Source organism: Lactuca virosa, chromosome 2 (genome assembly GCF_052849685.1).
Source record: "Lactuca virosa cultivar CGN04683 chromosome 2, Lactuca_virosa_CGN04683_v6, whole genome shotgun sequence".
In the NCBI taxonomy this organism is placed as follows: Eukaryota; Viridiplantae; Streptophyta; class Magnoliopsida; order Asterales; family Asteraceae; genus Lactuca; species Lactuca virosa.
In genome coordinates this window covers 51,366,411-51,438,499 of record NC_136427.1, presented here as the reverse complement: position 1 = coordinate 51,438,499, position 72,089 = coordinate 51,366,411, and the positions used below count along the sequence as shown (strand labels likewise).

The following is a 72,089-nucleotide window of genomic DNA, read 5'->3' as shown; positions in this document are numbered from 1 at the left end:
GAGTAGCAATCAAAGAAAACCCTTGGATAAATCGGCGATAATATCCGGCTAATCCTAAAAAGCTTCGAATCTCCGTAGGACTTTTTGGTTGTTCCCACTTCATCACAGCTTCAATCTTTGTTGGGTCAACCATTATTCCTTCTTGGTTAACCACATGACCTAAAAATTGGACTTCTTGAATCCAAAATTCACATTTGGAGAACTTTGCATACAACTTCTCCTTTTTCAGAACTTCTAGCACTTCACGCAGATGCTTTTCATGCTCCTGCTTGCTTTTCGAATAAATCAAGATATCGTCTATGAATACTATCACGGATTTATCAAGGTATGGTTTACAAACCCTGTTCATCAAATCCATGAAAACTGCTGGGGCATTGGTTAGTCCGAACGACATAACCAAAAATTCATAGTGTCCATATCTTGTTCTGAACGCAGTCTTCTCGATATCCTGCTCTCTCACCTTTAGTTGATGGTATCCTGAACTAAGGTCGATCTTCGAGAAATAGCTCGAACCTTGCAACTGGTCGAACAGGTCATCGATCCTCGGCAATGGGTACTTGTTCTTTACTGCTGCTTTATTCAGCTCTCTGTAATCGATGCACATTCTCATGCTCCCGTCTTTCTTCTTTACAAATAACACAGGGGCTACCCAGGGTGATGAACTAGGTCGAATGAAACCTTTGTCCAATAACTCCTGAAGTTGTGTCATAAGTTCTTTCATTTCTGTTGGTGCTAATCGATACGCTGCTTTTGCTATCGGCGTCGTTCCTGGTAACAGGTCGATACGAAATTCTACTTGTCGATCAGGGGGCAATCCGGGAAGATCTTTGGGAAATACTTCCGGATAATCGCACACCGCCGGAATATTCTGCACCTCCTTCTTTTCCTTCTTAGCATCGATCACGAACGCTAGATATGATGTACATCCCTTGGCCAAACACTTTCTGGCTTTCATTAGGGAAATGATTCCAGAGTTTACTCTGCGTTTGTCTCCATACACCATAAACGACTCTTTCCCTGGCGGGTTTACTTTTACTATCTTCTTCCTACACAATATTTCGGCATCATTGGCGCTAAGCCAATCCATTCCTAAAACTATGTCGAATCCATTTAACTCGATAGGCAATAATTCCTCGTGGAACTTATTCCCATCCAAGTCAATGAAGATGTTTTTCATACGATGGCTAACAGGTACAAACTTTCCACTAGCAATCTCGACTATTATAGCATTAACTAGTCTATCTACAGGCAAAGCTAGTTTTCTACCAAATTCATGTGATATAAAGGAGTAATTGGCTCCAGAATCAAACAAAATTTGGGCAGGCAATTCGTTTACGAGAAAGGTACCTGAAGCGACATCGGCTTCTTCTTTCGCAGCTTCGAGTGTCATCTGAAAGGCTCTCGCCTTCGGCTTTGGTGGAATATTGGGCTTTGTTGCATCCTTCTTCTTCGGGCAATCCCTCAAAATATGCCCTTCTTCATGTCACCCATGACAGACGTTATTTGTAAAGGTGCATTTATTGGCATAATTCCCTGGCTTTCCACATTTGTAACAAGTGAGTTCCACGCTGCATTTCCCAGCATGTTTCTTCTTGCACCTGTCACTGAATCCTCCCCTGTTGGCCCCTCAAAAGCTGGCCCGAACTCTTGGATCTCTTCCCGAGACACTCCGATATAGGCACTTGATCTGTTCCCCTCTTCTCAATGTGCTCCTATCAATCCCTACTCTTGCGCTGTGACATCCCCTAATTTCTCGACCAGAAAATACCGATTTAATTTATGCTTTTTAAAATAAAATCAGAAAAATCTTTTTAAAAGATGTTGCAGAATTGGTCCCCAAAAAAAACATGATAAAAGTTTATCAAAACCTTTCTTTAAAAATGTATAGTTTCATTTCATATCAAAACCTCGGGATGTCATGTTCCGATACATATCAAAAGCATAAACAAGACATTATAAGCCTTTCAACAGTTATTTACAACTACTGGCCTATAATCCAAAAATCTCACATCATCCTTCGACTATGCTCGGGGTCTACTACCTGTAACATAAAAAGCTGAGTGGGTCAGGCTTGGGAGCCTGGTGAGCATATAGCGTTTTCAACCCACAATAATAATAAACTTATTAAGTTCACCAATCAACAATAACCCTGATTACCCATTCCCGTTGTCCTCACTTTACGTCCCTAAACACCTATCACAAGGGACCTAGCCTAAGGAATATCATCGGGATGGATACTACTGCTAAGGGGTCTCCTCAACCATACATGTCCTAAAGGCAACCATGAGGGGGATGGTCTACGCCAATGAACATTTAGTTCATCAACACCTACAAGTTGCGAACCTGCTAGTGTGCCACTGGACTGTCTAGAAAGGTTCGTGGTCGTAATCTATACTCCGTTAGACGACTTCAACAACAACAACAACAACAACAACAAAAACAACAACAACAACAACAACATCGAGGCCTCTCACCATTTTAGCACACATCGACTATTTCGTCTACCCATGTTCTACCCAACATATTTGTAGATAAAATACATATACAGTTTAAAACTTGTATAAAACATCTGTTCAACAGTCACCTCAAATAAACAGTTAATATAATTACACATAGCACGTATTTTATAGAAAATAATTCATATCTAGGTGTAAGATGAAAGTGACTACACACTCACATGATTTGATGATAATCGGGCTGCAATTCGTTTCCTAAAACGATCGTTTCTAATAAAACCGGGAGTTTTATTGAGAAACCGGGCTCTGCAAGGGTCGGGCTTCGAAACCGAAAAGATAAATTTCTCGAGCTTCTCGGGCACTTCGTGGCGTATTCCGGGGGTTATAATTGATACCGAGGCTTTGGGGAATATTAAAATGAAAGAAATATGAAAAAAGGGGTAAAAATGGACAATTTCTTAAAATTATCCGAGAACGATCGCAGCCTTCTATTTATAGGGGGAGGCTTCTGATCAGACGGCTGAGAAGCTCCCAGGTGGCAGCAGATCTGAAGGGGGCAGATGGCTTCGCACGTGGACTGCGCTTGAGAGGGCCTCGCTGGCAGCACCTGATTGGACCGAAGTCCGGGTCCGACGAAGGGAGGGGGGGTCTGTGGCACCCTGCGAAGCTCGGATGCACGAGGAAAGGGGCATGCATCGCATTTCTACTGGACCACTTCGGATGGCTTCTCCGGTTCGGTTGACTCAGCAGAATTTTGGACACGTGGCATGATTTAAGCGAGGGTGACGTGGCCAAAGTCCACGTATGCGAAATTTCTCGGTTTTTGTGCAAAAACATCTAAAATGCATAACTTTCGCATACGAGCTCCGTTTTTGACGTTCTTTATATGCACGCGTAGGTAAAATTACGCTCTACAACTTTCGTTTAGACTTCGTTGGCTAATTTTGAATTTAATTTTTATATTATTATTTTTAACAGACCGGGACAGGAAATCCGTTAAAAATTCATAACTTCTTCATCCGACGTCCGTTTTCATCTGTCTTTTTACCGTTGTGCTACTATTGACGAGACCTTAGATTCTCGTTAGGTCGTGTCGGCTAAAAATAACTCGATCTAAAATTCGAGTTTTTAGCTGTCTACTGCTAAGCTGAAACTTCGAAAAATCATAACTTCCTCATACGAAGTCAGATTTGGGCGTTCTTTTTATACTTACTCTTGGTTTAACGAGCACTACGACTTTCGTTTAGATCACTAAGGCTAAAAAGTAGTTTATCAAAAACTCACTTTTTACGACATTCGGCACCGTGCCGGATTTGTCGCGAAACTTCGACAGGTCATAACTTCTTCGTTATAACTCGGATTTTGGTATTCTTTATATATCTGTAATCCATGTCACGACCACTACAAATTTCTTAACAGATATCGGCTTTATCTAATATTTATTTTTGACGCTCATTTTTATTCTTATATAATTAACTCCTAGTAATTAAGCATAAAACACATAAAACACATAATATTCATATAATTACTTTTCATTTCTTCAAAATGAGTTACAAAGGTTAACCTAGACTATCACATCAATATTAATGCCTAGCCTAGAAACACGGGCATTACAATTCTCTCCCCCTTAGGATAATTCCGTCCCCGGAATCACACATCAACAAACAACTGCGGGTTGCGACTGATCATGTCACTCTCCGTTTCCCAGGTGAGATTTGGCCCATTCGTATGTTTCCAGCGCACAAGCACTAAATCGACCATCTTGCGTCGCAACTTCTTAGTCTTACTTTCAACGATTGCCTCCGGTTCTTCAATCAACCTCTTGTTTTCATCCAACCTTAATTCAGAAATGGGAATTATGTCGGGCACATCTCCCGTGAACTTTCTCAAATAACACACATGAAAGGTGTTATGAATTCCCTCCAGTTCTTCCGGTAATTCTAGCTTGTAAGCTTGATTCCCGATCCTCTGAAGAACTTTAAATGGTCCAATAAACCTGGGACTCAATTTTCCCCTTTTACCAAATCTTATAAGTCCCTTCCACGGCGAGACTTTAAGTAAAACCGAATCTCCAACTTCGAAGGATATCGGTTGTCTTTTCTTGTCAGCGTAACTCTTTTGACGATCTTGAGCAGCTAACATCCTCTCCCTAATTATTTTCAACTTTTCAGCAGTCTGATGGACTATTTCAGGTCCCATAAACTGCTTTTCCCCAGCTTCCAGCCAACATGACGGCGTTCGACACTTTTCTCCATACAAAGCGTGATAAGGTGCCATCTTGATGCTTGAGTGGAAACTATTATTATAGGAAAATTCTACTAGAGGTAAGTGTTCATCCCAGTTACCTTGGAATTCTAGGGTACATGCTCTCAACATATCCTCCAATGTTTGAATCGTTTGTTCGCTCTGACCATCAGTTTGCGGATGGTAAGCTGTACTCAAACACAAATTGGTACCCAATTCCTCTTGTAGACTCCTCCAAAACCTTGAGGTAAAACGGCTGTCACGATTGGATACAATCGTTAACGGAACACCGTGAAGCCTCACAATTTCCTTCACGTAAGAATTCGCAAGTTTATCCATAGACCATTTCTCTTTGGCTGCTATGAAATACACACTCTTAGTGAAGCGATCAACGACCACCCAAATCATGTCGTGACCGTTCCTTGTTATTGGCAGTTTAGTCACGAAATCCATGGTAATATCTTCCCATTTACCCATGGGTACAGGCAAAGGTTCTAAACTCCCATACAGTTTCTGATGTTGTGCCTTAACCCTAGCACAAGTTACACACTCGGCCACATACTTAGCAACATCGAGCTTCATCGTCGGCCACCAGTAATAGGGTTTTAGATCCCTATACATTTTCGTACTGCCGGGATGAATCGAGTACATGGTTTTGTGAGCTTCTTCCATCAGAAGATCTCTTACTCCTCCCGTCTTAGGTACCCAAATCCTATCTTTGAATACCTTCAGTCCTTGACCGTTTGTATCAAACACCAACGTTTTGCCCAAACGTTCCTCCTTCCGGTCATTTTTCTCTAAAGCTTCCTCCTAAGCTTTCTTTATACTTTCCACAATTGTCGAGACAACTTCAATTCTCAACGCTCTTGGCCTTTTCTTTTCAAGATTTACCTTCCGACTGAGAGCATCAGCAACAACATTTGCTTTACCAGGGTGGTAAAGTATCTCACAGTCGTAGTCCTTGAGTAACTCTAGCCAGCGCCGTTGCCTCATGTTCAATTCCTTCTGATTAAAGAGATATTGGAGACTCTTATGATCAGTGAAAAGTTTACATTTAGTACCATAAAGATAGTGCCTCCATATCTTTAAGGCGAATACTACCGCTGCCAACTCCAGATCATGAGTGGGGTAGTTCTTTTCATGCTCTTTCAATTGCCTCGATGCATACACGATCACTTTATCCCTTTGGGTCAGAACACAACCTAACCCAACTCCAGAGGCATCACTATAGACTGCGAAGTCATCAACTCCTTCAGGTAACGAAAGAATTGGTGCTTCACACAATCTCTTCTTTAACTTTTCAAAGGCTTCCTTATGCTTCTCATTCCAAGCATAAGTAGCTCCTTTGTGGGTCAAAGCTGTTATGGAGTTGCAATCGAAGAAAAGCCTTGGATAAATCGGCGATAATATCCGGCTAATCCTAAAAAGCTTCGAATCTCCGTAGGAGTTTTTGGTTGTTCCCACTTCATCACAGCTTCAATCTTTGCTGGGTCAACCATTATTCCTTCTTGGTTAACCACATAACCTAAAAATTGGACTTCTTGAATCCAAAATTCACATTTGGAGAACTTTGCATACAGCTTCTCCTTTTTCAGAACTTCTAGCACTTCACGCAGATGCTTTTCATGCTTCTGCTTGCTTTTCAAATAAATCAAGATATCGTCTATGAATACTATCACGGATTTATCAAGGTATGGTTTACAAACCACGTTCATCAAATCCATGAAAACTGCTGGGGCATTGGTTAGTCCGAACGACATAACCAAAAATTCATAGTGTCCATATCTTGTTCTGAACGCAGTCTTCTCGATATCCTGCTCTCTCACCTTTAGTTGATAGTATCCTGAACTAAGGTCGATCTTCGAGAAATAGCTCGAACCTTGCAACTGGTCGAACAGGTCATCGATCCTCGGCAATGGGTACTTGTTCTTTACTGCTGCTTTATTCAGCTCTCTGTAATCGATGCACATTCTCATGCTCCCGTCTTTCTTCTTTACAAATAACACAGGGGCTCCCCAGGGTGATGAAGTTGTGTCATAAGTTCTTTCCTTTCTGTTGGTGCTAATCGATACGGTGCTTTTGCTATCGGCGTCGTTCCTGGTAATAGGTCGATACGAAATTCTACTTGTCGATCAGGGGGCAATCCGGGAAGATCTTCGGGAAATACTTCCGGATAATCGCACACCACCGGAATATTCTGCACCTCCTTCTTTTCCTTCTTAGCATCGATCACGAACGCTAGATATGATGTACATCCCTTGGCCAAACACTTTCTGGCTTTCATTAGGGAAATGATTCCAGAGTTTACTCTGCGTTTGTCTCCATACACCATAAACGACTCTTTCCCTGGCGGGTTTACTTTTACTATCTTCTTCCTACACAATATTTCGGCATCATTGGCGCTAAGCCAATCCATTCCTAAAACTATGTCGAATCCATTTAACTCGATAGGCAATAATTCCTCGTGGAACTTATTCCCATCCAAGTCAATGAAGATGTTTTTCATACGATGGCTAACAGGTACAAACTTTCCACTAGCAATCTCGACTAGTATAGCATTAACTAGTCTATCTACAGGCAAAGCTAGTTTTCTACCAATTCATGTGATATAAAGGAGTAATTGGCTCCAGAATCAAACAAAATTTGGGCAGGCAATTCGTTTACGAGAAAGGTACCTGAAGCGACATCGGCTTCTTCTTTCGCAGCTTCGAGTGTCATCTGAAAGGCTCTCGCCTTCGGCTTTGGTGGAAGATTGGGCTTTGTTGCATCCTTCTTCTTCGGGCAGTCCCTCAAAATATGCCCTTCTTCATGTCACCCATGACATACGTTATTAGTGAAGGTGCATTTATTGGCATAATGCCCTGGCTTTCCACATTTGTAACAAGTGAGTTCCACGCTGCATTTCCCAGCATGTTTCTTCTTGCACCTGTCACTGAATCCTCCCCTGTTGGCCCCTCAAAAGCTGGCCCGAACTCTTGGATCTCTTCCCGAGACACTCCAATATAGGTACTTGATCTGTTCCCCTCTTCTCAACGTGCTCCTATCAATCCTTACTCTTGCGCTGTGACATCCCCTAATTTCTCGGCCAGAAAAGACCGATTTAATTTATGCTTTTTAAAAAAAATCAGAGAAATCTTTTTAAAAGATGTTGCAGAATTGGTCCCCAAAACAAAACATGATAAAAGTTTATCAAAACCTTTCTTTAAGAAATGTATAGTTTCATTTCATATCAAAACCTCGGGATGTCATGTTCCGATACAGATCAAAAGCATAAACAAGACATTATAAGCCTTTCAACAGTTATTTACAACTACTGGCCTATAATCCAAAAATCTCTCATCATCCTCCGACTATGCTCGGGGTCCACTACATGTAACATAAAAAGCTGAGTGGGTCAGACTTGGGAGCCTGGTGAGCATATAGGGTTTTCAACCCATAATAATAATAAACTTATTAAGTTCACCAATCAACAATAACCCTGATTACCCATTCCTGTTGTCCTCACTTTACATCCCTAAACACCTATCACAAGGGACCTAGCCTAAGGAATATCATCGGGATAGACACTACTGCTAAGGGGTCTCCTCAGCACCTACAAGTTGCGAACCTGCTAGTGTGCCACTGGACTGTCTAGAAAGGTTCGTGGTCGTCATCTATACTCCGTTAGACGACTTCAACAACAACAACAACAACAACAACAACAACATCGAGGCCTCTCACCATTTTAACACACATCGACTATTTCGTCTACCCATGTTCTACCCAACATATTTGTAGATAAAATACATATACAGTTTAAAACTTGTATAAAACATTTGTTCAACAGTCACCTCAAATAAACACTTAATATAATTACACATAGCACGTATTTTAAAAAAAATACTTCATATCTAGGTGTAAGATGAAAGTGACTACACACTCACATGATTTGATGATAATCGGGCAGCAAATCGTTTCCTAAAACGATCGTTTCTAATAAAATCGGGAGTTTTATTGAGAAACCGGGCTCTGCAAGGGTCGGGCTTCGAAACCGAAAAGATAAATTTCTCGGGCTTCTCGGGCACTTAGTGGCGTATTCCGGGGGTTATAATTGATACTGGGGCTTTGGGGAATATTAAAATGAAAGAAATATGAAAAACGGGGTAAAAATGGACAATTTCTTAAAATTATCCGAGAAGGCTCGCAGCCTTCTATTTATAGGGGGTGGCTTCTGATCAAACGGCTGAGAAGCTCCCAGGTGGCAGCAGATCTGAAGGGGGCAGATGGCTTCGCACGTGGGCTGCGCATGCGAGGGCCTCGCTGGCAGCACCTGATTGGACCGAAGTCTGGGTCCGACGGGGGGGGGGGGGGGGGGGGGGGGGGGGGGGTGGTCCGTGGCACCCTGCGAAGCTCGGATGCACGAGGAAAGGGGCATGCGTCGCATTTCTACTGGACCACTTCGGATGGCTTCTCCGGTTCGGATGACTCAGCAGAATTTCGGATACGTGGCATGATTTAAGCGAGGGTGACGTGGCCGAAGTCCACGTATGCGAAATTTTTCGGTTTTTGTGCAAAACTTCTAAAATCCATAACTTTCGCATACGAGCTCCGTTTTTGACGTTCTTTATATGCACGCGTAGGTAAAAATTACGCTCTACAACTTTCGTTTAGACTTTGTCGGCTAGTTTTGAATTTAATTTTTATATTATTATTTTTAACAGACCGGGACAGGAAATCCTTTAAAAATTCATAACTTCTTCATCCGACGTTCGTTTCCGTCTGTCTTTTTACCGTTGTGCTACTATTGAGGAGACGTTCGATTCTCGTTTAGGTCGTGTCGGCTAAAAATCACTCGATCTATAATTCGAGTTTTTAGTTGTCTACTACTAAGCTGAAACTTCAAAAAATCATAACTTCCTCATACGAAGTCAGATTTGGGCGTTCTTTTTATACCTACTCTCGGTTTAACGAACACTACGACTTTCGTTTAGATCACTAAGGCTAAAAAGTAGTTTATCAAAAACTCAATTTTTACGACATTCGGCACCGTGCCGGTTTTGTCGCGAAACTTCGACAGGTCATAACTTCTTCGTTATAACTCGGATTTTGGTATTCTTTATATATCCGTAATCCTTGTCACGACCACTACAACTTTCTTAATAGATATCGGCTTTATCTAATATTTATTAGACTATCACATCAATATTAATGCCTAGCCTAGAAACACGGGCATTACAATTCTCTCCCCCTTAGGATGATTCCGTCCCCGGAATCACACATCAACAAACAACTGCGGGTAGCGACTCATCATGTCACTCTCCGTTTCCCAGGTGAGATTTAACCCATTCGTATGTTTCCAGCGCACAAGCACTAAATCGACCATCTTGCGTCGCAACTTCTTAATCTTACTGTCAACGATTGCCTCCGGTTCTTCAATCAACCTCTTGTTTTCATCCAACCTTAATTCAGAAATGGGAATTATGTCGGGCACATCTCCCGTGAACTTTCTCAAATAACACACATGAAAGGTGTTATGAATTCCCTCCAGTTCTTCCGGTAATTCTAGCTTGTAAGCTTGATTCCCGATCCTCTGAAGAACTTTAAATGGTCCAATAAACCTTGGACTCAATTTTCCCCTTTTACCAAATCTTATAAGTCCCTTCCACGGCGAGACTTTAAGTAAAACCGAATCTCCAACTTCGAAGGATATCGGTTGTCTTTTCTTGTCAGCGTAACTCTTTTGACGATCTTGAGCAGCTAACATCCTCTCCCTAATTATTTTCAACTTTTCAGCAGTCTGATGGACTATTTCAGGTCCCATAAACTGCTTTTCCCCAGCTTCCAGCCAACATGACGGCGTTCGAGACTTTTCTCCATACAAAGCGTGATAAGGTGCCATCTTGATGCTTGAGTGGAAACTATTATTATAGGAAAATTCTACTAGAGGTAAGTGTTCATCCCAGTTACCTTGGAATTCTAGGGTACATGCTCTCAGCATATCCTCCAATGTTTGAATCGTTTGTTCGCTCTGACCATCAGTTTGCGGATGGTAAGCTGTACTCAAACACAAATTGGTATCCAATTCCTCTTGTAGACTCCTCCAAAACCTTGAGGTAAAACGGCTGTCACGATTGGATACAATCGTTAACGGAACACCGTGAAGCCTCACAATTTCCTTCACGTAAGAATTTGCAAGTTTATCCATAGACCATTTCTCTTTGGCTGCTATAAAATACACACTCTTAGTGAAGCGATCAACGACCACCCAAATCATGTCGTGACCGTTCCTTGTTATGGGCAGTTTAGTCACGAAATCCATGGTAATATCTTCCCATTTACCCATGGGTACAGGTAAAGGTTCTAAACTCCCATACGGTTTCTGATGTTGTGCCTTAACCCTAGCACAAGTTACACACTCGGCCACATACTTAGCAACATCGAGCTTCATCGTCGGCCACCAGTAATAGGGTTTTAGATCCCTATACATTTTCGTACTGCCGGGATGAATCGAGTACATGGTTTTGTGAGCTTCTTCCATCAGAAGATCTCTTACTCCTCCCGTCTTAGGTACCCAAATCCTATCTTTGAATACCTTCAGTCCTTGACCGTTTGTATCAAACACCAACGTTTTGCCCAAACGTTCCTCCTTCCGGTCATTTTTCTCTAAAGCTTCCTCCTGAGCTTTCTTTATACTTTCCACAATTGTCGAGACAACTTCAATTCTCAACGCTCTTGGCCTTTTCTTTTCAATATTTACCTTCCGACTGAGAGCATCAGCAACAACATTTGCTTTACCTGGGTGGTAAAGTATCTCACAGTCGTAATCCTTGAGTAACTCTAGCCAGCGCCGTTGCCTCATGTTCAATTCCTTCTGATTAAAGAGATATTGGAGACTCTTATGATCAGTGAAAGTTTACATTTAGTACCATAAAGATAGTGCCTCCATACCTTTAAGGCGAATACTACCGCTGCCAACTCCAGATCATGAGTGGGGTAGTTCTTTTCATGCTCTTTCAATTGCCTCGATGCATACGCGATCACTTTATCCCTTTGGGTCAGAACACAACCTAACCCAACTCCAGAGGCATCACTATAGACTGCGAAGTCATCAACTCCTTCAGGTAACGAAAGAATTGGTGCTTCACACAATCTCTTCTTTAACTTTTCAAAGGCTTCCTTATGCTTCTCATTCCAAGCATAAGTAGCTCCTTTGTGGGTCAAAGCTGTTATGGAGTTGCAATCGAAGAAAAGCCTTGGATAAATCGGCGATAATATCCAGCTAATCCTAAAAAGCTTCGAATCTCCGTAGGACTTTTTGGTTGTTCCCACTTCATCACAGCTTCAATCTTTGCTGGGTCAACCATTATTCCTTCTTGGTTAACCACATAACCTAAAAATTGGACTTCTTGAATCCAAAATTCACATTTGGAGAACTTTGTATACAGCTTCTCCTTTTTCAGAACTTCTAGCACTTCACGCAGATGCTTTCATGCTTCTGCATGCTTTTCAAATAAATCAAGATATCGTCTATGAATACTATCACGGATTTATCAAGGTATGGTTTACAAACCCTGTTCATCAAATCCATGAAAACTGCTGGGGCATTGGTTTGTCCGAACGACATAACCAAAAATTCGTAGTGTCCATATCTTGTTCTGAATGCAGTCTTCTTGATATCCTGCTCTCTCACCTTTAGTTGATGGTATCCTGAACTAAGGTTGATCTTCGAGAAATAGCTCGAACCTTGCAACTGGTCGAACAGGTCATCGATCCTCGGCAATGGGTACTTGTTCTTTATTGTTGCTTTATTCAGCTCTCTGTAATCGATGCACATTCTCATGATCCCGTCTTTCTTCTTTACAAATAACACAGGGGCTCCCCAGGGTGATGAACTAGGTCGAATGAAACCTTTGTCCAATAACTCCTAAAGTTGTGTCATAAGTTCTTTCATTTCTGTTGGTGCTAATCGATACGGTGCTTTTGCTATCGGCGTCGTTCCTGGTAACAGGTCGATACGAAATTCTACTTGTCGATCAGGGGGCAATCCGGGAAGATCTTTGGGAAATACTTCCGGATAATCGCACACCACCGGAATATTCTGCACCTCCTTCTTTTCCTTCTTAGCATCGATCACGAACGCTAGATATGATGTACATCCCTTGGCCAAACACTTTCTAGCTTTCATTAGGGAAATGATTCCAGAGTTTACTCTGCGTTTGTCTCCATACACCATAAACGACTCTTTCCCTGGCGGGTTTACTTTTACTATCTTCTTCCTACACAATATTTCGGCATCATTGGCGTTAAGCCAATCCATTCCTAAAACTATGTCGAATCCATTTAACTCGATAGGCAATAATTCCTCGTGGAACTTATTCCCATCCAAGTCAATGAAGATGTTTTCATACGATGGCTAACAGGTACAAACTTTCCACTAGCAATCTCGACTATTATAGCATTAACTAGTCTATCTACAGGCAAAGCTAGTTTTCTACCAAATTCATGTGATATAAAGGAGTAATTGGCTCCAGAATCAAACAAAATTTGGGCAGGCAATTCGTTTACGAGAAAGGTACCTGAAGCGACATCGGCTTCTTCTTTCGCAGCTTCGAGTGTCATCTGAAAGGCTCTCGCCTTCGGCTTTGGTGGAAGATTGGGCTTTGTTGCATCCTTCTTCTTCGGGCAGTCCCTCAAAATATGCCCTTCTTCATGTCACCCATGACAGACATTATTAGTGAAGGTGCATTTATTGGCATAATGCCCTGGCTTTCCATATTTGTAACAAGTGAGTTCCACGCTGCATTTCCCAACATGTTTCTTCTTGCACCTGTCACTGAATCCTCCCCTGTTGGCCCCTCAAAAGCTGGCCCGAACTCTTGGATCTATTCCCGAGACACTCCAATATAGGCACTTGATCTGTTCCCCTCTTCTCAACGTGCTCCTATCAATCCCTACTCTTGCGCTGTGACATCCCCTAATTTCTCGGCCAGAAAAGACCAATTTAATTTATGCTTTTTAAAATAAAATCAGAGAAATCTTTTTAAAAGATGTTGCGGAATTGGTCCCCAAAACAAAACATGATAAAAGTTTATCAAAACCTTTGTTTAAGAAATGTATAGTTTCATTTCATATTAAAACCTCGGGATGTCATGTTCTGATACAGATCAAAAGCATAAACAAGACATTATAAGCCTTTCAACAGTTATTTACAACTACTGGCCTATAATCCAAAAATCTATCATCATCCTCCGACTATGCTCGGGGTCCACTAACTGTAACATAAAAAGCTGAGTGGGTCAGACTTGGGAGCCTGGTGAGCATATAGGGTTTTCAACCCACAATAATAATAAACTTATTAAGTTCACCAATCAACAATAGCCCTGATTACCCATTTCCGTTGTCCTCACTTTATGTCCCTAAACACCTATCACAAGGGACCTAGCCTAAGGAATATCATCGGGATAGACACTACTGCTAAGGGGTCTCCTCAGCCATACATGTCCTAAAGGCAACCATGAGGGGGATGGTCTACGCCAATGAACATTTAGTTCATCAACACCTACAAGTTGCGAACCTGCTAGTGTGCCACTGGACTGTCTAGAAAGGTTCGTGGTCGTCATCTATACTCCGTTAGACGACTTCAACAACAACAACAACAACAACATCGAGGCCTCTCACCATTTTAACACACATCGACTATTTCGTCTACCCATGTTCTACCCAACATATTTGTAGATAAAATACATATACAGTTTAAAACTTGTATAAAACATATGTTCAACAGTCACCTCAAATAAACAGTTAATATAATTACACATAGCACATATTTTATAGAAAATACTTCATATCCAGGTGTAAGATGAAAGTGACTACACACTCACATGATTTGATGATAATCGGGCAGCAATTCGTTTCCTAAAACGATCGTTTCTAATAAAACCGGGAGTTTTATTGAGAAACCGGGCTCTGCAAGGGTCGGGCTTCGAAACCAAAAAGATAAATTTATTGGGCTTCTCGGGCACTTCGTGGCGTATTCCGAGGGTTATAATTGATACCGGGGCTTTGGGGAATATTAAAATGAAAGAAATATGAAAAAAGGGGTAAAAATGGACAATTTCATAAAATTATATTAGAGGGCTCGCAGCCTTCTATTTATAGGGGGAGGCTTCTGATCAGACGGCTGAGAAGCTCCCAGGTGGCAGTAGATCTGAAGGGGGCAGATGGCTTCGCACGTGGGCTGCGCATGCGAGGGCCTCGCTGGCAGCACCTGATTGGACCGAAGTTCGGGTTCGACGAGGGGAGGGGGGCTCCGTGGCACCCTGCGAAGCTCGGATGCACGAGGAAAGGGGCATGCGTCGCATTTCTACTGGACCACTTCGGATGGCTTCTCCGATTCGGATGACTCATCAGAATTTCAGACACGTGGCATGATTTAAGCGAGGGTGACGTGGCCGAAGTCCACGTATGCGAAATTTCTCGGTTTTTGTGAAAAAACTTCTAAAATCTTTAACACTCGCATACGAGCTCCGTTTTTTACGTTCTTTATATGCACGCGTAGTTAAAATTACGCTCTACAACTTTCGTTTAGACTTCTTCGGCTAACTTTGACTTTAATTTTTATATTATTATTTTTAACAGACCGGGACAGAAAATCCGTTAAAAATTCATAACTTCTTCATCCGACGTCCGTTTTCGTCTGTCTTTTTACCATTGTGCTACAATTGACGAGACCTTCGATTCTCGTTTAGGTCGTGTCGGCTAAAAATCACTCGATCTAAAATTCGAGTTTTTAGCTATCTATTGCTAAGCTGAAACTTCGAAAAATCAAAACTTCCTCATACGAAGTCAGATTTGGGCGTTCTTTTTATACCTACTCTCGGTTTATCGAGCGCTACGACTTTCGTTTAGATCATTAAGGCTAAAAAGAATTTTATCAAAAACTCACTTTTTACGACATTCGGCACCGTGCCGGTTTTGTCGCGAAACTTCGACAGGTCATAACTTCTTCGTTATAACTCGGATTTTGGTATTCTTTATATATCTGTAATCCTTGTCACGACCACTACAACTTTCTTAATAGATATCGGCTTTATCTAATATTTATTTTTTACATTCATTTTTATTCTTAATTAATTAACTCCTAGTAGTTAAGCATAAAACACATAAAACACATAATATTCACATAATTCCTTTTCATTTCTTCAAAATGAGTTTCAAAGGTTAACCTAGACTATCACATAAATATTAATGCCTAGCCTAGAAACACAGCCATTACATGCGCTCTAGAGATCATATTATTCAGGGTCTCACACCCTGGCCCACTCACCAATTCATTCGTCTACGGCCAAACTGCCGTAACTGAAGCAATCTCTGCCCTAAACCGGGCTACCAACTACCCCCACGACATAGTCTCCAATCCCAAAAGTGCAATAGATCGCATAATCAATCCTTGCCTCCTGATACAAGAGATCTGTAACGACGTAACATTTAAAACAATTTTTCATTTTTCAACATAATAAAAACATATATAATATTCCTAGAATCTCATGATCCAATGTCACCATAATAAAACATATCCCATAATCTCAAAACATAATCCTCTGCCAGTGTGTACAAATCATGTCGGCGCCTTCCCGCAATCCTCGCTGGTACCTGAAACACATATCACATAACACGGTAAGCATAAATGCTTAGTGAGTTCCCCAATATACCACATACAACACATAAGCCACTCGAGGCTATAACTCGGTATGACCCTCCGGTCATTGTGTCTCAGCGGGACCCTCCAGTCCCGTAGCTCGTTGGACCCTCCAGTCCGGTCTAGCTCGTTGGACCGTTCGGTCCGGTCTAATTCGTTGGACCCTCCAGTTCGGTCTAAATCGTTGGACCCTCCGGTCTGCTCTATACAACACATAGCATACATATATCATAATACACATAAACTCAACATACACATAACACATAAGACCCTCCGGCCTGCACATAGATACCACTCTAGGTAATGTATAGTGAGAAGACTCACCTCGGGAAAATCTCGGAAAGTCTCGAACTCAAATATCTGCTCTACCCTCCGCCTAATCACATAAAGTAATTATCTCTAATTAATACGGCTCTCAAAGGCTAGAATAATCCCTCCCTATATTCTCTTAGAAGGGGAAAAGACCATTTTACCCCTCCACTGGTCCAATGTCCAAATGTTGACCAAACCCTAAAAGTCAACCCCAGTTAACGGTCCAACTTTGACCAGACTCGTCGAGTGCACTCGGGTGACTCGGCGAGTCCATACGTGTCCTCTGAATCCTCTAAGGCCTCACTCGACTCGTCGAGTCAACCTTTCTCTCAATGGTTACCACTGATCACGAATCGTGGTGCAACACGATCCGACACGTCGAGTCTGCTCATGGACTCGGCGAGTTTCTTCCATGAGAATGCTCAAACGACCTCCTGAGGTCAGATATGTTTCTCTAATCTATAGATTTGGCCTTCCAACACTCAAAAGTCACGTAAAGGTCCAACCTTTATACTCATGCAACACTCATAAGGCTCTTTTTGGTGAAATAGCTCCTAAAATGGCAACCTAGGTTCAAAACTCCATTGGAAATGCATAAAGTTGGATGCTTGGGACTTCCTGGACCTAAAAGGGTCCAGATCTCTAACACAACTCGAAGAAGGGGGTTTGAGGCATCCAATACCCCCAAAAAGGAATGATTCAAGCCCTAACCCCAAATAATGAAACCCACACAATAGAGAGAAAGAGGGGTTCGATTTGGTACCTCAAGGTGAACTCCTTGCTTGGCTAACTCAGAATAGCAATATCCTTTGATCCTTCTTGTTGTAGCTCCTCTCCTTTCTTGCAAAATCAAACCAAAAGCTCAAATGGCCTTCTCTCTCTCACTCTACACACTCAAGATCGATGGGGGTTCTCTCTCTGGGATGGTAGCCGCAAATGAAGGCCATAAGTGCCTTTAAATAGGGCTCAGGCCCGAAGATTTAGGGTTTCCACTTACAGCGCCTACTCGGCGAGTCTACTCTTGGACTCGTCGAGTAGTTCATTAAACTCACGTGGCCACCCCGCTTCTACTCGACGAGTTATAGCACCAACTCGTCGAGTAGATCAATGATCCTCAAAAATAAATAATTCAAAATAACATACCTGAAAATCCGGATGTTACAATTCTCACCCACTAGAATCAAACATCGCCCTCGAAGTCTCGCTCTGCAAACAACTCTGGATGCTGCTCCCGCATCTCCGACGCCGGCTCCCAAGTCAGCTCGGACCCTCTCCGATGTTGCCACTGGACCTGAACCAGGGGCACCTCCTTGTTTCTCAGAACCTTGACCTTCTGATCCAAGATCGCGATCGGCCTCTCAATGTAATTCAGGCTCGCATCCACCTGAATATCCTCTAGCGGCACTACTGCCGCCTCATCAGCTATACACTTCCTCAACTGGGATACGTGGAAGGTATCATGGATCTGACTCAACTCCTCGGGTAGCTCCAGACGATATGCTACCTTACCCACCCTCACAGTCACCCTGAATGGACCAATGTATCGGGGCCCCAGCTTGCCCCTCTTCCTGAATCGGATCACTCCTTTCCAAGGAGATACCTTCAGGAGTACGAAATCTCCGACCTGGAACTCGAGCTCGGATCGCCGCCTATCCGCATAACTCTTCTCACGGCTCTGGGCTTCTCAGTCGTCTTAAGCACTATCTCAGTGCTACCCATCACTCGCTGCCCGACCTCTCCCCAACAGATGGGAGTCTGACACCTCCTCCCATATAAAAGCTCAAAGGGAGGCATACCAATACTCGAATGGTGGCTGTTGTTGTAAGAAAACTCAGCCAAAGGTAGGTATGTGTCCCAACTTCCACCGAAGTCCATAACACATGCCCGAAGCATGTCCTCGAGTGTTTGAATCGTCCGCTCACTATGCCCGTCCGTCTGTGGGTGGTAAGCAGTACTGAAATGCAATGTCGTACCCAACTCCTCATGGAATTTCTTCCAGAACCTGGAAGTGAAACGTACATCTCGGTCTGACACAATCGAGATTGGCACTCCATGCCGCGACACCACCTCTCTCACATATGTCTCTGCCAGTCTCTCCGCAGAAGAGCTCTCACTGATACGAAGGAAGTGAGCGCTCTAATCAGCCGGTCCACAATCACCCAAATTGCATCAACACCCCTCGCGGTCCGCGGCAATTTGGTGATAAAATCCATAGAAATCTGTTCCCACTTCCACTGGGGAACCTCTAACGGCTGCAACTTGACATGCGGACGCTGGTGCTCGGCCTTAACCCGGCGACAGGTCAAGCACCTCTCTACTACCCATGCAACATCCCTCTTCATACAGGGCCACCAATAATCTCTCTTCAGGTCCAAATACATCTTCGTGGACGCGGGATGGATCGAGAATCTCGATCTATGTGCCTCCTCCATCAAGGTGCTACGTGCCCCGCCCGTATACGGCACCCAAATCCGACCACGAAAGGTCATGAGCCCTCGGCTATCCGTCACAAACTCGGACACCTGTCCAATCACCCGCTCCCTTTTGCGGTTCTCCGGTCTCACAGCCTCTGCATGGGCCTCTCGAATAGTATCCAACACCGGAGTCATCACCGTCATCCTCATACATATGTCTCGAATCGGGGCACTCTCCGCCCTACGGCTCAGAGCATCGGCTACTACGTTAGCCTTGCCCGGGTGGTACAGGATTTCACAATCATAATCCTTTACCACATCCAACCATCTCCTATGACGCATATTCAGGTTGGGCTGATCCATCAGGTACTTCAAACTCTTGTGGTCCATGTATATGGTACACCGAACCCCGTACAAATAATGGCGCCATATCTTGAGGGCGAACACTACTGCCCCCAACTCCAAATCGTGGGTGGGATACCTCGTCTCATGAGGCTTCAGCTGCCTCGATACGTATGCTATCACGTGCCCTCTCTGTATAAGCACCGCACCCAACCCCGATATAGACGCATCACAATACACCACGAAATCCTCCATTCCTTCCAGAAGAGCTAACACCGGGGCTTCGCATAACCTCTGGCGAAGAGTCTCAAACGAGGTCTGGTGCTCTGGACCCCAAGCAAAAGCAGCGCCCTTCCGGGTCAATCTGGTGAGGGGAACGGCACTCTTGGAGAAATCCCGAATAAATCTTCGATAGTAGCCGGCCAACCCCAGAAAACTCTTGATCTCGGTGGGGGATCTCGGCACCTCCCAACTCATGACCGCCTCAATCTTGGCCGGATCGACCAATATCCCATTATGATTAACGAGATGTCCCAAGAACTGGACTCACGTAATCATAAATCACACTTGGAGAATTTGGCATATAGCCTCTCCGATCTCAATACTCTGAGGATCTCCCTTAGGTGCTCCTCATGCTGCTCTCTGGTCCCGGAATACACTAGAATGTCGTCGATGAACACAATCACCGATCGATCCAACATCGGCTTGCATACTAGGTTCATGAGGTCCATGAACGCCGCTGGTGCATTGGTGAGCCCAAAAGGCATCACCACGAACTCGTAATGCCCATAACGAGTCCTAAATGCTGTCTTCTGGATATCCTCATCACGCACCCTCACCTGGTGATATCCAGACCTCAAGTCTATCTTGGAAAACCAAGACGCACCCTGCAACTGATTGAACAGATCGTCGATCCTTGGTAATGGATAACGGTTCTTGACCGTTAATTTCTTCAACTCCCGGTAATCAATGTACATCCGGTGTCAACCATCCTTTTTCTTGACAAAAAGGATCGGCGCTCCCCACGGCGAGCTACTCGGTCAAATAAATCCCTTTCCCAGCAGCTCCTGAAGCTGCGAGGATAACTCATGCATCTCTGGCGGCACAAGGCGATAAGGCGCCTTAGCGATAGGCACTGCCCCCGGAACCAAATCGATGCGGAACTCCACCGGTCTCTCGGGAGGCACACCCAGCAACTCGTCGGGAAAAACATCCGGGAACTCACGCACTATTGGAACATCATCAACCGAACTCGGCCTCCCTGCGGCCGCTTATGTATCAATCACATAGGCTACAAACCCTCTACAGCCCTGTTGTAGGCTCTGTCTCGCTCTGGCATCTGAACAAAATGCTGACCCAATTCGGGTACCCTCGCCATACACTGTCAGCACTCCCCCACTAGGGTCTCGTATCGTCACCATCTGACGCTCGCAGTCGATAACAGCTCCAAATCGGCTCAACCAATCCATGTCCATGATGACACAGACATCACCCATCGCAATCGGTACTAGGTCAATCGGGAACTCAACACCAAAGATCTCGAGTACACATCCTCGAATCACATCAGTAGCATTCACCGCTCGCTCGTCGGCTATAGAAACTTGTAGAGGTCGACTCAACGCCTCTCGCTGGACACTGATGTGCTGACTAAATGCTAATGACACGAAAGATCGACTCGCACCCGAGTCAAATAACACCAACGCAGGTACAGAACTCACAAGAAAAGTACCTATGCATACCACAATATAAGCACAAAATCTCAAACTCAAAATAAGTAAGTAAAGGAATACATACCGGCCACGACATCGGGCGTTGCGCGGACCTCCTCTGCTGTCAACTGGAAGGCTCTCCCGCGAGCCTTCGGTGCCTCGGCCTTCGCTGGCCGGACCTCGGTAGCTCTAGCAGCAGGTGCAGATCCCTGTGATGATCCCTGTAGTAGCTGCGGGCACTCGGCCTTCCGATGGCCTGTCTGGTTGCAATGAAAGCAAACCGAAAATCCCTTAGGGCAATCCCTTGCGAAATGCCCCTCCTTCCCACACTTGTAACACACCCCAGCTCTGCACACTCCCTCATGGCTCTTGCCACACTTCCCACAAGTGCGGCCCTTCGGACCTCCAGATCTCGAATCAACGGGCTTCGCCTGCTTGGCTGCCGGCTGCGACTGCGCCGGTCGCCTGTCCCTCCTCTGAGACTCGGCCTCCTCCCTGGCCTGAGTCTCCAGCTCGATCTCCCTCTTCCGAGCATTTGCCTGGAGCTCGAAAAATGTCTGGTACGTCGAGTTCGTCACGAACTCATGAATGTCTCTCCTCAGTATGCTCAGATATCGGCTCATACGTGCCTGCTTGGTCGACACGTGCTCAGGGCAAAACAACGCCCTCTCATGAAACATCCTCGTAATCACTGTCACCGACTCAGTTCCCTGCTTGAGGGACAAGAACTCCTATGCCAACCGTTCCCTCTCCACCGGGGGAACATACTCACCTCGGAACATGGTAGTGAACCTCTCCTAGATCACCGTTGTAATCTCTGCAAGAGTGAAGTCTGTCGAAACAAACTTCCACCAGTCCTTCGCTCCCAAGCGAAGCTGGTTCAGCGCGAACCATACCCTCAGATGCTTCGAACAAGAACAGGTGTAGAAGCATCCCTCAATGTCAGAGATCCACCTCATCGCGGCTATCGGATCCTGAGTCCCATCAAACTCTGGTGGCTTCGTGTTGCTGAACTCTCGGTACAGAAACGAGTCATGCCCCTGTGGCCTGGCAGCGGCAACAGCTGCGGTGGCTGCAGCAACAGCAGCCTCGGTAAGAGAAGCATACCGCTCGTCAAACGTCTCAATCAAAGTGGTCTTGATAGACCCAAATATCTCAGGAATCTCCGCCTGTATGGCTGCGGCCACCTCCTCGTGAATCAACCTACGGATCTCCTCATCACTGGTACCACTGCCTCCTGGGTGGTGGCGCGTCCCAACCATGATGTCTCTGAAATACAACACAAAAGAAATCAGAGATTCGCTCAAGTATACTCGCACTCGATACTCAACCCTACTTGTTCTTTAGTACCCTAAGGATTCTTACTTGGACTGCTCACCGATCCGGTGTTTCCTGTAGTACGGGCCCTATACTACCTTCCACAACGCATCGGTATTCACCCCAAGTCCTCCTCCTAGGATTCCAGATCACAAGTACTCTATATCTCACTAAACTCAGGCTACTCTCCGGTAGACCACTCATAAGCTCCTCGCTGCTAACTACTCACTCTCGAAGTATCTCATAGTAGCAGTAACTCCTAGGCTAAGGCATTACAAATCAGGCTCACTCTAGTCCTAACCATGAATACCTAGCCTACTCTAGCATGCATAACATATCACATAATATCTCATAACACATAATGTAAGAGTATTTTGGGAAATCACCATTCGGGCACTGGCTGATCGTACACACTGCTCCGTTCTGCTTTTCTCAAAAAATCTTTTACTCTTTTAGAAAAATTGTTTCTTTTATGAAAAGTTCTCTCAAATCCTCAGTTTGAGTTCAGATACGCCCGGAGGTGCATCCGAATCTCTCAAACCAAGGCTCTGATACCAACTTGTAACGACGTAACATTTAAAACAATTTTTTATTTTTCAACATATATAATATTCCCAGAATCTCATTATCCAATGTCATCATAATAAAACATATCCCATAATCTCAAAACATAATCCTCCGCCAGTGTGTACAAATCATGCCGGCGCCTTCCCGCGATCCTCGCTGGTACCTAAAACACATATCACATAACACGGTAAGCATAAATGCTTAGTGAGTTCCCCAATATACCACATACAACACATAAGCCACTCGAGGCTATAACTCGATATGACCCTCTGATCATTGTGTCTCAGCGAGACCCTCCAGTCCCGTAGCTCGTTTGACCCTCCAGTCTGGTCTAGCTCGTTGGACCCTCCGGTCCGATCTAATTCGTTGGACCCTCCAGTCCGGTCTAAATCGTTGGACCCTCCAGTCCGGTCTAAATCGTTGGACCCTCCGGCCTGCACATAGATACCACTCTAGGTAATGTATAGTGAGAAGACTCACCTCGGGAAAATCTCGGAAAGTCTCGAACTCGAATATCTGCTCTACCCTCCGCCTAATCACATAAAGTAATTATCTCTAATTAATACGGCTCTCAAAGGCTAGAATAATCCCTCCCTATATTCTCTCAGAAGGGGAAAAGACCATTTTACCCCTCCACTGGTCCAATGTCCAAATGTTGACCAAACCCTAAAAGTCAACCCCAGTCAACGGTCCAACTTTGACCAGACTCGTCGAGTGCACTCGGGTGACTCGGCGAGTCCATACGTGTCCTCTGAATCCTCTAAGGCCTCACTCGACTCGTCGAGTCAACCTTTCTCTCAATGGTTACCACTTCTCACGAATCGTGGTGCAACACGATCCGACTCGTCGAGTTCGCTCATGGACTCGGCGAGTTTCTTCCATGAGAATGCTCAAACGACCTCCTGAGGTCAGATCTGCTTCTCTAATCTATAGATCTGGCCTTCCAACACTCAAAAGTCACGTAAAGGTCCAACCTTTATACTCATGCAACACTCATAAGGCTCTTTTTGGTGAAATAGCTCCTAAAATGGCAACCTAGGTTCAAAACTCCATTGGAAATGCATAAAGCTGGATGCTTGGGACTTCCTGGACCTAAAAGGGTCCAGATCTCTAACACAACTCGGAGAAGGGGGTTTTAGGCATCCAAACCCCCCAAAAAGGAATGATTCAAGCCCTAACCCCAAATAATGAAACCCACACAATAGAGAGAAAGAGGGGTCCGATTTGGTACCTCAAGGTGAACTCCTTGCTTGGCTAACTCAGAATAGCAATCTCCTTTGATCCTTCTTGCTGGAGCTCCTCTCCTTTCTTGAAAAATCACACCAAAAGCTCAAATGGCCTTCTCTCTCTCACTCTACACACTCAAGATCGATGGGGGTTCTCTCTCTGGGATGGTAGCTGCAAATGAAGGCCATAAGTGCCTTTAAATAGGGCTCAGGCCCAAAGATTTAGGGTTTCCACTTACAGCACCTACTCGACGAGTCTACTCTTGGACTCGTCGAGTAGCTCATTAAACTCACGTGGCCACCCCGCTTCTACTCGACGAGTTATAACACCAACTCGTCGAGTAGATCAATGATCCTCAAAAATAAATAATTCAAAATAACATACCTGAAAATCCGGATGTTACAAGATCCAAGGCGAACTCAAAATCCTGGCAGTCCTTCCACGATCTGGCTCACTACCGGACCCGGGACTAAACCCTGGTCCTTCTCCTTGCGTGCTCATCCGCATTCTGCATAGCAGCTAACCTCACGGTCCAATCATAATCAAGGATCCTCCTTCCCAGGCTTCTTAGATTCTCCAAGACTCTCACTGATTCGAGTATGGATCATGTGCTTTCAGTAGTACGGGCCCATACTACCTTCCACACCTATCCATACTTTCCTCATCAATCCTCCCGAATCCTCTAAGTCACCCACCCCATTGACGCACCGAACATTCGCTAAAAAACAACACAATATCCACCGAAGCACCTCCTAGGCTCCCCCTAGGCTCCCAACCTCACTGAACCGCCCCACTAACTCACTGGAGCACATCCTAGGCTTTCCTAGGTTCCCAACCTTGCCCTGCCATCATCTGCTGAAGAACTCCCCATGATGACAGCCATCTACCTCCTGGATATCGTCACATCCACTTAGTAGCTGACTCCCATCACTTAAGAGTTCCACAAATCACAAAGCAAGCAGCATTCGTGCAGTTGCACTCCGACCCAAAGAACTGTCATAAAAACATTCAATCCACATATCGCAGCTCGTGCTATCCACATCCATCAATCCTCACTGTCGGCTGCCTTATGCACGCAAATTGTACACAGAACAGGATCCAATAGACTGTCGAATAATAGACTCTACCCTAGGACCACAACCAAATAAGGAACAGGAAATAAGGCCAAATCTATTATTCTAAGGCTATAAGATCCTAACCGTATACAATTTTAAAAGCATACACATAGCAGTTACAAATACCAATTATCATTCTCATTCCAGCATGGCATCAAATATTCCAAGGCTACAAGCATCACATATCAGGCCAACCTATTGCTGACTACTCAGTACTAGCATGCAAGTCTACCAGCTCATATAGCATATACAGGCATCTCCCCTAGCCCTAACTAGCATGCGAGTCACAGATTCATAAACCAAGTCATAACAGACAACATATGTGGGTATTCTGGGGAAACTTACTTGAGCTCGGCTGATTGCACGCAATACACACATTTTTCTTTTCAAAGTTCTTTTCCCTTTTTAGCTTCTTTTTCAAATTACTTTTTGTAAAAATGATTTTCTTTTGGAAAACTTCATACCAAGTCCTCAGTCAGAGTCCAGACACACACGAGAGTGTGCCCGAATCCCTCAAACCAAGGCTCTGATACCAACTTGTAACGACGCAAAAATCAAGGGTAAAATTTTCATTTTTAATATAGCAAAAACATTGATACCTTTTATTTCAAGCATTTCAAATCATCATTAAGTAAAATATTTATCAGAGTTTATCCCAAAATCATTCATTGTGGAAATCATAAGTGTGTGCACTGCGATCAATCCGAGCCCTTCTTTTCCAAAACCATGTTACCTGAAACCACAAACAAAACTGTAAACACGAAGCTTAGTGAGTTCCCCAGAGCATACCCCACACAATCCACATAACCTTATAATCCATATCAGCTATAACAACTACATAAACTATAACAATCGCATAAGCATACACATATAAAGATGCCATGGAAACCCTCCAAGGTCATATTCACATACTCACGTAAATCATATCAACTACACCAGCCATGCATATAAACATATAGGGAATCCATGGAAACCCTCCAAGGTCTTACACCGGGTGCCACTGGAACTCCCACGTGGTCTTAACTAGGAAAGCCATGGGAACCCCCACATGGTCTTATATCCAACTGCCATGGGAACCCCCACATGGTCTTAGCCTGGAACGCCATGGGAACCCCCACATGGTCTTATATCCCACTGCCTCGGAAACCCCCGAGGTCTTCCATGCAAGCAACACAGAGTTAACTAGCACATCGCATATCACATAATATCTAGCATACCACATATCACATATTAGCTAGCATACCACATAACACATATAACTAATTGCCATGGGAACCCCCACATGGTCTTAGTCTACTGCCTCGGGAACCCCCCGAGGTATTCCATGCAAACGTCATACTAACAAAACACATAATCAGCTAACATATCACATATCATAAAATGGGTCAGCCTTGGTGCCTTAGACCCATTGGTATGGTGAGAAGACTCACCTGGCACTGCTGAAGTCCCGCAGATGCAACCCCAGTTGCTGGTTGACAGATTCCCGAACTGCCAACATCAAACAATACCCAATTAATAATTGGGTTCCAAGCCCAAGGTCCAAATCACACTCCAAAGGCCCAAAAGCCAAGTAATGGGCCAAAGCCCAACATATGGCCCAATTTTCCAAATTGGGCCCAAACCTCTATATGGACTTATTTAAGGCCCAACTAATCATTCTAGTCCAAACATTGGGCATTCCCATGGCCCAACCCCTCATAATCCTCAGGGCCCAGTTGTGGCCCACTTATGGCCTAATTTTCCCAAATGGGGCCCAAGCCTCTCTAACGGGTCTTATTCTAAGGCCCAATGATTTCCTAAGTCCATAACATGTTCCCAATTGGCCCATTAAGGCCCACAACAACTTAGTTCAATAAGTGGCCCAATAAGAACCCAATTCCAATTAAGGTGTCACACCCCCAAACCAGGATGGCGGAAACATTCGGGGGTGGGTGACTTCGCGTAGTATCATAACAGTTGAATATTGTAAAGAAAGTAAACACAACCATCATAAATATAATAAAAACTTACATTGTTGCGTGTAATACATGTTTCAAAAGAATATTACAAATATGATGATTTTAAATGTTTTTATAATAGACGCCTTAGCGTTCCTTCTCCAAAAGCTAATGGTTACCAGTATTACTGATTCCCTGAGAAATACAAGTAGTTTTGAAAAGTGTCAACAATTAAGTTGGTGAGTTCATAAGCGTTTTTGTACTGAAATTTGTATGTCCTTTAATAAAAATAATTGAACGTGTTTTCCAGAAAATCCAATATTTTCTACATATAGTTTGAAAAAGTTCCAAGGACTAGAGTACAATAGTGTCTTTCATGCTCAAAATAATGAAAGTGTATTTATACTCAAATAATGTATTTACTGAATGCATTCAAAAGTCTCGTAAATCAAACTTATTTTAATACTTTCGTGTGAGTTTTATAACCATGCTATTGACCCAAACTGCCTGTAACAACGTTCTTCAAGCGTTGTAGTGTTATGATGTTTGTCACCCCAGACCTGCCGGTCTAACTGTAGCTAACAGTTTGGGTGCGGGGTTGTCAATCCCGTATAGATCTATACACAAGTATCACGCTCTCCCTCCAAGATATTATGGTTTATAATACAGGACTTGAAATGCGTACTTGTGAGTACGTTGAAGTTGAATGTCTCACAACACTTAGTATTAATAGATTTACGAAAAGAAAGTGACCCATGTAGATGAAAGTATTTCATTTTCACAATGTTTACGTAAAGATGTAATGAATAACCCGCAAACTATACCCATTATAGTTTTTCCGAAAGTGTGTTCCGTTTGGTGATAAAAACTCGATGTAATATTAACTTTGCATGTAAAGTATAACGTTGATATAAATGTTATTCTAACATTTATAAAATGTAGATGGTGTATTTGAATCCGTATAAAATGATAAGTTTTTTTTCCCGTATTGCACTTGTATTCCCCCCCCCCCCCTAAAATATGAAAAGACGTAAAAAGTAGGGGTATGAACTCACCTGGAAAGTGTGATGATTCGAAGAAAATGAGATTTTTCTCGGGCATCACTTCGACCGGAAAGTGGTGAGATTCTCGGGAATCTCGGGGCTTCAGACCTTCGTCGGGGCTGAGGTATGAAAACCGGGGCTTCGGAATATTTCTTGCACGTAAAACGGAGTAAAAACGCAAGAGGAAAAGAGAAAATGAGCACTTATGCCCGGAACCCTCGCATCCTTTTCATAGAGGCTGAAGGCCCTCGGTACGCTGGGCGTACGAGGGTACGCGGGGCGTACTCAGACGTCATGCATGACCGCATCTTCGATTTCCGGACTTCGGACAGGACGGCGTAGAGGCCTAGGGGGCGACGTGAACGATCCGGAGCCTGGCATCCGAGTACGTTGGGCGTACGAGGGTACGCTGGGCGTAAATCGTCTCGTTTTGTGCACCTCGAACTTGTAAAATCCGTAACTTTCGCATACGAGCTCCGATTTTGACGTTCTTTATATCCACGCGGAGGTGAGAAAATACTCTACAACTTTTATTTAGACTTCGTCGGCTAATTTTGAATTTATTTTTAATTATATTTTATTTAATAGGCCGGGACACGATAATTCCGTTAAAAATCCATAACTTCTTTATCCGACGTCTGTTTTCGTATGTCTTTTTACCATTGCACTACTATTGTAGAGACCTTGAACTCTTGTTTAGGTTGCATCGGCTAAAAATCGCTTGATCTTTATTTCGAGTTTTTAGCTGTCTATCGCTGTTCCGAAATTTAGAAAAATCATAACTTCCTCATACGAAGTCAGATTTGGGCGTTCTTTTTATGTATGTTCACGGTTTAACGTAACTATGACTTTCATTTAGATACCTAAGGTTAAAAATCATTTTGTTGAAGTTTCACTTTTTACGTTTAGCAGTGTTTTACCGGGTGTGTCGTGGATTTTCGATTGGTCATAACTCCTTCGTTATAACTCGGATTTGAGTGTTCTTTATGTTTTTGGAAACCTTGGCACGATATCTAACACTTTATGCATCCCAATTAATATTTTAGAACACTTCATTTTTGAAGCTAATTTCGTTGATTCCAAATAGTTCATTATATTTGACTTTTTCAATGTTACATTTGACTTAAAATATCGGGTTGTTATATCATCCCCCTGTTAGAGGGAATTTCGTCCCGAAATTTAATCTCAGACAGAGTTTATGGATTAAGAAAAAGATGTGGGTACTTTTGTCTCATCTGGTCCTCGCGTTCCCAGGTGTATTCAGGTCCTCGCTTGGCGTTCCAACGGACCTTCACAATGGGTATGCGGCTTTGTTTAGTTCTTTTAATTTCCCGATCCATGATCTCTACTGGCTCTTCCACGAATTGGAGACTTTCGTTGATTTCAATTTCGTCTAGAGGAATAACGAGGGTCTTATCGGATAAGCACTTCTTTAGGTTCGACACGTGAAAGATAGGGTGTACGTTATTGAGTTCCTGCGGTAATCGAAGTTTGTACGCCACTGGTCCGATCCTGGCAAGGATCTCGAATGGTCCGATATATCTTGGGATTAGTTTCCCACGTTTTCCGAAACGTATTAACCCCTTCCAGGGCGAGACCTTCAATAGCACTCGGTCTCCAACCTGAAATTCTAAAGGTTTCCTTCTTTTGTCTGCATAACTCTTTTGTCTGTCTCTGGAAGCCTTCAGTCGCTCCCGGATTTGAACAATCTTTTCCGTAGTTTCCCTTATGATTTCTGGTCCAGTGAGAGTGCTGGCAGTTGCTTGTCCTCTTGCTAGTTGGGTGTCACCCACTTCGGCCCAGCACAGAGGTGATCTGCACTTACGGCCATAGGGGGCTTCGAATGGGGAAACCTTGATGCTAGTGTGATAGCTATTATTGTACGAGAACTCGACCAATGGTAAATGGGTGTCCCACGCCTTACCAAAATCGATCACACAAGCTCTTAGCATATCTTCCAAGGTTTGAATGGTTCTCTCACTCTGGCCGTCGGTCTGTGGGTGGTAGGCGGAACTCATGTCTAGCTTCGTTCCTAAAGATTTCTTTAGTGACTGCCAGAACCTCGAGGTGAATCTACTATCTCGGTCCGAGATAATGGATATTGGCACACCATGCAGTCGTACAATCTCCCTGATGTATGTTCTAGTTAGTTTCTCCAGTTTATCCGTTTCCTTGATTGGTAGGAAGTGCGCGGATTTGGTTAACCTATCGACGATCACCCAGATGGTGTCGAGTCCGCTTGCCGTCTTGGGTAACTTGGTTATGAAGTCCATGGTTATCCGCTCCCACTTCCACTCGGGTATTTCCGGTTGTTGCAACAATCCCGAGGGCTTTTGGTATTCCACCTTGACCTTGGCGCAAGTCAAACATTTGCCTACATAGGTAGCTATTTCGGCTTTCATGTTCGGCCACCAATACAACTTCTTGAGGTCTAAGTACATCTTGTCTGAGCCGGGATGTAAGGAGTAGTTTTATGAGCTTCGTTCATGACAACATCCCTGAATCCACCAAATTTTGGTGTCTAGATCCGGTTCATGAGACAACGAACTCCGTCATCCCTGACTTCAAGGTTTTTGTCCATTCCTCTCAATGCTTCACCTGTCACGTTCTCTGGCCTCAAGGCTTCTTCCTGTGCTTCTTTGATTTGTGCGGACAGGTGTGAGTGGATGGTCATTGTTAAGGATTTCACTCGACGGCCCGAGTATTCCTTTCGGCTGAGTGCATCGGCCACTACATTAGCTTTCCCGGGATGATAACAAATTTCGCATTCGTAATCGTTTAACAGTTCTACCCACCGTCTTTATCTCATGTTGAGTTCCCTTTGACTGAGGATGTGTTGAAGGCTTTTATGATCGGTGAAGATTGTACATTTCGTGCCGTAGAGGTAGTGCCTCCAGATCTTTAGGGCGAAAATGACGGCTCCTAGTTCGAGATCGTGCGTGGTGTAGTTTACCTCGTGCGTCTTCAGTTGTCTTGAGGCGTATGCGATGACCTTCCCTCGTTGCATCAGGACACATCCAAGTCCCTGGTTTGACGCGTCACAGTAGACCACGAAGTCTTCTGTTCCTTCTGTCAAAGATAATATAGGTGCACTACATAGGGCTCGCTTTAATGTTTGGAATGCAACGTCTTGTTTCTCTCCCCAGCTGAAGGTTACTCCCTTCTGAGTCAGGGTGGTAAGTGGCTTAGCAATCTTTGAGAAGTTTTGTATGAACCTTTGGTAATACCCGGCGAGGCCCAAGAATTGCCGGATTTCCGTTGGAGTCCTTGGAGTTGTCCAGTTCTCGATTGCCTTGATTTTGGAAGGGTCCACGTGTATCCCCTCCTCGCTGACTACGCGACCTAGGAAATCTACCTTCCGAATCCAAAACTCGCACTTTGAGAATTTTGTGTAAAGCTTCTCCGTCCTTAACGTTTCTAAGACTTGTCGGAGATGTTGGCTATGTTCATCCTTGCTCCTTGAATAGATGAGTATATCGTCTATGAACACGATAACAAATTAGTCCAGGAACGGACGACATACTCGGTTCATCAAATCCATAAACACCGCCGGTGCATTTGTTAAGCCTAAGGGCATCACCACAAACTCGTAGTGACCATAGCGAGTTCGGAATGTTGTTTTGGGAATGTCTCCTTCCAGAACTCGTAGCTGGTGATACCCAGACCGCAAATCGATCTTTGAGAAGTAGCTCGCTCCTTGTAGTTGGTCGAATAGATCGTCTATGCGTGGTAAGGGATATCGGTTCTTGATCGTGAGTTTGTTCAGCTCTCGGTAATCAATGCACATGCAGAAGGATCCGTCCTTCTTCTTTACGAACAGGACCGGTGCTCCCCATGGTGAGAAGCTCGGTCTAATGAATTCTTTGCTTAGAAGTTCGTTTAGTTGGCTAGATAACTCCTGCATTTCAGCCGGTGCTAGACGGTATGGCGATTTTGCTACTAGGGTAGCTCCGGGAATCAAATCGATCTTGAACTCGACTTGACGTTCTGGGGGGATTCCTGGAAGGTCTTCAGGGAAAATGTCGGGGAAATTGCAGACTTCCGGAATGTCTTTAATGTCCTTCACTTCTCGTTTCTTGTCTACTACGTGGGCTAGAAAGGCATGATATTCCTTGCGAAGGTATTTTTGGGCTTTGACGCATGAGATGATTTGTAAATTTGCACTGGGTTTGTCACCATAGATGACAAGAGTTTTGCCGCTTGGCAGATTGAGGCGAACGGCCCTTTCATGACAAAGTATATCGGCATGGTGAAGGCTTAACCAGTCCATACCGATGATGACATCAAAACTTCTTATAGTAATCGGCATAAGGTCGATTTTGAACGAGTGTTCATTTAAATTTAACGTACAGCCCATGTACATATCGTTTGTGCTTTCCGTTTTACCGTTTGCCATTTCTACCATGAATGTTTTATTGAGTGCTTGGGGTTTTTGATTAAGTAAGTGTTTGAATTTATGACTCACGAAACTTCTCTCCGCCCCACAGTCAAAGAGTATGCATGTATAAATGTCGTTGAGGAGAAACGTACCCGAAACCACCGTGGGATCGGCTATTGCCTCGTTCTGCCCTATTGCCAGCACTCTTCCTACGCCGCCAGCATTCTTCGCCTTAGCGCAATCCCTCTTGAAGTGCCCAGTTTCCCCACACCCATAACATGCCTGGCTTACTCCAGTACCAGGAACTTGGGTGATTGGTCGCGCCGGTGCCTTGCAGAAACGGGCAGTGTGCCCTTTTCTGTCACAGTTTTTACAGTGCATCTCCCGGCAATTACCGTGGTGATGGTAATTGCATTTGTTGCACTTTGGTAGGTTCCCAGCATATTGTTTTGTCGGCGCAGGGGTAGCGGGAACAGCAGTGGAGGCAGTAGCGGCATGGACCGCCACTATTTGTTTCTTTGAAGGTTCTTGCGAAGTTTGACCTTTCCTTTTGTTCCAAAACTTCTTCTTGTTGTTGTTGTTGGCATTGTTGTCATTGTTGTTGCTTCCTTTGGTTGGTTCCGGGACGACGGTCGTGACACTTTGGCAGACCCCATGATCAACGAGAGATTGTGCGAGTTCTTTGGCGCTGTCGAACGTCGTGGGTTTGGAAGCTAGCACTCTTCCTCGAAGCTGGGGCGACAACCCCCAGATATACCTTTCCACCTTTTGGCTTTCCAGAATCATCATTCCTGGGCAAAGTATTGTCAAATCACTGAACCTATTCGTATAGCTTGTGATGTCCAAGCCTACCATTGTAAGGCCCCAAAGCTCCTGCTCGAGCTTCCGAATCTCGCCCCTTGGGCAGTACTCTCGTAGTAGCATCCGTTTCAGGTTCTCCCAACCCATTGAGTTTGCCACCACCAGAGTTAGTGACTTGACGTGGCCATTCCACCACGTTAGGGCTCGCTCGGAGAAAGTACAGGCGGCAAATTTTACTTTGCTTTCCTCGGGGCATGAGCATATCTCGAACACAGCTTCTGTTTTCTCTATCCATTGGGATAGAGCCATCACTCCCCCAGTTCCATTAAATGGGATGGGTTTGCTGTTGGAGAAGTCCTTATAGGTACATTCCCCGGAACGACCTTGGTTTTGGCCATTAGTAGAGCTATTTATTCCTCCTCCTGATCCGTTGTTACTCATTTGTGCCATTGCTGCGGTTACGGCAGCTGTTACAGCAGCCTGAAAGGTAGCAGCATCCATTGATGGAGGGGGTGGTGGAGGTGGTGCTGGTGCTCCGTTTGTATTGAAAAGTCGGGGATTTCTCCTTGGTGGCATGATTCTGCCACAAGTTAAGAGACGAATTCTTGATAAGTCATTAGAAATGATTATGGAAGGTTTTAGTATTATCAGTTTTAGTTCTGGTTTTCGCATGTAAATGGAAACTTTCAAAAAGGAGTGTATGATCCTTTTAAGAATTTAATGGAATACTCAAGGAAATAATACACGCGTGTCAATTTCATTGATATTAGTACATGATACAACAATCAGGAAAATTTGACCTTATATAGGTATAGGGTACATCAATGAAAATGGGAAAATTTGACCGCATTCCGACCCCCGAACTGCTTTCTCACAATTCATCGGGTTTACATTCTTAAAGAAAAGAGTAGCACCAACACTTATTTAATAGGTATATACATAGCGCCAGAAGTTCGCGCTCTACTCTGAGCGGGTGGCACGCTGCGGACCATGGTATGTGGTTGAGGAAGCCTTAGCTCGGGCTACTTTACGTTCGGCCTCGATGACGCGCCTCTCCATGGCGGCTTGGCTCCTATGGAGCTCCCTCACTTCGTTTCTTGTAGCAGTAATGTCCCTCTGCAGGGAAAATGTGTGCTCTATTGTTCGCTCATGTTCTTCGTCCAGACGACGAAGACGTACCGCGGTGACAGCAGCGGTGACCCCAATGTCCAAAAGTTGGTTGGCATTTTCTCTTGCTTGCTCGCCTTGGTTGGCAATGCGTCGGACCATGACAGGGAGTGCCCTGTCAGCCGAACCCCCGTTGCGGAGGTTATAAAAGCCTCGCGCCATGCCGTAAGGTGGGCGTTGCCCTTGTTCCCTGCTCCATCGCTTCAGATCCACAGCCCAACGGGGCGCCAGACCCTGAAAGTTCCTTGGGGGATTTGCTGCTCCTCGGGGAGGATTGTAGATCTCGGGCTCCGAGTCTGTGCTCCCACCATCTCCTTCCTCTTCTGTATCTTCGTCTGGGTCTTCCTCAGGATCCTCTTCGGATTCTTCTTCGGGTTCTTCCTCGGGAATTTCCTCTTCGGAATTCTCTTCGGGGTCGTCCTCAATCCAGCCTCCATTACCCTGGTTAGGGTAGTAGGGATCCCCGGGAATGTGAAAACCTGCCATTTTGTCTGATCGAGAATAGGGGCAAGGGAATTATATAAAACTCGGGAGTAAGAAGGGAAATTTTTGATAAGGGTAAATTTTATTCGACGATTCCTATTTCTAATTAAATACTGAGATTCGCATGGTTATAACAGTTCTTTTAGTTTTTTTTTTTACAAAATACTCCTATAGTATTTCAAATTCGTGAGTTTGATTCTAGTATTTAATTCGGTAAGTTTTCGACTTGTTGCTTACTACGACCATTCCTCGACATACGTTGGTCACATCCAGGATAAATATAGTTGATCAGGCTATATTTATTCTCGATTTGATTACATACCCCGAGGCCTAGTCGTAGTGTCGCAACTTGCCTTAATACTTTTTTTTTATAAAATTTTGCTATGATACGAGACCGATGCATGCGTGTACTTATACTTTTATAAAAAAATGTATATCACTTTAATTTATTAAAAGTATCGTTTATGAAAACGTTTTGTCAGAGGGCTTTTGGTCCCTTTGCATTTATAGTTTGTATATCTTATGTGGTTCGATATACTTAGTTCACTATAAACAACGCTCTGATACCAATCTGTCACACCCCCAAACCAGGATGGCGGAAACATTCGGGGGTGGGTGACTTCACGTAGTATCATAACAGTTGAATATTGTAAAGAAACTAAACACAACCATCATAAATATAATAAAAACTTACATTGTTGCGTGTAATACATGTTTCAAAAGAATATTACAAATATGATGATTTTAAATGTTTTTATAATAGACGCCTTAGCGTTCCTTCTCCAAAAGCTGATGGTTACTTGTATTACTGATTCCCTGAGAAATACAAGTAGTTTTGAAAAGTGTCAACAATTAAGTTGGTGAGTTCATAAGCGTTTTTGTACTGAAATTTGTATGTCCTTTAATAAAAATAACTGAACGTGTTTTCCAGAAAATCCAATATTTTCTACATATAGTTTGAAAACGTTCCAAGGACTAGAGTACAATAGTGTCTTTCGTGCTCAAAATAATGAAAGTGTATTTATACTCAAATAATGTATTTACTGAATGCATTCAAAAGTCTCGTAAATCAAACTTATTTTAATACTTCCGTGTGAGTTTTATAACCATGCTATTGACCCAGACTGCCTGTAACAACGTTCTTCAATCGTTGTAGTGTTATGATGTTTGTCACCCCAGACCTGCCGGTCTAACTGTAGCTAACAGTTTAGGTGCGGGGTTGTCAATCCCGTATAGATCTATACATAAGTATCACGCTCTCCCTCCAAGATATTATGGTTTATAATACAGGACTTGAAATGCGTACTTGTGAGTACGTTGAAGTTGAATGTCTCACAACACTTAGTATTAATAGATTTACGAAAAGAAAGTCTATGACCCATGTAGATGAAAGTATTTCATTTTCACAATGTTTACGTAAAGATGTAATGAATAACCCGCAAACTATACCCATTATAGTTTTTCCGAAAGTGTGTTCCGTTTGGTGATAAAAACTCGATGTAATATTAACTTTGCATGTAAAGTATAACGTTGATATAAACGTTATTCTAACATTTATAAAATGTAGATGGTGTATTTGAATCCGTATAAAATGATAAGTTTTTTTTCCCGTATTGCACTTGTATTCCCCCCCCCCCTAAAATATGAAAAGACGTAAAAAGTAGGGGTATGAACTCACCTGGAAAGTGTGATGATTCGAAGAAAATGAGATTTTTCTCGGGCAGCACTTCGACCGGAAAGTGGTGAGATTCTCAGGAATCTTGGGGCTTCAGACCTTCGTCGGGGCTGAGGTATGAAAACTGGGGCTTCGGAATATTTCTTGCACGTAAAACGGAGTAAAAACGCAAGAGGAAAAGAGAAAATGAGCACTTATGCCCGGAACCCTCGCATCCATTTTATAGAGACTGAAGGCCCTCGGTACGCTGGGCGTACGAGGGTACGCGGGGCGTACTCGGACGTCATGCATGACCGCATCTTCGATTGCCGGACTTCGGACGGGACGGCGTAGAGGCCTAGGGGGCGACGTGGACGATCCGGAGCCTAGCATCCGAGTACGTTGGGCGTACGAGGGTACGCTGGGCGTAAATCGTCTCGTTTTGTGCACCTCGAACTTGTAAAATCCGTAACTTTCGCATACGAGCTCCGATTTTGACGTTCTTTATATCCACGCGGAGGTGAGAAAATACTCTACAACTTTCATTTAGACTTCGTCGGCTAATTTTGAATTTATTTTTAATTATATTTTATTTAATAGGCCGGGACACGATAATTCCATTAAAAATCCATAACTTCTTTATCCGACGTCTGTTTTCGTATGTCTTTTTACCATTGCACTACTATTGTAGAGACCTTGAACTCTTGTTTAGGTTGCGTCGGCTAAAAATCGCTCGATCTTTATTTCGAGTTTTTAGCTGTCTATCGCTGTTCCGAAATTTAGAAAAATCATAACTTCCTCATACGAAGTCAGATTTGGGCGTTCTTTTTATGTATGTTCACGGTTTAACGTAATCTATGACTTTCGTTTAGATACCTAAGGTTAAAAATCATTTTGTTGAAGTTTCACTTTTTACGTTTAGCAGTGTTTTACCAGGTGTGTCGTGGATTTTCGATTGGTCATAACTCCTTCGTTATAACTCGGATTTGAGTGTTCTTTATGTTTTTGGAAACCTTGGCACGATATCTAACACTTTATGCATCCCAATTAAGATTTTAGAACACTTCATTTTTACGCTAATTTCGTTGATTCCAAATAGTTCATTATATTTGACTTTTTGAATGTTACATTTGACTTAAAATATCGGGTTGTTACATAAGGTTTTTCACATAAATGTCGATTAGGGTTAAGTGTCCCTACTTAACCCATTAAGGACTTAATCCAATAGTCCAATATTTCCTTTAAGTCAATTTGCCATTATTTGTTAATTAATATTTCAAGTTCATTAAATAATCCTGATGCGGTCACGATTAGTCCCAAATTAGGGTTTCATGGCATTAGGGTTTTCCAAACCCTAATTAGGGTTTCCAACCCATCTTAGCCCAATAGGCCCAAAACCAATTCCTTAAGCCATTAGGGTTTTCCTTAGGTCAATTAGGGTCCATTAGACCCATTAGGGTTTCACTAGTCCCATTAGTCACATGTTTCGGCTTTTAAGTCAATTAAGCTTCATTGGGCCCATTAGGGCTTACAAGGCCCATTAGGGTTTTAGTCTCTTGTCCAAACAACCCAGCGAATCACAACACAACAAGGCACACCGCCACCCGACACGGCGGGCGGTGGCGGCAGGAGGCGGCAGCCACCACCCTACGGTGGTGGTTTGGGTTTCTTTTCATTATACTTTAGCTAATTACAATTTACAATGCCTTAACCAAGAATAAACACACACACTAACTACATCAACACACATACATGGTGGCTTATGATGGCAGCCACTACCTCACGGTGGTGGTGGTGGCTGTTCTTGTGATTCCGGCCAAATACTATGCAACCAACTTCAAAACACACTTTTCCAAGGATTTTCTCACACAACCACCACCTCACGGTGGCCTGTGGTGGCGGAAAACGGTTTTGGGGTAACAACCACCATGGTCGGCGGCCATGGTGGGTTTTTCTCTCGATCTCCGGCTAAGCTTTCACGCACACACACAGCAAACATAATCAGTACCAACAGCACACGATAACTCGGACCAATCTCCACCTGATGGCATGCGACAGACGAAGCTCGCAGTTCCCTCATCCGTCTTTGGCGGCTCCAACGGCGCATCAACGTCTCCGGCAGCAGCGACAGACTTCGTCATCATAAGCAAGGGAACGTCGGCAGGGTGACGGTGGTGAATGTGGGTTAAGGCAGCAACCCGGAAGCGAACAGCAGCACTGCAGCAGCATCCACGAACGAGTTTCCCGATCTCTTCGTGCCTCTCTGTCTTCACCGGCGACGGAATAGGGTAGCTGCTCGGGTGGTCCTTTGGTGGTGGCGATGAGATGACGGTTGGGAGAGAGAGAGAGCTATAGGGTTTGCGGCTGAAGGAGGAAGAGTGAGTGGGGGTGCGGCCGACCTTCTCTTAGGGTTAGGGTTTGGCAACCCTTAAATACCCACTCCATTTTAAATGTTCTCCATAATGACCAAAATGGTCCCTCCAGCTCCTATTTATTTCAAAATAGATCCATATTTTACCTTTTTAACCCTGTCTCTTAAAACCCTTTACAAATCAAGTCCAATACTTACCAAATTGCCCCTTAGCCTCCAAAATCTTTTCAAAATAAATTCCAAAATTACTTTTTAACCCCCGAATAATCAGATTTATAACATTTGGCTTCCCAAAACCAACATCCCACTACTAATATAGATTTAGGGCAATTATTTGTTTATTAAAATTTTATCTATTTATTTATTAATTAAACAGGATGTTTCATTTTAGGGTGAGTGCTTTCGTTTGGCCATCTTCTTCTTACGTCCTCCTGAATAGGTTGATTTGTTCATATCTAAGGTCGGATCATCCAAGATTGGGATAGATTGTTTTGGGTTGAACACAACCTAAATCTCAAGATGATGTTTGAGATATGGTGATTCGGATGGAACTGTGGTTAACATGTATACCGGCAAACTTTTGATAGGTCTGAAAGTAGATTAGTTCGGTAACCTACAAGTATTTATAGCTTTAAAAGAACAATATAGCTCTTTGATGTCAGAGTTGAGAGGAATGGGTTCAAATCTCTCAAAGTACAGTTGTTGTAGCGTCAGAGCGTAGAATCTCGGACTGGAAATTTCTTAGGGCTTCCTCTTGATAGTGAAATTCTGAAAGTCTTGCCATAGCACCCCGTTCAAGTCAATTGCATTATCTCTTCCGGAGAAGATGTTGTACACAACATACAACCAATCTTTGATCATGGTGTCAGTACCATCATGTTTGCCAGACAATCCTTGAAGGATTAAATTCATTAGTACAGTCCATAGGCTGGGAACAGCAGACTTCTTGAACTCATTTGCTTTGAATTCTCCATTATTCCTAATTTGATTCAGAAATGAATGAAACTCTTCAATATTTGGTTCTTGAACGCTAATACCTTTGGGATTTTCTACAATGTCGATCGCTTTGAGGAAAGTGTTCTTGTCGACTGGAATAATCTTATCATCAGCAATCTTCACTTCCAGTACATCATCCTTAATTTAAATGCTTTGTGAAGAATACGAAGATGAAGTTTAGGGTTAGGGATTTTATTGAAAGGAATTGTGATATGGTGGCAGGAGATGAATTTGATCATGATGCGGATGTATTCATCATAATCCATGGGACCGATAGAAAACAACTGGGTTGTTTCTCTGAGGATGAAATCAGTGGACGAAGATGAGGCAGATCCCTTTGAAAATTTCTTCTTCGATGATGGTTTGGAAGCTTTGGGAGCAGTTTGAGAAGACACCATTGTTGAAGGTTTAAGAAAGCTTGAAGAACAGAGTTCGGAGAGAAGGCTCTAGCAAAAAGATAGCAAAAGTGAAAAATAGGAACAGTTAGGAGTCAAAATCCTTTTATATGTTGGATATTTCGGGTCGGGTCGGAGAATGGAATGAAGACACCCAAACATGAAATGGGCCGCATTAAATGCATTGCCTAGAAAAGGCTTCCCAAATGACTGTTTCAAACGAAAGATGGGACGTCTGTTTGTTCAAAAGAGAAAATTGTCGATTCGGTATAGATATCACTCATTGCGTTATTGGAACGTGTTCCAAAGCACGTTTATTATGAATTAAGAGGATAATCATAAAGAAAAACTACCATTAATATATTAATGAAAAACATTTCGAAATAAAAACTTTAAAGGCAGCCTTAAAATTCTTTTATTGCTGAGGATCTCAGAATAATCAGATTCTGAGATGAGATGTAATAAGATACTTTGGAAAGAAGATGAACACCTCATTACTATGTAATAAAGGATTCGAGATGGCACAGTCTCAAATTCAATATCAGATGTAAAAATACATGAAGATCTTAGAGGACCAGTTTCAAAAATATTTGAGGTTCCAAGAGCTGAAGGAACAAAGCTCGGAAGAAGATAAGTGATGAACTCACATTACCGTTTCGGATTTGAATTCTGAGGTGAACTTCATAACAAATGCTTGTTCTTGACAAATACTCCGAGATGGTAATTTCTCAAGTAATCCGATGTAACTATATCGGTCAAAACTTTAAGTGATGAGGAAAACTGAAAAACTTAAGACTGGAAGTAAAGGTTAGATAAAAAGATACATATGATGATCCTATATTTTCCGAGAGGAAACAATTCCGAGGAGAAGAGGATTTGACTTCGGAACTATTTTAATTTATAATGTTTCCATTAGAGAGTACAAGACTCTTGTAAGAAATGTAGATCAAACATCATCATTCCCACTTTGTTCAAAAATCCATTAAATTTGGTTTCGTGTAATACCTTAGTAAAGACATCAGCAATTTCATCATTACATGGAACAAAAATGAGCTCAATGTTTTAATAGATCACGAAACTTGTGATTTTTATCCTTTCATCTCACCCTCATCATAGTTGTTTAGTACAAACCAATGTCGTGATTTTTTGGCCTCTTTACAAATTTCGGCGATTTTCTTAGTCGACATTGTGATGACAACATAGAAAATTGCTTTTTTGGAAGGCCATGATCATCATTTCTATCAGCAAAATTTAATTTAGTTTGTATACCCTCAAGATACATAGAGCATAATGTTAAAGCTTCATTTGCAACATAATCCTCTACTATTGAACCTTCTGGCCTGGCTTTGTTTCTGACATAATTTTTATGTTTTTTCGTATATCTTTCAAAAGGATACATCCATCTCATGTGTATAGGCCCTCCAAGAATGGTTTCTTCAGGTAAATGAAGAACAAGATGAATCATTATGTAGAAAAATGTTGAAGGATATATCAACGCAAGATTTCATAAGATCTTCACTAGTTCTGCTTTAGCATTTCTCATGTCGTTAAAATCCAATGACCGTGCATAATTTTTTTCAAAGAATGTACACATTTCAATGATTGTTTTTGAAACATTTGGTGGGAGACCACATCGAACCCCTATAGGTAGCAATCGTTTCATGAGGATGTGATGATCGTTAGCCTTCAACCTAACCAAACTTGATTCAGTATCATTAACCTTTTTCCTAAAGTTCGATCCAAAACCATCAAGTAGTCTCACTCCTTTAATGAATTGACAGAAACGTTGTCAATCAATTGGTTTGAAAGAGTAAGAAGTATGTGGGAGTATTTGTTTCTTCTTCTTGTTGTCTTCCTTGTTGTTGTTGTATTTCTTATTCTTCTTCACTTTCTCTTTTAGCCATTGATCTGGTCGAATGACCATCTTTTTCAAGTGAATTCTTGCTTATTTTCTATCTTTGCTTTTACCGTTCATCAATGTAGTATTCAACACACTCTCATTCACATTTTTCAAAACATACATAACATCTAAATTTAGTTTTAGGTCGAGGGAAGACCAATATTATAGCCGAAAGAAGATACTCTGTTTCGTCTAATTCAAATTTCTCTTTTTTATTTCATCGTCACGCTTTCTTTTTTCACCCCCGTGATTAGGATGTTTCCGTAGAATACGATCAGAGAGACGAGCTAGTTGTTGCGATATAGTTACATTACTAAATCGTCTTGGACGCAGTCTTGTCTCAGGTTGACCATCAAACAATAGAATCTTCCTCCAGCTATGGTTCATATTTAAGAATCGTTTGTGACCAACATAAAACATCTTGTTGGTCACATAAATGGAAGATTTGTCTTCGTTACAAGTAGAGCACGCTAAATAACCTTGACCACTCCATCCAGACAGACTACCACATGTTGTGAAATCATTGATAGTCCATAACAACATCGCACTCATATTGAATATAGTGTTGGTTGATGCATCTCTCATTTAGACTTCTTCAGCCCACAACATTTTCAACTCATCCACCAAATGCCTCAAGTAAACATCAATGTCCATTGCGGGTGATCTAGGGCTAGGAATTAGCAAAGTTAGCATGAAAGAAGACTCTTTCATGCATATCCATGGTGGTGTATTGTAGGTAGTCATTGTAACCGGCCAAATACTATAAGTATTATTAAAGTTTTCGAACGGATTAAAGCCATCAGCGGCTAAATCTAGACGAACATTTCTAGGTTCTTTAGCAAACTCTGGATATCTCTTATCAAATTCATGAATGACTTTATAGAATCCATTGAGCTTCCAGCATTATGCCAACTCATATCTTTAGCTGTGAATATGGAACTATACATGCGTTGAAGCTTGGAGTCAAAGGAAAGTACCACAACACTTTTTGTGATACTCTCTACCCTTTTATGGTTGTGTCCACCCATCTACTCTCGTTACAAATCGGTCAAAATTATGCATGGAATCATTCTCCTTTCAAAACAAAGCACAAACATATTTGCAAGCATGGATAGATTGATATCCTAACCCTGTCTTTCTCAACTTCGTCTTAGCTTCATATTGTGAGGTTGGAATCTTGCTCTTCGGGAAAGAAACTCTTAGTAATTCTACAAGTTGGTCAAACGAACTATTTGTACATTTATTGAACACTTTAATATGCAACAAATTTGCCAGAAAGTTTAGGGAAGACATTTCACAATCAGGGTATAACTCGGTATTGAGCTCCTCAAACAAAGTATCAAATTCTGGGTCTATGCCTCGTCCCTTCTCATCTGTATTTTCTTCATTTGTATTTTGTTTCTCCATAACATCATCAATTACATCAAACATCTCATTGGTTGTTGGAGTGTTTATTCTTGGAGTCAAATTGTAGCCTAAATCTAAAGCAGGACGTTTCTTACCGTGATGATGTCATATAGTATACGATTGTAGAAATCCATGGCCATATATGTGGGCATAAACCGTACTCAACAACTGTCGATAGATATTCACACACTTTATGCACAGGCAATGCACTTTGTCTTCAGAGTCGACATGTTTCTGAGCAATCTTTATAGAGTTTTTAAGACCTTCCAAGAATTTTGGAGACATTTATTTCTCACCAGTCTAACTCTTATCGGTCATCATTAATGTTTCATTATTAAAAATTACATTGTATACATAGTTATTGAAAGTTAGATTGTATTTTAGCTATAGGTGCATAAGTTAGAGTGTAAAGTTTACTCTACGAGAAGTAAAAATTGGACGGAATTGATAGAGTACTCACAAGTATATAAAGAAATATATAGCCAAGAAGTAAAAATCAGACGGAATAGATAGAGTATTCACAAGGGTAGGCTTCTAAACCCAATTTTTTAATACCTTATCTCATATGTGAAAGTGTATTGCATGATTGTTTGTTTGAGAAAAATTCGACAGCAATTCCCCTTAGCTCCCAAGTATATAAAGAAATATATACCCGAGGAGAAAAAAGAAAATGACAACCCAAATTTTTCTTAAACAAACAATCATGTAATACACATTCACATCCTAAATGAGATAAAGTATTCAATAAGCGGTCCCAAAATGGGGACAGCCCGAAATTAACTTCTAAATCAATTATGGGCGGATATTTCTAGGCTCTTGATGATTATAAAGAAGAGACTTAAACTAATAAAAGTATGTTGTTATTAACAACCTTTGTAGTTATGTTAATTGCAACGTACTTTTAATAGCAACATACTTTTATTATTTTTTTCACTTCTTTTTCATATTTATAATACTTATAACATTTTATTTTTGTTTTTTTCAATTATAGCAATATACTTTAAATATTATTTTGTTTTTTCCTATTATAGCATCATACTTTTATTAACAACGTACTTTTATTAGATTTTTTTTCTATTATAAATATAAATAATAAATAAAAATAGAATGTTTTAATAAACAAACTAATAAAAGTTTGTTGTTATTAATAACCTTTGTAGTTATGTTAATAGCAACGTACTTTTATAACTTTGTTTATTAAAGAATTTTATTCTCACGTCTTTTTCATATTTATAGTATTTATAGCATCTTATTTTTGTTTTTTTTAATTATAGCAATGTACTTTAAATATTATTTTGTTTTTTTCAATTATAGCATGCATGCATATTTATGAATCAGCAGTTATATGGGTTGCGCACGCAGATATGACTGTTGATTCATACATATGCATGCATGCATATATATATATATATATATATATATATATATATATATATATATATATATATATATATATATATATATATATATATATAACGTCTTTTTCATATTTATAGTATTTATAGCATCTTATTTTTGTTTTTTTCAATTATAGCATGCATGCATATTTATGAATCAGCAGTTATATGGGTTGCGCACGCAGATATGACTGTTGATTCATACATATGCATGCATGCATATATATATATATATATATATATATATATATATATATATATATATATATATATATATATAATCAACAGTCATATACACTGCGAACGCATGCTTATTTGCAGTTATGTGATTGATGACACGTATTCTCAACTGTTGATGTAACATCCCAAGTTCGGAAGCTAGAAGTTGGAGGGTGCTAAGTATAAAATTAGGAAAGGGACTCGACGAGTAGGTCCGTCTACTCGCCGAGTCGGAACGGGATTGATCGCGGTATTAAGTGGCCAACTCGTCGAGTCGGCGGCTTGTACTCGACGAGTTGGTACTGGAATGAGAAAACCCTAATCCCGAGGGTTGCACCCTATTTAAAGGACTTTATGTCCTTCTCCCAGCCTCCTATTCCCCCAAAGAGTTCCAGAAACCCTAATTTTCGTGTGAGGCTTCATTATTGAGGAGATTGGAGCTTGGAAGAGGAAATTGGTGAAAAGAGCTTGAGGAATTAAAGGCTAACATCAAGGGGCTTGTGTAGATCTGGAATCTACATCTGTTTGGGCACATTTCAGAGGTAAAAAGCCATAATCTTATGTTGATTTCCTTTTTGGTTCTTCCTTGGTGGTTGATGTGGAATTCCATAGCTTGTTTGTGAGCTATTTCGAGTTAGAAGCTTAGATCTGAGGTTGCCACTTCAGATCTAGGCTTGTGATGGTCCATAATGTCATAAAGATTCTGTTTAAGAGTTGTTGGTGAAGCCCCTTAGTCCTTAATCCTAGCCATAGTGTGTTTTGGGCCTATATCTCCTTGGTTTCACGTAAAGTTTGCAACTTTATGTGAGGGTTAGGCTGTAGAAGAGTGGATCTATGGATTGGAGCCTCAGCATGGCTCGAAAAGCCTCTGTATGGATTGAGAACTGAAGGGACTCGGCGAGTCACATAGGTGTACTCGACGAGTTGTATGAACATGTGCATGGACTCGGCGAGTTGAAGAACAACTCGGCGAGTCTGTTGAAGATTGCCTTGGACTCGGCGAGTCTGGTCGCAGAACCCCAATCTTTTCTGGTCAAACCTTGAAGCAGTGAGTCGGGAGGTGACTCGGTGAGTTGAGCAGGACGGGACTCGGAGATCGTTGGACTCGACGAGTCGACGGGTCGACTCGGCGAGTAGAGTCAGTCAGGGAGGTTGACTTTGACTGAGGACTTTGACTTTGACCAAGAGTTGACCAGTTTGTCTACCAAGGGTATTTTGGTAATATTGGGCTTATGAATCTGGTTCTTGGTAGTGTACGGTGGTGGAGTTCGTGTCGGTGGTCGGCGCAGCTGATCTTATCCTTCCAGTCGGCAATTGCGAGGTGAGTTATCCTCACTATATCGACAGGGTATACGACACCAAGGTCGGCCCTTGATCGGATGGGAATCCGGGTATTGTTGTTATGTTATTGTTTTGTTAGAATTGCATCCTGGTATTTAGGATGGTATTATGTTAGTGACCTGGTTAAGGTCGGTACCCGGGACATAGGGTAATGTTATGCTAGTGACCGGTTAGGACGGAATCCTGATTAGGATGTTGATATGCTATGTGATCTGTTAGACTGTTTGTCTGGTTGAGGATTGTTATGCAATTAAATGTTTTATGTGCACATGATTGTTTGACGGGGGTTGGGTTGAGGCGGGTCCTGCTTTGTGTTGTAGGCCAACATACGCAGGGCAGACCGGATGTTCTGAAGGCCCAGCAAGCAGTCCGGATAGGCTGAAGGCCCCGAGAGGGCGGACCAGACGTGTCGAGGCTCAGAGAGTGGACCAGGCCGACTGAAGTCCCGGTGTGGGCGGACCAGTCATACTGTAGACTCAGAGAGTAGACCAGGTGGATTGAAGGCCCGGTGTGGGCGGACCAATCACACTGTAGACTCGATGTACATGGCTAGACTCGGAGGGTGGACCAGGTGGACTGAAGGCCCGGTGCGGGCGGACCAGTCACACAAGTAGACCCGATGTGCGTGGCTGTTCTATTTATGATATGTTATGAGTATGATATGTGTGGTTGGTATTTTGGGGGTAACTCACTAAGCTTTCGGGCTTACAGTTTCAGTGTATTGTTTCAGGTACTTCAGGAGATCATGACAAGGCGAAGGCGTGATCGTACCGCTCCTCATGTTTCAGGTACTTCAGGAGTTCGCAGGTACACACAAATCTTTAGGTTCACTAATAACTCAACTATATATATATATATATATATATATATATATATATATATATATGTGTGTGTGTGTATGTATGTGTGTGTATGTGTGTATGTGTGTGTGATTGTAGTTATGAGTTGGTAAAATTGTGACAAAACCTAAATAGGTTGTACTTTAACATAAAGGAATTGTCTTAATAGGTTAAGTCATATAAGTGTTTTAACCATGATGTAAAATGGATTTATAGTATGAGAACTTGTATAACCAAGTAGTAGAGAAAATGCAATTATGTATGATTTAGTTGTATGATAGAAAATTAATATGTATATGTACATATGTGAGTATATTAAGCGCATCAAGAGGATCGGGTGAAGGAGCCAGAAGGTTGGAGTATCGTCTGCATAAGTTGTAACAAGGTAAGTAATCTTACTTCATTATGTTAATTATGAAGCATCTTATTGGTATGTTATTTTATATCCATATTACTTATCATTAATTGTTAATTAAACTGGATATGTTCGAGTAAATGAAAATGATATATTTTGGTGAACGTCGTGAGCCTTATCCGGTGTTATAAGGTAATAATCGTTTGTTGATCAATGATTGTGATTTATAATGGTGACTCTCAATTGGTGTTTGATATGTTTATTATTATTTGAGTAATTACAATTTTATTAAGTAATATATTCTTATTGAAGAACTTAAAATAGTTTTAATGGAAATGTATTCGACGATTTTCAGTTATTACTCAGTAAGCTTTATAGCTTATATTTGTTTAAAAATGTGTAGTATAGGATATAAAGATATGGTCAAAAGGAAAGGGTACGATATTTTGGAAATGGATGTGAAACCTAGATCGATGTTAGTTTGTTTTTTGTTTGTGTAACCTTGTAAACCCGATGGACGTTAGGTACTTTTGAACATGTAAAACTCTTTTGTTAAGTATTGTGTTTATGGTTAACATGAAAATACATTATGATATAGTTTAAAAATGGGAAATTTTTAGATGAGTTATAATGAAATATCGGGCGTTACAATCATCGTAAAATTATTGTAGTTATTAAGCATCTGCCGCCAACCGTCATGTTGAGCCGAAGACTGGAAGGACCGAAGCAAGTTGGTTGGATCAACCATTTACTCTTATTCAACTCCCACTCCGATCTCATGTCTCCAAATCCATATCCTCCCTTCATCCCCCCTATGTTTTATTACACAATCAATTTCTCTTTCCAAAAGGTAAATAGAAAATTTAAACATAAGACGTAACTCACTAATCCAACTTCTTTCCAAAACAAGGTTGTCGAACTATCTCTTACTTGTCTGTGAATAATTTAAAGCATAATCATCCCTTTATCATTGTGTTTATTAGTGACATTAAAATAACCAACATCCATTAATAACAAGACATGGTTATTCATAATGAAACCTAAACTAATGACACAACATAAACCGATAAACCAAAACCCAATTTTTAAATTTCCTACGTCTTATATTTTCCTTCGCAATTATGACGGATCGTCAACTACCTTTAGGTTGTTACCTTAAATAGACAATATTATACTCATAACGAAAGCTAAAGATAATTAATACAACGAATAAACCAAATCCCGATTTAAAATTTTCTATGCTTTATGTCATTACGAACACTATCCTATACGTCCCTTTACAGTATGACCTCTTTGACCTCATAATACAAGGCTCAAATCACCAACACTAAACCTTTGATCTACATTCCATATACATTGCATAAAAATGTCCATTTGCAATTTGACCTCTTTGACCTTGTAAATGCAAGGCTTAAATAAGAATACCAACAATTTATAAGCCCTAAAAGGAAACCTTTGATCTACATTACATAAAAGTGTGTCATCCCATGATTGACATCCCAGGTAAGTCTTTGGGTAGATTTACATTGATGATACAGTTTATTGTTTTTTTAAGTGTGTCTTAAGTTCTAATTTTGTTTTTTTTTTTAAATAAAAAAAATGAGGTCATTGGACTTGGGTTGGCACAAAAATTTTATACCATAAGAAGAATTAACAAAAATTAGCAGATGTTTGTTATACTCACAAAGACAAAACACCCTTAAAATAAAGCTCCAAAAAAACAACTCATGGACTGATATGTACATGCTGAAAATTGTGAAGGGTGAAGGAACTCTCTCTCTCTCTCTCTCTCTCTCTCTCTCTCTCTCTCTCTCTCTCTCTCTCTCTCTCTCTCTCCTAGTATTCTTGTTTTTTTCTCTCTCTATACTCACAATCTCATGCTGTATGTATATCCCTTGAAATCTATAGCCGTTACACATGTGTCGCTCTTCCTCGAGGTTCTTGCTCCCATGGTCATGCTTTTTGTATTTTTCGTAGGTTAAGTAGGATGATGGCACTGTTTATAATTGGTATACAGCCTGTAGTAGTGAGGATTGTTTTTCTTAATTAAAGGGTTTGCTGGAAACTGTGTTGTTGACATTGCCGGAGAGTAATGGCAGTGCAGGGTGCTAGCGGAGGAGGCCATGATGACCACCATGAAGCCCCCAATCATAGGCGTGGCAAGAAACGATACCACCGGTACACTAATGAGCAGATTCAGCTTCTCGAGGCGTAAGAGACTTCTACTGGGTTTTCCCTTTGTTATTTAGCATTTCAATTTGAATCCTTGATATTGATATCGTTTTTCCCATGGGTAATTGTAGAACGTTCAACGAATGTCCTCACCCAGATGAAAAAATGAGGTTACAATTGAGCCAGGAGTTGGGTTTGACTCCTCGACAGATCAAGTTTTGGTTTCAAAATCGCAGAACTCAGATGAAGGTTTGATCTTTTTTTCCTCTCTCCATATATAGATATATACATATATAGATGTATCTATATATGCGTGTTTATAGTTGGTATTTCTATAGGATATATAGGATTATATATTAATCTTTATCTATATCTTAATTATCTAATCTTTATGTGCTAGATTTACGCTTATAACAGTTGTTTTGCTTTTGCTGTTAGAACTGCTTTTCTTTTCGACTGTAACATACTAACATAAACCTCAAATCATCCATTCAGTATAAAAACACATATTTTCTCTCTAGATTTTATCAAAAATGATCAGATTAGGGTTTAATTCATGTGAAACTGATGAGATGGTGCAGGCAAAAAGCGAAATGGCGGATACTTCTTTGCTAAAGGTGGAGAACGATAAAATTCACAGCGAAAACGTTACGATTAAAGAGTCTTTAAATAATGTGATATGCTTAACTTGTGGTACAGCTCCTAGTGTTCAAGCTGATTGTCATGAAAAACAAAGACTTCGTTATGAAAATGCTCAGTTAAAAGAGGAGGTATATCCAAATATAATCCATCAATCCAATCATTTAAAGCCACATTAATACATAAAATAAGTGCATATAAATAATTTTATTTTCTTCTTCATTGCTAAACCCCATTCTCCTAATAATCATGGGGTAAGGGGAGGTTAGATGTCAACATGTCTCATAAGAAACCAATTATATATATGACCTTTTGATAATCAGATAATATATATCTATTTGTATATACGACAGTTGCAGAGAGTATCCAGCATTGTTTCACACTATATAGGGCGACCATTAGCATCTCAATTTTCACTGGCTCACATGGAACAAAGCCACTTATCTTCATCAGATTTATCAATGGTTACTTATGTTGGTGCTACACAACAAAGAATGATACCCAATGATAGTGATGGTCCTTCACTTGACCTTGATCTTCTAACCTCTAATGACATTAGAGCTTCAGCTAGTAGCACCATTCATCCGAGCTACACTTTGCGCCTTTTGGGCATGCACAAGTCTCTAATTGCTGATATCGCGACTAGTGCTCTAGATGAGTTGATGACGCTATTCCAAACTAATGAGCCTTTTTGGACCAAGTCAGCTGATGGGAGGGATGTTCTAGATATCGATAATTATAAGCGGATATTCCCTAAACCAAACGCTTCCATGAAGAACCATAATCTATGGACTGAAGCATCACGTGCTACGGCTGGTGTGATGATGGATAGTATGCAACTTGTGGAAATGTTTAGCGATTCGGTTAAGTATCTTTCTTTCTTTATGCTACATTTCCTTGATCTATTTCCATTTGTGTTTATATTATTTACTAACCATAATGGAGCTTTACTTGATCAGACTAAATGGGGTGATTTGTTTCCAACTATTGTGTTAAAAGCAAGAACTCTTGAAGTGATCTCATCTGGTTCGTTTGGCAACAAAAGTGGCTCCTTGCAACTGGTAATTTAATTTCTTCAGCTAGCTTTTAAGGTTTTGTTTTCTTATCTTATTGGTTTTTAAGACAAGAGGCATGACAATACTGTTGTCCGTTTATGCATGTTAATATTAGTGCGACAAGGTAATATTATATGTTGGAGTCCCCATTCTCTTATCCTACATCGGTGCGACAAGGTAATATTAGTGGTTATATATGTTGGAGTCCCCATTCTCTTCACAAGGGTTCTTTTGGAGAGACAATCTTGGGTTCAATATATATTTACAATGCACATACACACCTTGTAATTTTCCCATTGCTATGCTGATAAAGATGTGAGAATCCATAAGTTAGGTCTAATAGGGTTCAAGCGTGCATCATGTATGGGAACATTGTGTAGGCATTGGGACCAGTTAATGATCATAAATCCACAATTGTTTGCAGATGTATGAAGAGTTGCAGGTGGCTTCACCGGTGGTGCCAATAAGGCAATTCATTTTCTTTCGGTTTTGTCAACAAATCGATCAAAAAACTTGGGCAGTTGTTGATTTTTCATATCATCTTCCACAAGATGGTAACTTGCCTTATTCTCAATTCAATTCTCGACGCCTTCCTTCTGGATGTTTGATCCAAAGCCTGCCTAACGGATACTCAAAGGTTTGCCAATCTTCTATATATATATGGTTTACCTTATTATCATATGTGCATAATATCTTCAAGAACCCCTTTGTGTTTTCATAATGACAGGTTACTTGGATTGAACTTGTGGAAATCGAAGAGAAAACAGCGGTTCATAGACTTTACAGAGATCTTATCTACAGTGGATTAGCATTTGGAGCCGAACGATGGGTTGCTTGTCTTCAAAGATCATGTGAACGAATTGCTTGTCAATCAATGACTAATTCTTGGATTTGTAAACTAGTAGGAGGTATAATGTTCATTAATCTTTTCGTGATCTTAAAGACTTGGAACTATTAATTCTGGATTTCCATATTAAAATGTTCAAATTCTTGAACAGTGATTCCATCAGCCGAAGGTAAGAAAAGCATGATGAATCTCGCACAAAGAATGGTGAACAACTTTTGTGCGATTATTAGTCCTTCTGATGATCATCAATGGTCATGTGTCTCGGATTTTGATGACTTTGAGATCCATGCCAACCTTTACAAGTCTACAGACTCTGTTCATCCGAACACCACAGTTCTTAGTGCAGCTGCCACTGTTTGGCTACCACATTCTCCCCAGTTTGTCTTTGATTTCCTTCGAGATGAAAAGAATCGCCCCAAGGTACTATAATCCAACACATAGGCAAAGAACTTATTGGAAAACCACATTTCCTTACTTTCTCTATCATTAAATTATTTATTCTTGATCAAGTAATTAATAATAAACATACTCATATATAACTTACCAAATTACGAGTGTTGTTTCTTTTTACAATAATTTACATAACAGATACGCAACTTAATCTGTTAAGCTATATATCGTTTATTTTTATTTTTTTACTTTTAACGACTTGTTATGAACAAGATTTTTTTATATAAAGTCCAAAAAGGTACTAACTTTTTACAAGTAATCCCTTAATTATTTTTCGCATCCATAAACCTAAGTATACCGTTATCTTTTTCGATATCTTTTCAAACTTATTTATCCTGACAACGCTTTATCCATGTTAAATTCATTACTTAAAAAAGAAACAACGCCTTACTAGATCTTGTTTAATTTTGATAGTGGGACGTGCTCACGAACAACAAACCTGTCCAAGAGGTTACACGTATTGCAAACAGGGCTCACCCTGGCAATTGCATATCTGTTCTTCAGGTAAGTAAGCTGACTTAATGCTTGAGGCATGGAAAATCGGGCTATTTATGTTTGTTGTTTTTCAGTTCTAGTCTATTTTTTAACATTGGCAATTGATGTAACAGGTTACAAATACCAGAGATACCAACATCTTGATCCTACAAGAGAGCTGCACTGACAAATCAGGATCACTAGTGGTGTACTACCCGGTTGACTTGCCTGCTATCAATATGGCCATGAATGGGGAAGAAGTTTGTGTTCCATTGTTGCCATCAGGCTTTGTCATCACCACAGATGGACGCAACAGGAGCACCATGTCAACGAGCACGAAGGAGGGTTGTAGTGCAGGATCAACAGGTTCACTTGTTACATTGGTGTTACAGATGGTGGTTAGCAGTCTGCCAGGGGAGACACTAGGGGCACAGTCGGTGGCCACCATTAGCAACTTAATAGGAGGCACAGTTCGAAAAATTAAAGCTGCCATGAATTGATGTTCTCCCACCACCTGAACCATTTGTATTTGTTATGTACTTCTGCCATGTTGCATTTACCATCTTCAACAACTGAAACTTTTATTTTCTTCCTTCATTAATGAGTTTACATTCTTTGCTTTTTGAAATTTACTTTTAACACACATTATATATATATAATTCTGAGGCGTCGGACCGAAAACCCAAGCAATTTTGGTCCCAATATCAAGGTTTCTTATCAATTTTGGTTCTTTGAACCTTGAAATAAGGACTAAAATTAAAAAGTTCATGGGATGATGCTTGAAGTCCTCTTCTGCAGTTCTTTTTCTCCGTCATCGGATTCTCTTTGTCTTGAGGCTGTTTACATTTTTCCGGGGTAGCTGACGTTTGAAGAAACTGTTTGGGGTGTTCTTCTCTGGCGACTACATTGCCTATCTTTATGCCTGTCATTTGGTATTGAACTTGTGTCTATAAAGCAAGTATCCTCTAATTCCACCCTTTATATCTCTACTTTCAACACCACTTCATTAACCATTAAAGAATTTTGATAGCATGGTTTTTGGTCTGTCGCACCTTATTTTTATCTTACTTTGGGTATTTGAATACCAAATCAAACTCTGTATAAAATATAATTTTTTATCATACGTTTAGGTCTTTTTTAACAAACTTAAGAGATTACAAAACAACAAGTTGAATAAGATGTTCCTAAAGCAAAAATGAGTCCCTAGACTTTTCATAAATCTTGTACATAGTCAAAAACTACATTCCAGAAACGGTTTGGTTAGTCAACTTAGGAGATCATGCCAATATGTGTTATATGAGATATGCCACTTTTGTGCCTTCTGTGATAACCATATGCTTTGGAAATTTGGTTAATATGCCTATATTGGGTACACGATACGATTATTTGCAACTATGACATGTTATATGAAATGATTGATATGTGATTTTTATTATGATAAGTATCTCCAACTATATGCATGCTATAATCATCGATTATGATTACATGAATATTTCATGCTTGTACTTAATTTACGATTGATTTTGTAACATCCCAAAATTCAAGACCAAAAATTTCATTTTTAAGTAAGTAATTTTAAGACCAATAGTATAAAACATCCATAGTGTCATCACATGTCAAAACCAATATGTCAATAATCAAAACATGTCATAATAAAACAACATCAGAGTATAACTCCCAAAGATCTCATGTGCGGAAATCATGGTGTGATGCGTTGCAATCATGCCGGCTCCTTTCCTTTCGAAGAAGAAATACCTGAAACCAAAACTAAAAACCGTAAGCACGAAGCTTAGTTAGTTCCCCCATCATACCACATACCATACAACAAACGTACTGCCTAGCATATCCGGGTGCTGGCCTACCCCTTCGGTCTATTCCAACCGGTAACCGCCTAGCATATCAGGGTGCTGGCCTACCCCTTCGGTCTCTTTCAACCGGTAACCGCCTAGCATATCTGGGTGATGGCCTACCCTTTCGGTCTCTTTCAACCGGTTACGGGGACTATTTCACCCCCTACCACTACTACATAATATCCTAGCATATACACATAAATCACATACTGCCTAGCATATATGGGTGTTGGCATACCCCTTCGGTCCTTTCGACTGGTTACGGGGACTATTTCACCCCCCCTACCACTACCACATAATAACATAGCATACCCGCACATAAACCTCAACAGATAATGGCATACCAAACAATTACCACAAAGACAATCATCTCTACTGAAACAACTACTTGTGGGCCGGCATTAGTGACTTCGACTTAGTCATACCGGGAAGGTAACTCACCTCAAAAGCTGCACAGAACTTGCTAAGGCCCGACTCCGAATATCAGCTCTCTACTCAATGCCTACATTCACCAAGTGATCAATCCATCAAAATCCTGAAATATCCAAACTGTCCCCAAAAGTAAAACTTGGTCAACCATGGTCAAAGTCGAGGTCAACAGTCAAGGTCAACAGTCCATGTTGACCCAACTCGTCGAGTGCATCCATCAACTCGTCGAGTTCCTTCAGTCTTCAGAAAACCGAGAAAACCCTCGCCAACTGGCCGAGTTTGCTCAGTGATCAAAAAGGTCGGGGGACCACGACCCAACTCGCCTAGTTGGATAAACAACTCATCGAGTTTTCCTTAGTCTTAAATCATTCAGTCACTTCCAAGCGAGTCTAATGCCTCCAAACCATAGATATGGTCCCCTTGGGCTGAGATACCACATAAAGTTGCTAACTTTACGTCCATGTATGGTATCAAGAGGCTAAAAACATTAAAACTAAGCTTCATAAGGGACCTAGGGCATAGAGGAGGGCCAAGAAATGATAAAGTTGGCAACTTTAAGTCTCAATAGGCCATGAAATGTCTAGATCTGAAGTCATAACTTCATAACATGTCCAAATCCATGAATGACTCCAAAATAAGCTACTAAAGGCCATAAACTTGTCAAAGAAGAGATCTGGCAAATAAATAGTCAAGGTATCGACTTTATACCTCCAAATGGTTGCAACAACACCGAAAATCCTGGATCTAAAGCTTCTTCCTTCAACTTTGCACCATAAACTTCACACTCCTTCAAGAAAAGCACCAAAGAACACTCGTTAGGCTCACACACACTCAAAATGGGGAAAGAGGCACGATTAGGGTTTTCTCTGTACTGAGGGGACGATGAGGGAGGCCACAATGAAATATTAAGGCCTTTAAAAAGGGTACAAAACCCTGATAATTAGGGTTTCATTTCTGCCTGCCTACTTTTTGAGTTGAGGCCTCCCAACTCGTCGAGTAGGTTTCTTAACCCGCGTCCCAAATCATCTCTACTCGACGAGTCTGGGGCTCCCAACTCGTCGAGTTTCTCTATAAAAGTGCATAAATTATGATTTTAAATACATACCAGGAACCAGGCGTAACAAATCTCCCTCACTTATCTAGACTTCATCCTCGAAGTCTGCTGCGGATGGAAATAGCTCTGGGTAGTGCTCCCTCATCTCATCCTCTGGCTCCCACGTCCATTCCGAGCCCTTGCGGTGCTGTCACTACACCTTCACCAACTCTACCCTCTTGTTCCTCAGATCCTTCGTCTTCCTGTCGAGAATGGCTACTGGTCTCTCGATGTAGTTCAGGCTGTCATCCATCTGAATACCCTCTAAAGGCACAGCTGTGGACTGTCTACTAAGCACTTCCGCAGCTGGGAGACATGACAAGTGTTGTGTATCTGTCTACGTTCTTCCAAGAGATCCAACCTATACGCCACCGTGCCCACCCGGGCTATAACCCTGAAAGGTCTGATATACCTGGGGCCAGCTTGCACCGTTTTCTGAAGCGGGTGACACCTTTCCAAGGTGACACCTTCAGAAGGGCCATATCCTCGACCTGAAACTCCAAGTCCGATCGGCGTCTGTCGGCGTAGCTCTTCTGCCGACTCTGGGACGTCTGAAGTCTACTCCATACTTGTTGGATCTTCCCCGTCATCTTGAGTACGACCTCGGTACTCCCCATGACCCTATGACCAACCTCACCCCAGCATATTGGGTTCCTTCACTTCCTCCCGTAAAGCATCTCGAAGGGAGGCCGGTCGATACTGGCGTGGTAGGTATCCCAGCTACCACCAAAGTCTAGAACGCACGCTCGCAGCATATCCTCCAAGGTCTGGATGGTCCACTCGCTCTGACCATCCGTCTGGGAGTGAAAATTCATGCTGAAGTGCAGACGAGTACCCAACCAACTCGTCATGAAATTTCTTCCAGAATATGGAAGTGAACCGCACATCTCTGTCAGAAATCACAGAAACTGGCACCCCATGTCGAGCTACTACCTCTCTGATGTAGATGTCTGCCATCTTCTCCCCCAAAATACTCTCCTGAATCGGTATGAAATGGGCGCTCTTGGTAAACCGATCCATGATGACCCATATCGCGTCAACTCCATGCGCCGTCCGAGGCAACTTCGTAATGAAGTCCAGGGTAATATCCCTCCATTTCCACACAGGGATATCCAATGGCGGCGTCTTTCCGTGAGGTCTCTGGTGTTTGGCCTTGACCTTCCTGCAGGTCAAGCACCTCTCGACGTACCAGGCTACATCCCGCTTCATTCAAGGCCACCAGTAATCAGGACGGAGATCTCTATACATCTTCGTCGCCCCGGGATGGATGAAAAATCTGGATTTATGTGCCTCCTCCATCAAGATTTGGCGCACACCGCCCGCGTACGGAACCCACACTCTACGATGGATTGTCAATAGTCTGCAGCTATAATAGTCGAAGGAGGAAATCTGACCCACGATACGCTCACTCTTCCGGTGTTCCTCCTTCATAGCCTCCTGTTGAGCGTCCTGAATCCACCCCAAAAGCGGAGTCACTAATGTCATCCTCAGGAAGATGTCTCTAATCGGAGCCGCGAATGCTTTGCGGCTAAGTGTATCGGCCACAACATTGGCCTTCCCCGGGTGGTAGAGGATCGCGCAATCGTAATCCTTCCCCACATCCAACCATCGTCGCTGTCTCATGTTCAGATTTGGTTGGTCCATCAAGTACCTCAAGTTCGTGTGATCCGTGTAAATGGTACAACGGACCCCATAGAGGTAGTGTCGCCAAATCTTGAGGGCAAAAACAACTGCCCCCAACTCCAGGTCGTGCATCGGGTAATTCGCCTCATGAGGCTTCAACTACCTCGAGGCGTAAGTGATGGCATGCCCTCTCTGCATAAACATTGCGCCCAAACCTGAGATAGACGTATCACAATATACTACGAAATCCTCAATTCCCTCTGGTAGGGCTAAGATCGGCGCCTCGCACCACCTCTGCCTCAAAGTCTCGAACACTACCTGCTACTCAGGCCCCCAGCGAAAGACATCAGCCATCTTCGGTAGTCGGGTCAGGGGTACCGTTATCTTGGAGAAATCCTGAATGAATCTCCAATAATAGCCTGCTAAACCGAGGAAGCTCCGAATCTCGAATGGAGACATCGAAACCTCCCATCTCATCACGGCTTCCACCTTGGCCGTATCGACCAGTACATCGTTCTGGTTGACGAGGTTCCCCAGAAACTGCACCTCGCGCAACCAAAACTCGCACTTGGAGAACTTTGCGAAAAGTCTCTCCCTCCTCAGTGTCTCCAGCACCTCCCTCAAGTGCTCCTCGTGCTGCTCCTACGTCTTGAAATAAACCAAGATATCATCGATAAAGACTATCATAGACCGATCCAGCATCGGTCTGCATATGCGGTTCATGAGATCCATGAACACGGCAGGAGAATTGGTGAGCCCAAATGGCATCACCACGAACTCGTAATGACTATATCGAGTCTGAAACGTTGTCTGTTGTACATCCTCATCTCTGAATCTCATCTGCTGATAGCCTGAATGCAAATCGATCTTGGAAAACCAAGATGTCCCATGAAGCTGATCGAAGAGATCGTCAATCCTCGGGAGTGGGTAACGGTTCTTCACCGTTACCTTATTCAACTCCTGGTAGTCTATAAACATCCGGTGAGACCCGTCCTTTTTCTTCACAAACAGAATCGGGGCTCCCCAAGGTGAACTGCTCGGCCTGATAAATCCTTTGTTTAACAGCTCCTGTAGCTGTGTAGACAACTCCTGCATCTCGGGAGGAGCCAACCGATACGGTGGCTTGGCTATCGGAGCCGCACCCGGAACTAGGTCAATCCTTAACTTCACCTGTCTCTCCGGAGGTATCCCAGGCAAATCCTCTGTCTCTCCGGAGGTATCCCAGGCAAATCCTGAACTCCACCTTACCCTCCTCCCGGGTATCCATAACGTAGGCGACAAAACCTATACATCCCTGATGAAGGTAGCGTCTGGCTCTCGTTGCTAAACACATGACCGGTCCATGTTGCGGTCTCTCACCCTGAATCACCAGCTCTCCCCCACTTGGGGTCCTGACCCGAACCAACTGCTACTCACAGTCGATCACCGCCCCGTTAGGGCTCAACCAATCCATGCCTATGATGACCTTGTTCACACGCAAATGAATGGGAACCAAATCCACAAGGTAACGCTTATCATACATCCTCAGGATACAATCTCTATAAACCTCTGAAACCCGTACGAATCGATCGTCTGCAATCTCAACCTCTAAAGGACAATCCAACATGCTCGTAGACTCGGCAAACCTCTTGCTGAGTGCAAGAGAAACGAAAGATCGGGTAGCTCCCGAGTTGAATAACACCAACACTAGGAAAACGTTCACATTGAACGATCCAGTCACCACATCTGGTAAGACACGTGCCTCCTCGGCTGTCAGCTGGAAGTCTCGGCTCCTCACCACTGGAGCATCTATCTTGCCCTGTCGGTCATATATGATCCGCAGGGTTGCTGGAGCTGTCACCGCCACTGGCGCTCCTGATACCAATCTCGGGCAGTTGGCCTTTTTATGGCCTCTCTGATTGCAATGAAAGCAAATCAGGTCTGATGTCTAAATGGTGGGGGTAGGGGCAGTACATTCCCTGCTAAAGTGCTCTAACTTGTCGCACTTATAGCATCCCAATCCCCCTAATCTGCAAACTCCCTCATGCGTCTTGTCGTATTTCCCACAGCGGCTCTGGCCCTGCTGGCCCTTCGACCTCGAGTTGAATCCCTTGGTTTTCTTCACAGAAACCCCAATCGTCTGCCCAGTCTCCGCCTTCCTCTTCCTAATATGCTCTATATCAATCTCCCTCTATCGTGCCCTGGCTATCATATCATCCAAGGTCGGGCACGCCGAGTAGCTGACATATTTCCAAATGTCAACTCTCATCATATCATGGTACCGGGTTTTCTTCATCTCCTTAACACTCGCGTACTGAGGCACCAACAAGGCCCTCTCCCTGAACTTGGCGGTAATCTCCACCGCTGTCTCCATAGTCTGTCTCATATCCAAAAACTCCTGGGCTAGCTTCTGAACCTCCACAGCGAGTGCAAACTCTGCTCGGAATCTGGTCACAAAATCTGACCAGGTCATAGCCTCAATGGCTGGGGCTCCTAAAGTATCACCAACTGCCTCCCACCAGTCTCTGGCTCACTCCCTCAAACAACAAGCAGCAAACCTGACCTTCGACCCTTCAGGGCAGAAGCTCATCACATGTGCCGACTCAATGTATGCGATCCATCGCCTAGCCACAATGGGGTCTTTCACCCCGCAGAAATCTGGCGCTCCGCATCCCCTGAAATCCTTGAAAGAGAGCATACGAGTCCCTGACTGGCTAGGTGTCATGTCACTCCTGAATGCCCTAAGGCGATCCTCCATCAGCTCAATGATACCCTCCTTGATCGACCCGAAAATCATTGGGGCCGACTTAAGGATGCATCTCATAATCTCAGATGTAATGAACTCGCGCAATCCATCATCAACTGGTTCGGAACCTGTATCCAAACCAGACCCAGATCCTGAACCTCCTGCTCTGTGACGTGTCATCACCATTCTCAAACAAACCACACAATCGTCAGAGTCATACATAATATCGAGAGACCTCACTCACACTACAAGTTCCCTGGTTTAATCTCAGCTCTCCTTGAGTCGAGTACGGATCCTCTGCCTTGACTTCACCAATTCCCTTTCACTTTTTCTGCTCTCCACACTAATCTTATCCTAGGCTTGCCCTAGGGTAATCTCCGATCCACACTCTGCCATCAGTTGCATAAGAGGTCCCTTTTATCTCTCCCTAACTAGATCGCGAATACCATTACATATTACTAAGACCGGATAATTCTTTGAATGAAGGGTCTCTCCTTACAACGGTTGGACTCAAACAAGAGCTGCGAAATAAGGCTAGCCTAACCTTCCGAAATTATCTTTTCCTCGTAATATGTAACTTAGCGTATTCGTTTACTAGCTAGTTAAAGATAACTAGAAATCCTAAAAGCACAAAGTAAGCAGCATTCGAGCATTGAGTAAACAAAACCAAGCATATCCTAAACAGGCCATCATATCACTGACTAATCGGTACTAGCATGCAGTTCAATAAGCACATACAGCAGGCATACAAGACATCCTTCCTAGATCCTTAGCCCTAATCTAGCATGCAATTTTCAACACATACAGTAGGCATACAAGGCATCCTTCCTCGATCCTTAGCCCTAATCTAGCATGCAGTTCTCATAATCATATCATATATCATAGCAAACACGTATGGTATCTTAGGGAAACTTACTTCAGCTCGGCTGATTGCACGCATCACACTCCTTGTTCTTTCTCAAAAACCCTTAATTTTAAATTTTAGAAAATTTATTTTTCGTGTAAAAACCTTTTAAACCCTCAATTTGAGTTCAGACACACCTGAGAGTGTGCCCGAATCCCTCAAAGCAGGGCTTTGATACCAACTTGTAACATCCCAAAATTCAAGACCAAAAATTTCATTTTTAAGTAAGTAATTTTAAAACCAATGGTATAAAACATCCATGGTGTCATCCCATGTCAAAACCAATATGTCAATAATCAAAACATGTCATAATAAAATAACATTTGAGTATAGCTCCTAAAGATCTCATGTGCAGAAATCATGGTGTGAGCGCTGCAATCATGTCGGCTCCTTTCCTTTCGAAGAAGTACTTGAAACCCAAACTAAAACCCTTAAGCACGAAGCTTAGTGATTTCCCCCATCATACCACATACCATACAATAAACGTACTGCCTAGCATATCCGGGTGCTGGCCTACCCCTTCGGTCTCTTCCAACCGGTAACCGCCTAGCATATCAGGGTGCTGGCCTACCCCTTCGGTCTCTTTCAACCGGTAACTGTCTAGCATATCTGGGTGCTGGCCTACCCCTTCGGTCTCTTTCAACCGGTTACAGGGACTATTTCACCCCTACCACTACCACATAATATCCTAGCATATACACATAAATCACATACTGCATAGCATATCTGGGTGCTGGCCTACCCCTTCGGTCCTTTCGACCAGTTACGGGGACTATTTCACCCCTACCACTACCACGTAATAACATAGCATACGAGCACATAAACCTCAACAGATAGTGACATACCAGACAATTAACACAAAGACAATCATCTCTACTGAAACAACTACTTGTGGGTCGGTATTGGTGCATTCGACCTACTCATACCGGGAAGGTAAATCACCTCAAAAGCTGCACAGAACTTGCTAAGGCCCGACTCTGATATCAGCTCTCTACTCAATGCCTACATTCACCAAGTGATCAATCCATCAAAATCCTGAAATACCCAAACTACCCCCAGAAATCAAACTTGGTCAACCATGGTCAAAGTCAAGGTCAACAGTCCATGTTGACCCAATTCGTCGAGTGTATCCATCAACTCGTCGAGTTCCTTCGGTCTTCAGAAAACCGAGAAAACCCTAGCCAACTCGCCGAGTCATCTCTTTAGCTCGCCAGGTTTGCTCAGTGATCAAAAAGGTCGGGGGACCACGACCCAACTCGCCGAGTTGGATAAACAACTCATCGAGTTTTCCTTAGTCTTAACTCATTCAGTCACTTCCAAGCGAGTCTAATGCCTCCAAACCATAGATCTGTTCTCCTTGGGCTGAGATACTGTTGGATTAGATATCTAAGCCCATAACTATAAATGGTATGTACTTGACCCGAGAGTAGCATGGTCCATTTGGGTTGCATGGCACCGGAACAATTTGTAAGGATGGACTTTTGCGAAGAGGATATTCATAATTTATTAATATATTATAAGTTCTAATATATTAATATGAAATCATATTATTTAATTAGTATTGATCAAGAATTAATTTTGTGATCAAAAGAGATTAATTAAATATAAGGGGTTGATTTGGTAAAATCATTCATTCTTATGGTGTGGGCCAATGATTCATGATTCCTTAGGTTGGGCTAAACCCATGTGACAACCCATGGATGATCCATGGATGATCCATGGAGGTTTAAACCCATGGAGCCTAAGGAATATGGAAGGTCATGCACATTAGGGTTTACATGGTGTAACCCTAGTTTTGCCACACTATATAAGAAACCCATTAGCTCCTAAAATGGGCACCCTAGTGTTCTTGGAAGAGCTATAACCGATTTTTGAGTGCAAGTATTCTCTCTCAATTCCTTCATTGTTGGTGGTGTTGTGTGATTCCATTTGAGGTGCAACACTTGGGGCACTAAGTTCTTAAAGGCCAAAACTCAAGAAGTTCTACAAGCTACAACAAAGAGGTAACTCTATAACTCCCTTTTATGTTGATTATATCATTTTGTATGCTAGTTGTTGGCTTAATGATTTGGAAACAATATTGCGTGTATAATTAGAGAAAACATAGATCCAAAGCATTTAGGGTTGTATGTGCACCATAGGATGTTGTAGTATACTAAAACTCTTCAGTGGTATCAGAACCTAAGGTTGTTTTCCATTATACTTGATGTTTTATTGGTTTTCAAAGTAAAAAAAAAATCGATTTTTCTGCCTTCTGCCCAGTGAACTCGCCGAGTCTACTGGGTAACTCGCTGTGTCCCTTCAGAAAATGGCCAACTCGACGAGCCCAGTTCATGTACTCGCCGAGTTGGTGCTCCAGTGGGCAGTTTTTCGAGTTTTTTGGTCTGTTTTGGATTAGAATCATTACCACAAAATGTTTTAGTTCGTAAAATCTGATTTTGTTGATATGGTAATGATTATTCTCATCGAAATTAATGATAATTGTCAAAGTTTCATGATTTGTATTAGTTTATATGATTAGGCTAATTTCTTGAAACTTGTTTGATATGAATTACCTTAACTTATGAGTTTAATTAGATCATAGGCAAATTGTTTGATTTTGTTAGTTGAAATTTTTGATCTAATTGTTATTGGTGAAATCCATAACTTGTCCTCAAGTTATGGAAAATGAAAGGTCTCATTTTTAAATGTCATCTTAAATGGTTTTAAGTCTTCCATAACTTGTCCTCAAGTTATGGAACTTGAAGAGTCTTTTACATAAATGTTTTTATGAACTCCATAACTTGTCCTCAAGTTATGGAATGTCAAAAGTCTTTTCATAAAACCTATATTAAACTCATAAGTTATGGATACCAAACGTTTTGGGTAAATAGCATAAAAAACACTCCATTTACACCAAAATTCTAATTTGACACCGTGTTTTTTTTGTCTCAAATTTGACACTGTGTTTTCCAATTTGTTACAATTCTAACCACTTGACCGGTTAACCAGGTTACATGCTGATGTGGCATGATGACGTGTTAGTTTTCATGATGTGGCACGCTGACATGATATGCTGACGTGTCAAAATTGAAATTTTTTTCCACAAAAAACACTAAGTTTTCACTTTTTTTCGATTTTGACACTAAGTTTAATTTTTTCTTTCAATTTTGACACTATGTTTTTTTGTTCCAAATCGAACATCATTTTTTCCAATTTTGTTCAATTTTGACAATTTTCCATTTGAAATCGTATAAATATATTTTTTATTACATTTTAAACCGTATAAAAACCACATTTTTATTTAAATACAAGGTGTTTCTTTTTTTTTTACATTCAAACTATAATCTATAAATATGCATTAGTTATATCATGAGAATCAAACTAACCATAAGCTTCTAATAAGATGTGAAAATTTCAGGGGTTGCAAACTTGACATCCGAGTTTTAATCGACTACACGCCTCCAAACCTACAAACTCATTTTAAAGTTGCGTATTTAATATAAAATACGGTTTTTATATAACTAATACATATTTATACATAAAACTATGGTTTGAATGTAAAAAAAAAAAAAAAAAAAAAAAAAAAAAAAAAAACCTTGTTTTTATACAAAACTATGGTTTTTAACTGAAATGGAAAATGGTCAAAATTGATAAATGATGTTCGATTTGGAACAAAAAAAACATAGTGTCAAAATTGAAAGAAAAAATTAAACTTAGTGTCAAAATCGAAAAAAAATGAAAACTTAGTGTTTTTTGTGGAAAAAAAATTCAATTTTGACACGTCAGCATATCATGTCAGCATGCCACATCATCAAAACTGACGCGTCATCATGCCACGTCGGCATGTAACCTGGTTAACCGATCAAGTGGTCAGAATTGTAACAAATTGAAAAACACAGTGTCAAATTTGAGACAAAAAAAACACGGTGGCAAATTAGAATTTTGGTGTAAATGGAGTGTTTTTTATACTATTTACCCAAAAGTTTTTGAATAGTTCAAAACATGCCCTCAATTTTTGGAATTTGTAAATGCAAAGTCTCACTTTGAAACATTTAGTTCCAAACCCTAGAGTTTTAAAAGTTTAAAATTCAATACTTATACTATCATAATATTATAGGTTTAATATTTATATATGTATAAGAACAAAGTCAGTCTTACCGTTAGTAGGCCTTATTCACGAAGTCGGTCTATAAGGGGGTATAAGGTTATTGCCTATAAAATTGCAGTTTAATGGGTGTCCACTCTTACCCACCGCTTCCTTGACTGGTGAAGGGTCGTTAGCCGAACGGGTTTGACAGGACATTTAAATTTTCATTAAAAGTATGATGAAATACTAAGTAACTAAACACTTATAAATTCCCAATCTTAGTTACTTAGGAAAAATGTGAATTTGGTGCTAACCCATGAAATTGCACTTTGCACCTTGTTAAGTCGTTAGTTGAGCATGTGTGGTTAACCGGCACACTAATATGGGACTGACAGTGTGTGGTAAATGGTAGCTTGATGTTAATCATATATCAATGGAGCGTGTGTGGTTAACTGGCACATTGATTAGGTGGTTGTAACATTGGGTGTACCAAGCTAATTTGCATGGTTATTCACACCTTGTTTGTGATCCTCGGCATCCCAGTCATAAACTTGAAGGGCACAATAGAGATTTAAACATGCCATTGAAAAGTTCAATGAATCTCAAAGGATCTAGGAATTTCAATCCTTTTAAAACTTAATAATCAATAACTTTTTTCATGGTGGAAATTGGTAAATCGTCATTTACCTACCTTCAAATATTTTTGCAATGGGATTACGACATCCCTCTTCCGAATTGTAAAATATTGTGTTGGGTCCTAGCCTTAATATTTCGTTTTGGGTGTTATATTAAGGACTTAAATCAACTAACTTGAATTTCTCCCTCATAGATGTCTAGTTCTAACAACCATGGTCTTCCTTTTTTTTGGAAAAAGCTTTCTAATGAAGATGATATCCCACATTGCGATCAAGGTGAAAGATTAATCCCTTTGTCATGCATTAATGGGACTGGAAATCATACTTCGTTTCCTCCACCCCCTCCAATTATTCTCCTTAACCCACAAGTTCAAAGACTTGAAAAGTTTAAGGTCACTCAAGCCCTATTGGCAAGCAAACACAAAGATGGAAGTCTGTATGTGCCAACATCTTGGAAATGAAGTTACATATTGATAGGTTGGGAGAGTTGGGTGTCAAAGTCTCAAGGAAGTTGGCTGTTGATTGGGTTCTTCAATCACTTCTTGAGTCATATAGCGGGTTCATTAAGGACTACTGTATGACAGACCACAGCATGACCCTTATCGATCTTACCTATTTGCTTGTTGTTGCTGAATCAGCAATGATTTGGTGCACTGGTAAAGAAAATTTGATTGGAAGGTCTACTCCCCAAACTTCCATGGACATTGACAATGGTAACACTGGAAGTCCAGAAAAGCTTTCTCTTCCCAATGGAAAGGGATCGGTCTCGGTCAAGTTATTTGACCACATGGTAAAGAGAAAGGCTAAGTCTGAGATAGTCCCGTGTACCATTCCAAAAGATTTTGTTTATTTCTATTGCCAAAAGAAGGGGCATTGGTTGCGAAGCTGCCATATTTACCTGAAAGATCGCAAGGATGGTAAAGTCAAAAAGTTTGACTCTGCTTCAGGTAAGTCCATTATCTAACTCTATTAAGTTCCTTTTTGGAGATTCTTAATACATGATGTAATGTAATTACATTTTGATGTTTTGAAGGATCGAAGAAATGAAAGGAAACTTAAAGGAAGAGTAAGCTGATTCTGATCGTGAAGAGTTGGATTTCGATTGCATGGTTCGATGATCAGAATTTTGAGCTGCTGCTTAAGAGTTAGGATATATTTCTTAGGAATAGATAACAACATAGTTTTCATATGTATTTGCATTGTAAGGACAAGTTTTCCACACTTTTTAAATAAAGAAAATTTTTTATTTTTGTCTTATTTTAAGTTTCCTTACAATGGCATTGGTGAAAATTGTTGTTTATATGTTTCCATTGACAGCAATATTGGAAAAATGGATTTGATTCTTTCGTTTGTGGTAGTGTCAAGACTTACAAAATAAGGAAAGATTCTCATCACCTAAGTTTCAGTTGGATAGAAACTTGGAATCATGCAACTTGTATTGTGTGATGAATGAGACCTTCATCTTTGGGAAACTAAGACTAATTCCTTGTTCACATGTATATGTGAGTCAAGTGAAGGACTAGGGGATCGGGTACACTTGGTTGTGCACTGATTAGGTCCACCACAAAGAATGATAAGACTATTCGTCATGATTTACTAAAGTTTAGTAAATATGGTTATGCTTACAAGTTTAAGTATAATTCTGAACATTGGAAAAGTTTCAATGTATGGAAGGACGAATAAGAAGAATCAAATTAGGTAGAAAGATAAAAGTTTCTCCAATCTGAAAGGATGGGAGAGTACTTGAGTATCATGTTTTATGATCATCTTAATGATTATCAAAACCATGTCACAATTGATCCTCTAAGAATATCTTAGTGCATTCGTATGGCTAAGAAGATGAATCGTGAATTGTTGAAATGGTTAAATCAAGAAGATGAGTCATACTTCGTTCCAAAACAAGTCTTAGAGTTATACTCCAAGATTGTGCCTTGAGTAACATAATCTTAAGAAAGGTTTATAACACTCTCCAAATGTAGAGTAACATGTTTCTTACTCTTGTACATTTGAAATTGGTAAGTTGTGATGTTTTGGATAAAAACAAAAACCAACTAAGACCAATTGTGTGAAGTGTTTGTCTTGATAAGAATCTGCACTAACTCTTGAATATTTGTTTGTCAAGGAATGGTTCTTAACAAGAGAATCTTATATGTCAAGAGGTCAGTGGGGGTCTTAAAGATCTTGAAAGTTTCAAGAACTAATCAAGAGTAAACATATTGTTAAACACTAGTACACGACTTGAGGTTTGTAACCTATCGTGTTGACATATTCTTATTTTTGTGTCCACTCTAGTTAAAGTTGACTATGCATGTGAGTTCTATGAGTTCTCAGTTGTTTGCATAACAACCCTGGAAGCAATGGTAGGCCCTTGTGCTTCCAGGTGGCAAGAAATTAAGATTGAACAAGTTCAGTCCATATGAGTTTGGATTTGTCACTAACCTTGTCTTATGATTATGGTTTGACAAATTCACATGGATAGGAACACATACACCATAAAATCTAAGTGTCATAAGGTTTATCTCCAATTCATGAAAATGGTTGTGAGGAAACGCTTTCACTAAGTAGATTTTAATAGTTAGCAATTGTGATATTTTCATTCTCAAATTCGGTTATGATTACGGCATCCCTCTTCATAGTTCGAATTGTGAGAAATGGTAAAGGTCTAAACATTTGAGACTTATTGTTGTAAGTTCTAAAATTGTTTAGACACACATCTGAGCTATCTAAGGAAAGGTGTATGAGTTTGAGAAGCCTGGATAAAGTCTTATCGAAGCATCTCGTATCAGAAATCTGAACTTTGGTAAGAAAGTCAATAAGTATTGATTTCTAGAAGTCCAGCTGATTTCTGAATACATGTGAAAGCTAGTGGGAGCATAAGTGTTATCCTAGTAAGATAATAATTATTGTGCTAGTGGGAGCAAAATTATTATGGTAAGTGTTGCAAGTTAGCAATGTTAATTATAGAAAACAAAAGTTTCAAATCGCGAAATTGCAGGGTTTGAAAAGTTGTTTAACTATAATTAAGGGAGAGGAATTCATACTTCATTTCAAAATCTAAAAGCTTATATTGATTTTTTAATCAAATTTAGTCAAATATATATTAATGTTATGTTGGAATGGTTCAACATAAGGAAATTATATATATGGAAATGTTAATTGCGTTCTCAAAATTTGATTATGATTACGGCATCCCTCTTCATAATCAAAATTATGAGAACATGGCAAATAGAAATATTGTAGCAAAAGACTTATCAAGTATCATGTATTTATGTTAGACATTATGAATCGTATCCCATATGCTTCGGGTATAGGATCGATTGCATATGCTATAATATTCTCGCGTTCTGAATTTTCCAAATACCTAGGGCATTAAGAGGGAAAAAAGATTAGAATCGGATATGACTAAAGTGGTTAACAACTGTTAAGGACAATCTAAGGTTTGCCAAGTATTGGTCTCTTGTAGTTGGAAGTATAAAAATGGATGGATCATATTGACATACTCTGAGAAGAGGTAACTCTTGTTCAGAAGTGATAGTCAAAATGGAATATGGAAATGTTTCCATAAGAGGAAGTTATTCTTTAAATCTGTGTAAGATTAGGAAACTTTTATGCAAGAAGGATGTTCAAAGGAATGTACTTCAAATTTGAGACTTTGTTTCAATGGAATTGCTCTCCATTGGAATACTTTGTAATGTATGTTGCCAAGTCTCTGTGACTTTGTGAATAGTCGTTACAAGAGGTTCATTGCATATAAGTTTAGAATCTAACATATTACAGTAAATGGCAAGAATTTGGTATTCTTACATTTACGGTAAGGATTTGGAACTGTGAAATGAGTTTCATTGAAAATGTTATCAATTGATCTATTTCACAAAGTAAGGATCATAGATAAACATAGTGTGCATGCTTGGAGCATGGGACAACTATTGTTTTAATTCAAGTATTAAGTTGATTATTTGAAACATTATACAATGAATAATGAGTAATCAATATGGCACTCAAAAGTTTTGGGGCCATATAGGATTAGTATTATTCTTGTGTTTCACTTTGCATGTTTTGACTTCCCGAATAACTAGGTTATTCAAACCATCCATAATTGATCATACTTTGGAAGTAGGTATTGAGGCAAGACTGTCATGAATGGGTTTGTAGTTTATCTAGGTGTTTTAGACATAGCTGCAGTGTTCATGAGTACTCCTGGAATAAGATTCGAGTATTAGATTCAACCCACACTCATCTGAATCACTTCATGGATTTTATCACGAGTGATTGTGAGACGATAATATCTTATATTCTTGAAATGGAGACATGTGAGCTGTAGTTGTGAGTCGGTTGCACATTGACATATGTAAACGCACCAGTAACTTGGTGTTATAAAACATATTGTTGTGTGTAATTTGATAAGTAAGTACAAGCAAGAATTTGGGTCGAAGTTTATTTGTTCCTTTTACCCCATGTGGATAAAAGCGATATATGTGGGCCCCTCGATGATTTAGTGATGACAACCCTAAGCGCTTGGCCAAGCCTGGACTGATTTGATTTGTTCAATTAGTCAGCCGTCATAAATCGGAAATCGAGAAACAACAGATGGACAGAGAGAATGATTATAATCCATGTCTCAGTCCATATGATATCTAGAATGGAGGAATATATGATCCCTTATCTAATGGACGCATCATTGACTAGGTCAGAGTTCGACAGCGGCTTTTAAGAGGTACGATTTGTAGTCGGGTTGTGGAGTCGTACTTGCAATAATAGTTATTAGACTTATCCAAGTGGGAGACTGTTGGATTAGGTGTCTAAGCCCATAACTATAATTGGTATGCACTTGACCTGAGAAAAGCACCAAAGGACACTCTTTAGGCTCCCTTCAACTTTGCACCACCAACGTCACACTCCTTCAAGAAAAGCACCAAAGAACACTCTTTAGGCTCACACACACTCAAAATGGGGAAAGAGGCATGATTAGGGTTTTCTCTGGACTGAGGGGACGATGAGGGAGGCCACAATGAAACATTAAGGCCTTTAAATAGGGTACAAAACCCTGAAAATTAGGGTTTC

The 72,089-nt window shown here is 41.4% G+C and overlaps 1 protein-coding gene across 1 annotated transcript; it reads left to right on the top strand.

Annotated features, from left to right (window-relative positions):
- Nucleotides 1–50,155: 50,155 nt before the first annotated feature.
- Nucleotides 50,156–54,200, top strand: LOC145157431 (homeobox-leucine zipper protein HDG11-like). Its single transcript, XM_079076469.1, has 10 exons — nucleotides 50,156–50,274; nucleotides 50,367–50,484; nucleotides 50,817–51,005; nucleotides 51,228–51,737; nucleotides 51,834–51,935; nucleotides 52,354–52,566; nucleotides 52,657–52,837; nucleotides 52,928–53,196; nucleotides 53,641–53,730; nucleotides 53,835–54,200. Exons 1-10 carry the CDS (start codon nucleotides 50,156–50,158, stop codon nucleotides 54,198–54,200), a joined length of 2,157 nt encoding a protein of 718 aa, XP_078932595.1.
- The last annotated feature ends 17,889 nt before the right edge of the window (nucleotides 54,201–72,089 follow it).

Bases quoted from the DNA above. Each gene is read 5' to 3' on its own strand.
- LOC145157431 (XM_079076469.1), top strand. From the start codon at position 50,156: ATGGCAGTGCAGGGTGCTAGCGGAGGAGGCCATGATGACCACCATGAA. The intron at 52,567-52,656 runs GTTTGCCAATCT...TCATAATGACAG, and splicing joins TGCCTAACGGATACTCAAAG to GTTACTTGGATTGAACTTGT. The intron at 53,197-53,640 runs GTACTATAATCC...TAATTTTGATAG, and splicing joins ATGAAAAGAATCGCCCCAAG to TGGGACGTGCTCACGAACAA.